Source organism: Salvelinus alpinus, chromosome 5, assembly GCF_045679555.1.
Source record: "Salvelinus alpinus chromosome 5, SLU_Salpinus.1, whole genome shotgun sequence".
In the NCBI taxonomy this organism is placed as follows: Eukaryota; Metazoa; Chordata; class Actinopteri; order Salmoniformes; family Salmonidae; genus Salvelinus; species Salvelinus alpinus.
Window position 1 is genome coordinate 75,825,037 of NC_092090.1, and position 72,089 is coordinate 75,897,125.

At 42.6% G+C, this 72,089-nt stretch overlaps 2 protein-coding genes across 9 annotated transcripts; one reads left to right on the forward strand and one right to left on the reverse strand.

Annotated features, from left to right (window-relative positions):
- Positions 1-13,483: 13,483 nt before the first annotated feature.
- On the reverse strand, positions 13,484-25,863 carry LOC139576810 (rho-related BTB domain-containing protein 2-like). Of its 6 annotated transcripts, XM_071403307.1 has the most exons (12): positions 25,790-25,861; positions 25,092-25,180; positions 24,874-24,995; positions 21,989-22,190; positions 21,548-21,651; positions 21,255-21,440; positions 20,066-21,009; positions 19,864-19,982; positions 19,469-19,619; positions 18,265-18,353; positions 17,972-18,077; positions 13,484-17,789 (listed from the first exon to the last, which is right to left on the reverse strand). In XM_071403307.1, exons 3-12 carry the CDS (start codon positions 24,933-24,935, stop codon positions 17,584-17,586), a joined length of 2,169 nt encoding a protein of 722 aa, XP_071259408.1. In that variant the 5' UTR covers positions 24,936-24,995; positions 25,092-25,180; positions 25,790-25,861; the 3' UTR covers positions 13,484-17,583. The 6 variants fall into 6 exon arrangements, with proteins under 6 accessions (XP_071259408.1, XP_071259407.1, XP_071259411.1 ...); XM_071403306.1 differs by having other exon boundaries at positions 24,874-25,180; positions 25,790-25,863; XM_071403310.1 differs by lacking the exon at positions 25,790-25,861 and having other exon boundaries at positions 25,136-25,745.
- A 1,078-nt stretch (positions 25,864-26,941) lies between these two features.
- Positions 26,942-36,468, forward strand: LOC139576811 (indoleamine 2,3-dioxygenase 2-like). 3 transcript variants are annotated; one of them, XM_071403313.1, is made up of 10 exons: positions 26,943-27,099; positions 27,656-27,751; positions 28,157-28,276; positions 33,690-33,808; positions 33,922-33,936; positions 34,120-34,219; positions 34,440-34,557; positions 34,655-34,706; positions 35,367-35,515; positions 35,817-36,468. In XM_071403313.1, exons 1-10 carry the CDS (start codon positions 27,007-27,009, stop codon positions 36,179-36,181), a joined length of 1,227 nt encoding a protein of 408 aa, XP_071259414.1. In that variant the 5' UTR covers positions 26,943-27,006; the 3' UTR covers positions 36,182-36,468. The 3 variants fall into 3 exon arrangements, with proteins under 3 accessions (XP_071259415.1, XP_071259414.1, XP_071259416.1); XM_071403314.1 differs by lacking the exon at positions 27,656-27,751 and having other exon boundaries at positions 26,942-27,099; XM_071403315.1 differs by lacking the exons at positions 27,656-27,751; positions 28,157-28,276 and having other exon boundaries at positions 26,945-27,099.
- Positions 36,469-72,089: the final 35,621 nt, after the last annotated feature.

The following is a 72,089-nucleotide window of genomic DNA, read 5'->3' on the forward strand; positions in this document are numbered from 1 at the left end:
CATTTGGGCTCATATCGCGTAAATATCATAATGCACAGTATTGGGATTTTTAGACCAACATGCCCTCACTGCAGAATTAGACGTTTATCCACGTTTCTCGAAACTTCAAATTTCAAAGTTACGGGTGAAGTTTAGGCACTCATTCCGAATGGTTAAGGTTTGGGATAGGTTTAATATCCACCACTGGGACCGATCAAGTAACCTTGTATTCCAGAGTCATGGGATTGCGCCCATCGGCCATCCCTGTACACAATGCCCTAGCAAAACCCTGGTAATAGCACTCACTGTTGGCCATAATGGCCGGTTTTTAAGGCATTTCCCGACGTCCTCAAGAAATGGATAGACGTCCAATTTCGAAGTAAATCTTGAACAATCTCCCTGGGGACATGGGTAACATCTGCCACCTTAATGTTTTCAAATTATTTATGTATTTTGCTGACCACATTATTGATATAGTGAAAACAGATTTGTTAATCGTGTTTTTTTGTAGAATTCCTGCATAGCGTCCATTGTTTGTCGCGTCACCTAACTCCTTACCTCAAGGAAAAAATGGGCCGATGTGGGGCCTCAAGGGGAAAAAAATGGGCTGGTGTGGTGGCCTAAAGGAAAACAATGAGCTGGTGTGTTTGAAATGCCAGGGACAATTTCTGGTCCCAGTCCACCCCTGGTGAAGTGACTCTGATGACAACACTATCAGATTAAATGATGACAATAAATGTGTAATGCAACATGGGGTAGTCACTAGTTGATGAGAAAATGCCTGGCAACATACTGGATACATCATAGCACAGAAGGGCTCAGTTTTGAATTAGTTACTTTGTTGTGACCAAGGCTTCCCAAGTGTCCAGACAGTGGAGCAGAGATTGAAAGGAGCACATTGTAGCTGTCACTATTGATTCCGGCCCAGAGCTTTTAACCCTGAAAAGGTTAGAGCATACTCCACTTGAAATGCGCAAACCTATTAACATACAGACAAATCATGCCTGCACTCTGTGGTTATGCCTTTTCTAACTATTCATATCACTTCTCATAACATTCACAGAAGAAAAACTCGAAACATCTCGCCAACACCTACACTACCGGTCAAAAGTTTTAGGAACACCTACTCATTCAAGGGTTTTTCTATTTTTTTAAACTATTTTCAACATTGTAGAATAATAGTGAAGACATCAAAGTTATGAAATAACACATATGGAATAATGTAGTAACCAAAAAAAGTGTTAACCAAATCAAAATATATGTTATATTTGAGATTCTTCAAATAGCCACCCTTTGAATTGATGACAGCTTTGCACACTCTTGGAATTCTCTCAACCAGCTTCATGAGGTAGTCACCTGGAATGCATTTTAATTAACAGGTGTGCCTTCTTAAAATTGTATTTGTGGAATTTCTCTCCTTCTTAATACGTTTGAGCCAATAAGTTCTGTTGTGACAAGGTGGCGGGGGGGTATACACAAGATAGCCCTATTTGGTAAAAGACCAAGTCCATATTATGGGAAGAACAACTCAAAAAAGCTAAGAAAAATGACAGTCCATCATTACTTTAAGACAGGAATGGAAGACCCAGTTAGGATAAGGAGGATAAGGTCATTAGACTTACCAGCCTCAAAAATTGCAGCCCAAATAAATGCTTCACAGAGTTCAAGTAACAGACACATCTCAACATCAACTGTTCAGAGGAGACTGTGTGAATCAGGCCTTAATTGTCAATTTGCTGCAAAGAAACCACTACTAAAGGACACCAATAAGAAGAAGAGACTTGATTTTGAGCCAAGAAATATGAGCAATGGACATTAGACTGGTGGAAATGTGTTCTTTGTTCTGGAGTCCAAATTGGAGATTTTTGGTTCCAACCGATGTGTCTTTGTGAGACGTGGTGTGAGTGAACGGATGATCTCCGCATGTGTATCTCCCACCGTAAAGCATGGAGGAGGAGGTGTTATGGTGTGGGGGTGCTTGCTGGTGACACTGTCTGTGATTTATTTAGAATTCAAGGCACACTTAACCAACATGGCTCCCACAGCATTCTTCAGTGATACGCCATACCATCTGGTTCGGGCTTAGTGGGACTATCATTTGTTTTTCAACAGGACAATGACCCAACACACCTCCTGGCTGTGTAAGGGCTATTTGACCAAGAAGGAGAGTGATGAGTGCTGCATCAGATGACCTGTCCTCCACAATCCCCCGACCTCAACCAAATTGAAATGGTTTGGGATGAATCGTACCGCAGAGTGAAGGAAAAGCAGCCAACAAGTGCTCAGCATATGTGGGAACTCCTTCAAGACTGTTGGAAAAGCATTCCATTTGAACCGGGTTGATAGAATGGCAAGAGTGTGCAAAGCTGTCATCAAGGCAAAGGGTGGCTACTTTGAAGAATCTCAAATATAAAATATATTTTGATTTGTTTAACACTTTCTTGGTTACTACATTATTCCATATGTGTTATTTCATAGTTTTGATTTCTTCACTATTATTCTACAATTTAGAAAATAGTCAAAATAAACAAACATCCTTGAAAGAGTAGGTGTTTTAAAACTTTTGACCAGTAGTGTATTTTATGGGAAAGCTCATTCAGTGCAGCTCAAAAGCTGAGCGCTTCAACCCTCCACCTCACAGTGTGGGTAGTTCTGGCAGAGCCACGTGCAGAAGCATACCGACTGAGTGCAATAGTTTGGTTATCAACAGAGCAAGAAAAATGGACGCACAGCAGTGACGGCCAAATCTCCACGGCTGAGAAAGTTGACTCCTGCCCACCTCTGTTTTATTTAAGAGCTGCATATGTCCACAATGCCTTCCAGGTCTCAATGTATTAAAGGGGATGATCTCGATACAGCTTTAGCCACTTCAGGGTAATGCAAATCACTTTAATATGTTAAGAAGATTAAACTGGATAAATGTCTAGATAATTTTTTGGGGAAAAGCCACATAAACCTCTAGTGTTTTAATTTAGGGGGGGGGGGGGGGGGTGTGCGTCAGTTCAGACGATCAACAGAAACCCTCCAAAATCAAATGCGATTGGCTGAAGAAAATGAGGCTTATTCCAGATTTTGCATTTTAAGCTTCTTGGATATAAGACCATCCCACTTCCTTCTTATTATTTAAACACCAACCCTTAGGACAACAAAACACAGGTCACAATCTCATATCTTCGTTATGCTACTCTTGAATTAGATTTGGTTGTTTTGTCTTATTCTGCCTGTGCCAATACTGTATATGGTCTTAATTTTGATCATGAAATGTTGGTATTTTCTAAGGGTTCATAATCTATTGGTAAAAGTATGAGAGATAACTAAGTAGATATGGTGAAAAGAATATGTAAATTATATCCCTAAGTAGTTCAAACTTTCAATAATAATTTAGATAAAACTATCAACAACCATTGTATTTCACACATTTTGTCATTGGTTGATTGGTTTCCCTGGAAATTATTTTGGTTTTATCAAAATCAAAATCATAATTTCCATTTATTTATTACTGAGATATATCAAATTACTGAATTCAATCAGGTATATTCCCAATGCAGGATTGCTTGTCAGTCCTTTTCTATCAGAGGAATTGTGAAACTGAGGGTGTCTGGCTGTCAGCTTGCCGTTCTGTTAAACACGGAAGCTGCACTAGAAATCATTGAGTGTGAAAATAAAAGGGAGAAATGGAACAAAATAATTTAAAGGGATTAACAAATCATTTGCATACCATTTTCACTGCTTCCAAACCACAGGATCAGAGGAATGACAAGGAAGTGATGGCTGCTCCGTCTTATCAGCAACTGCATTCTCGAGAGAGAGGAACAAAGCCAGCTCAGATCAATCAGAGTTTTCCTTTAAATCAGATATGGAACAGATATTTATTTTGATCAGTTTATTATCTATCAGAGCTACCTCTGATAGAAAGAGAAATAGATGTTCTTATTTCAATTAGGCAAATCGTCTTATTCTTCAAACTAAAATGTGCAGGTTGCCAAATTTGTGTTTTCCTGACATCGTCTCCATCCAGAGTTAAGACAATAACACCACCAGGAGGGATGGAATGGGGACGGCATTATGGAGACTTTAGCATTAAGAGCAGCCCTGGAGCTATTCTTAAAGAAGGTGAATCAGAGGATTGGGACAGAACTGTAACTAAAGCCAAAGCTGGACTATGGATGAGAAACATAATACAATTTGGGCAAAATACCACAGAGCCAAAGCTTCTTCGTAGGCTGTTAACTTTATAGTCTACGACTTCTTTAACTTTATCATCACTCAGAAACATTTGTGGCACACTAAAGTTTAAATCCAATTGTTCTGTCTCTATAGAGAAGAGATGAGGTGAGGCAAGACATAGGCAGGAACCTGCAGAGAAGAGTCTGAATAAAACAAGCATGATTTGAAATGCCAGTGTTGGATTTCATGGCCACAGACAACTAAACACAAAACACATTTCATGAGCCTACCTCCAGACTGAAACTGAAAATATCCTACAGTACATCGTTAACATTATTGCTTATAATGAAGGTGGCTGACGTTGCTCTTGTGGTCTATGCTACAGCATTAGTTGGTTTCTGTGCCCTCATATAAAATGAAATGTAATCTTGTATGTTTCTCCTAGCATTCACAGCAGCAAATGCACTTTCCTGCGCAGATTATGAATCTCTCAAACAGATCTGAGAGTCAACTGGCTAAACTGGCAAGACGGAGCTGCCATTTGAATGATATTCACAAAGAACTGTCTTTTCATCTTCCTCTTCAGTTGTCTTTGCTCTTGATTCTTTCTGTTTTACCCCACCAGAATGGAGCGAACTGGTCATTGTGAAAATGCATGACCAGGGTTCACTGAAAGTAGCCGACACATTTGGACAATAATCCAGGATTTACAACATGTTATACGTCTGCTCGCATACTAACCTGGCCTTAGCCATTCACACCACATCGGTATTCCCCTGCTCTGCCCTTACACACCACCCCCATTGGTGATAAAAACATAATTTCATGGTAATTGAAAGCATATTTTACTCATAGTCACTGTATAATACTACGCAAGAGAGGGAAGGAGAAAAAGAGAAAGAAAAAACAAGATAATGTCACATCTACTCCTCCTCTCTGGTGCTCGCTGTTGCCACCCCAGTTGTCTAATCATTACGCACACCTGCCACCATCGTTACGCATACCTGCGCCTCATGACACTCACCTGGACTCCATCACTTTCGTGATTACCTCCCCTATATCTGTCACTCCCCTTGGTTCTTTCCTCTGGTGTTATTGACTGTTTGGGTTTCATGTCTGTACGTTTTTCCTGTTTCTTGTTTTGTACCATGTTCTATTTATTAAATTATTCACTCCCTGTACTTGCTTCCCGACTCCCAGTGTACACGTTACAGAATAACACCTCCCCGAAGGGGAGCATCAGGGAGTGTTTGTTTTTGTTTCTGGTGACTTCGGGTCCATATGCCGCTGCCGAGCAACCGGGGATGCCTCAGCTGGCTCGTCAAGTTTTCAGGATTCGGTTGGCTCGGTAGGCTCCCATGCCTCAGCTGCCTCGTCAGGCTTCCATATCTCAGCCGGCTTTAAAGGTTCCCGTGCCTCGGCTGGCTCGACAGGTTCTCAAGACTCGGTTGGCTCATCAGGTTCCCCGCGCCTCAGCAACTGGGCCATTCATGGTCCTTGAGACAGTCTCTCTGATCGGCGTCCTGCGGCTGGAGCCGTGTGTCAAGGAGGGGGTATTGTCATGTCTATTCCCGCTCCTTTCTAGTGCTCATTGTCTAATCATTACGTGTACCTGTGCATCATGACACTCACTTTCTTGATTACCTCACCTATACTTTTTATTTTTTACCTTTAACTAGGCAAGTCAGTTAAGAACAAATTCAAATATCTGTCACTCCTTTGGTTATTTCCTCAGGTGTTATTGACTCTGTTTGGGTTTCATGTCTGTACACTTTTCTTGTTTTGTACCATGTTCTATTTCTTTAAAATTATTCACTCCCTGTACTTGCTTCCAGACTCCCAGCGTACACGTTACAAATAAGGATAAGAATACTGCCAGTACTGTAGCAATAGGGAAAGTCATAATAATTGAGTGAGGGGTAGAGACAGAGGAATACAGAAAGAGAGGTCAAGAGGGGTAAATGAGCAAGCTGGATTGGAACATCACCACAATGCTCACCTCAACCCAACACAGCAGTCCACTCAACCAGGGCAAACTTCATAGGTTAACATAGGCTGCTATGCTATCTGGGCTTTGCAGTATGGGGGTCTGTACAGCATTGTACACAACATGAAAATCATTCCTCTTTGTGGAAACGGAGAGGAACACCGACAGATTCGGGGATTCGAACCGCAACCTTTTGGTTACTGGCCCAATGCTCTTCACCCATCAGAGTCTAAGCTGGGGGGGGGGGTTCAACTAAGCTATATGGAATTGCTTTAAAAGGTCATACCAAGGATCATTTAGCTATGATTTAGAATTTTAAGACCCCTTGAAGTATCCCAAAAATATATATTAAAATGATTTTGGGTCTTACTGCTATTAGCCCATATAAGTGCATTGAATAACATATTCACTACATGGAACAAGAGTTCCAAAAAAATATCAGAGTAAATTTCTTCTGAAGTGTCTCTCTTAACCCCATATTTTTTGGCAATAAACAGTCTCCATATATACTTCCATTCATTTTTTTCAACTGGTACCAGGGGACATTCAGACGAGTCTTGTGAGGCCTGTGGGTGTCCTTGAGCAAAACAACTGACATGTTCGTGAGAGTCAGTCTCACCTTTGCACAGAGGGGTTACCGTGTAGCCCAAACGGTTCGGATGCTACAGACAGAAGTTGGCAGTTCGGCCGTACCAACTTCCGACAAGTCTCCTGACACTTGTGGAGGTAGTAGAGCAAAATGGAGATAATAGTAATAATAGTTTGCAAGCCAAACCATTCGGACGCTACAGACGATTTTGTGAGAAGACTGATTTTCAGGATGTCTCATGGTCTGACAAACATCGCTGTAGCTCTGTCACCTTTACGAAAGTTCGACATAGGCGGATGCGATGTATTGAGACACATCCAATGCAAAACAAACTGATATATCTAGTTTAAACTGACAGATTTTATGGGGATTTTTGTATTATGCTAATTAGATTTCAGAGGGGGCGCGGAAATCAACTACAGGTTTTTTTTTAACCTCTAGGCTATCTTGCCTCTCTCCATTCAACTGAATATGCATAATCAATCCATCGCTTCTAGTATCAGCGGTAATGCTTTACTCTTTAGAGCATTCCATGAATCATACAAGTTGTGTAAGAATGGGTGATGACTGAATAAAGTGGGTCACAGGTCAGCTTAACAGGGTTGTTATTATGACAAACTGGACCATTAGCTACGGAAATAAACACCCTCAATCTTGGCTAAATGAGATGCTGTAATCCTACCAGCCAACTACACCCACTTGATGACACGAGACAGACATCACGTTTAATTTGCAGACCTTGGGTCTCATGTTATGATAACTAATGGTATTGTGAAGTATCCTCAGACATCTAAATATAAATTGCTGACTCTTCCGCTGAATGAGGACGATCGCCTACAGAAATTCAAATCCACATCTCTGCGCTCTTCCATCCCCAACAGGAAGACCTTTCAGGAATCCTGCATGGGTGGACGTGTAGGCTTTCCTGGGAATGACAGGGTCTGTTGGAGAGGAACCCCACCCTCGCGTTCTCCACCATGCCAAGGCTGGTGAGAGTGGGCAGCTAGCACTGAAACGGCAGCCTGCCGTGGGCACTGCCAGGCTTAATGCTGCCCTGTCGTCATCAGAGGCTTGCAGAAAAGAACACTGAGATTCACCAAAAAAAGAGGAGGGGGATCGTCGAATTTAAATCCTCTCTCAACGCCCCCACATGGTTTAGCAAAGCGTAAAAAATCATTCACACAGTGAGACAGAAAGAGAGAGAAAAAGATATTGAGAGAAATAGAGAGGAAACAGCTATTAGCAGCAGTAAGCAAGCTCAAGAGATCATAGTGAGGCAGTTCTAATCGCAGTAATGGTTTAAGCCCTCATACCCTCCACCAGATGTGGAAAGAAACATCTCCACAAAAACCAAAATCCCCATGCCTAAGACTGTGCCCTGTGGCTCTGGGCCCTTCTCAAAAACCAAACTCCACAACTGACTTACATTTTAGAATACCAAGGAAGTGAAGAGTACTCCAGAGGCTAGATTTGCTTAAACAAAGCTGAAAATATTGATTTACAATCTTACAGTTACTGTAAGTTGATGCACAACTGATACCTTAATGCAAAGCTCACAAGTTCAAGTAGTGTAGCTGCACAATAGACAACACACAGCCTAAACACTTCTTATTGATGGACGGTAGGTGAGCCAACAAATTTGTTCACTTTTTTCACTTGAAATGTGATTTGCCTTGGTAGTGAAAAGTATGCAAATATTTACCATTAAAGCAGTAGATGGTGAATGTCATCCACATAAATAATACTAAACGCAAAACACTTCTACATATTCTTGTGTGTGTTCAATGGCCCATGTTGTTGTACAGACTATTCATGGAAGCATTCTGTGGAATAGATTTAAGCACACTATTCCCAAGGGGACCCTCTGTGATCCTAATATATTTCCCACGGGTTATCATTAAATGATAAACATAACTTCAATCACTCCCAAGGAGTTTGTCCATAGCCCACTCTTGACCCTCATTAACACTTCATGACATCAAAAAAGTGAAATATAAAGGAATGTGTAACAGCACGTAGGTTTTTAAATCTACCGCCAACTGAAACAAACTCCTAGTGCTATCAACAAGCATTTCAACTCATCATATTATATCATTACTACTTCACATCCACATAATAGATGCTTATGGTGCTTTACGGCTCAATTAGTCATTTCAAAATGCATTGCAACAACATACGTACAGCCTCTCCAAATGGGAAACTAAATTCAAGTCATGTGGTGAATCATTACTTTGTAGTGTGGACAAGGAAATCTGTTGTTTCTGTGGGCCTTTGCTTTTGTTTTTGGTAATAAAAACCTATTTAGAGGCAGCGTTTGCTGGACTTCTGCCCATTCCGCTCCATTACAATTACTCAGCAGGCTAGCATCGGGGTAATGAAGAGGGTGTCACAGTGGGTGGACCTGACAGTGACTGACCACTGCTCTGGAGCTCTGTTCTGTTCCTCAGCCACTGGCTCCTGCAGTGGGCCCTAATGGCACTGCTAGCAGTACTACAGTGACAGCAACATACACGCTGTAGACCTACCTACCGCAGAACAAACACACGTGTACTGTACAGTAGTGCACTACCTGTATGAAACCTCCTGCTCAAGCCTCAGCTAGTACTGTATGTGTTTTTAAAAGTGTCAGGGGAAAAAGGAATTACATTTCAAAGCCCAGTAAATAAAGTTTGTATTGATTTTATCTAACATGTAATCTGTTTTGCTGTCTGCCACCGATTCTGGCAATAAAAGGGAATTATGTAAGACAGTATTTTAGATAATACGACCATACATCAATTGAAGTTTGGCTGACATAAGGGCAATAGATCACTGCTTAGCTCTAGAATTTATAAACTACCTCCTAAATTGAGGTGGCTTTCAATTTTAGTTTTCGATTTAAAGACAGAATTTTGTCTGAGTTGATTTGTTTTGTGTTTAGTTTGTCTAAGGGGTGCTCTAGATCTCTCAAACTGAACCACACTTGCCATTGGGCCGATTCCAAAACGAATACATTGCTCAACAGTACACTTGCAGGGTTTCACACCTGTTCAGACCATTGTTTTATATACAGTTATGGCAGGAAATCATCTGCCACACAGTTGGCTGTGATATTAGGAGCTACTGATACACTATATTTTGTTCTCTTTCACATCATATCTTCATCTTTGGTCATAATGCTGAATGCACATGAATATGAGTAGAATAATGCATATCAAGGGATGTGCTGGTGGTGTCACCTTTTGCTAACATGATAAATGACAGTATGATTATTTCATAGTTTGCCACTATATCAAATTCAAAATAATTTAATTTCCACATTGTATCTTGAAAATCTGCATTTTTGAACTGAGTCAAATTCATACTGATAATACAGTAATAAAATAATGTATGCTGTTACATACAATGGTTTACAATTTTAAAGCATATTATACCGTATCTTAGTGATTTAGTGAAGCAGACTTTATATTCCAGTGATTTTATTCCCAATAAAATAAAACATTCTTCTATGATGTAATTACTGAATCATCTGCAGCTATCACAAAAAGACGAGTAATACAGTGATCATTTTTTTTTTGCTTACGGTACCGTAGTGAGTAGAAACAACATAACTGAAAAATCTGTTCAGTATAGTTCTACGATTTAGATTAAAACGTATTTAAAATCCTCCACATTTATTTGTCTGTATTTTAATTATGTACAGAACATGTCAAATCTATATAAAAAATGTGAAATTAGATTTCAAATCACAATGCAGGTCTGGCTAAGAAACATTTGGCTAAAATATAGGGTGCTTGCACCACCCTCTGGTAAACATTGGTTATAACAACACTGACAACGGAGAAGAATGTGAAGGCTCAGAGAAGCACATAAACCAAAGTAAAAAATAGGTTATGGTGACAGAGGCCTAGTGTTGTGTCATTAATTGATTAGAGAGTTTGGATAATACATTTATTGTACACACTGAAGACACACAATTGCTCATAATCACTGCATTGAAGGAGTTAGGCTCAAACAATTATTTTAAATTGTTTTACTTAGATGTACATCTATGTGCTTTAGTACTCTCTAGTGTTTAAATAAAGAAGTTAATTGAATGGTATTTTTGAATCAGATACATTACAGATTCCTCACCTTTTTAGTGCTGGCTAGACGGGTGTATCTATGGAGCACCCTGTTCTTTGCTGATCTTCTCTCTGATTTGATGATCCCAGGGAATATCAGGCACTTGTTGATGTCCAGTTCTAGATCAGTCAACTCTACCCTCCCAATTAAAAAAAGAAGTTGGTTACTTACATCTCCCAATCTCATCCCTGATTAAGAAGAGAGTAGTGCAGGATTATATAAAAACAAATGTTTTTGTAAAGGGCAAAGCATTCTGAGATGAGATATTCCCCAAAAATATACAGTATTTACATCAGGGGTGTCAAACTGACTTTGTCCCAGGGCCGCATTCGGTCTTCAAAGAGGTCCGGAGCCACACTGAAAATGTGTCAAAAGTGGCCAAATATACTATCCATTGTTTTTAGAAAGTGTATAAATGTAGGTCCATTATCATTTCTACATGGTTTTGATTGGATTATAGTCATGTTAAAGTGTATAAATGTAGGTCCATTATCATTTCTACAGGGTTTTGATTGGATTATAGTCATGTTAAAGTGTATAAATGTAGGTCCATTATCATTTCTACAGGGTTTTGATTGGATTATAGTCATGTTAAAGTGTATTTGGAAGGTTGTGGTGATTTCCACGTGGAGTGGAGAAATGACAACAAGTAGGGCACTGACATTATCCATTGGATAATTTGTAAAGTTAAACTTTTTTTGTTGGTCTGTATTAAAATAAAATATACACTATATATACAAAAGTATGTGGACACTAGAGGTCGACTGATTAATCGGAATGGCCGATTAATTAGGGCCGATTTCAAGTTTTCATAACAATCGGAAATCGGTAATTTTGGATGCCGATTTTTTTATATATCTTTTTTACACCTTTATTTAACTAGGCAGGTCAGTTAAGAACACATTCTTATTTTCAATGACGGCCTAGGAACGGTGGGTTAACTGTCTTGTTCATGGGCAGACCCTCATAGGATGCCACCTTTCCAACAAGTCAGGTCATCTAATTTCTGCCCTGCTAGAGCTGCCTCGGTCAACTGTAAGTGCTGTTATTGTGAAGTGGAAATGCCTAGGAGCAACAACGGCTCAGCCGTGAAGTGGTAGGCCACACAAGCTCATTGAATGGGACCGGCAAGTGCTGAAGCGGATACCGCGTAAAAATGGTCTTTCCTCAGTTGCAATACTCACTACCAAGTTCCAAACTGCCTCTGGAAGCAACGTCAGCACAAGAACTGTTCGTCGGGAGATTCATGACAGGTTTCCATGGCCGAGTAGCAGCACACAAGCCTAAGATCAGCATGCGCAATGCCAAGCGTCGGCTGGAGTGGTGACAAGCTTGCCGCCATTGGACTCTGGAGCAGGGGGAAACGCGTTCTCTAGAGTGATGAATCCCGCTTTACCATCTGGCAGTCCAACGGACAAATCTGTGTTTGGCAGATGCCAGGAGAACGCTACCTTCCCCAATGCGTAGTGCCAACTGTAAAGTTTGGTGGAGGAGGAATAATGGTCTGGGGCTGTTTTTCATGGTTCGGGCTAGGCCCCTTAGTTCCAGTGAAGGAAAATCTTAACGCTACAGCATACAATGACATTCTAGACGATTCTGTGCTTTCAACTTTGTGGCAACAGTTTGGGGAAGGCCCTTTCCTGATTCAGCATGACAATTCCCCCGTGCACAAAGCGAGTTCCATACAGAGAATGGTTTGTCGAGATCGGTGTGGAAGAACTTGACTGGCCTGCACAGAGCCATGACCTCAACCCCATCGAACACCTTTGGGACGAATTGGAACGACGACTGTGAGACAGGCCTAATCACCCAACATCAGTTCCCGACCTCACTAATGCTCTTGTGGCTGAATGGAAGCAAGACCCCGCAGCAATGTTCCAACATCTAGTGGAAAGCCTTCCCAGAAGAGTGGAGGCTGTTATAGCAGCAAATGGGGGACCAACTCCACTTTAATGCCCATGATTTTGGAATGAGATGTTCGACGAGCAGGAAAAGCTGTTCGGCTCAGCCGAAGATAATTTATTATATTGCTCAGCTTAGTTGCGACTGTCGAAGAGGAAGAACTTTGCAGGTGTTTCTGATGAAGAAACAATGCCATTCAAATAAAACCCAGCCCTGAAAAGTATTAGCAGGTCATATCATAGAGGAAACACACGGCATTGGCACAGAAAATTTCCCAAGTTACCACTTCGGATTTCCAACTTCAACCCCAAATATATCAATCTTTGACTAAAACTATGACTTATTGACTTAAATCCTTTTGCAAAATCGTGGGTAAGCTATGGGCATCGTCTTTCAGCTGAAAGAAAGTTAATTTCCGCTCGTGGGAGTTTAAAACTGCAAAATGATTAGAATTGCATTCAATTAGTAATAACATTTCAGAAATTTCCCTCCGCCCCATGACAAAATGTGTAGAATTGCAGAAAATTTACTTTAAAAACGTACATTTTTCTATCTGCTGTCATGACAGGGGCCATTAAAATATTTTGCAGCGAGGTGGGGCGCCCCCGAACCAAATCTGGCTTAAGTCCCCCAGAAATGCTAGAACCGGCCCTGCCTAGATGACTGGAGAAGTCAGATCATTACGGTAATCAACACCCTGTTTGGTGATTGGACCACTTTCTATAGGATCTGAGTCATACACAAAGACATCTGTGTGCAGGCTGCTACTTTATATTTATTACATAAACACTATTTACACATTTCAAGAACACATGCTACAGAACTCAAGATCTACAGCTCCTAACAAACAATACAAACATCTGTAACTCTCCATAACAACAAAAATAAATACCTGTTGACGAGCAAAAATGTCAGACCAGGCTATAAACACTGAGAAAAGATTCAAGTTTTGAATTCAACCATTTCAATACAAGTCTTGTTTATAACTATGCAACTGATTGTGCAGCAGATTGGTGTCCTGGTACTGCTACAAGCTCCCTTTGGTTTGTGCTTCTCTGCAGCAGTGATATAGCACCTAAACACATGGAAAAGGGCTTTAAAAGTTCTGAGTTATAACTTTATTTTTATCTAGTCATAATATATTTGCAATTAACACCTGAAGTTGCCTACTCGTCTAAGAATATGAGCTGTGTACATGTCATACCCCCTTATACAATTCGATGAAAATCAAAGCTAAGGCTCTCAGTCTACATAATGCAATGTGCATTTATGGTTTAAACAACACTGGTATGCCTATGTCCTGCATAGTGTACAAATTCAGCTAGTATCTATGTTGAAATATGTACAGCTAAAAGCTTGTTTTATTTTCTCGGCCACATTATAACAGGCAGTTGTAAAACAATTGGCCATTATCTATGTTTTTGATTTATAATCCAACTTCTAATTCCCACACCAAGTCAATGCCATCCATTGTAATGATAATACTGATATTTCTCCATAGTGAAGTTAATGATCAGAAAACAAATTAGAATTGGTATTCTCTGCATTAATTTGATGGGGATGTGCTGACTTTTGTAATTGATTAATGTGTTTTCTAGAGCGGGCTTGTCATCGTGTTAGTCTATTGGTGTGGTGAAAAGTGGTTTACTACTAAACATTCCGATCAGAGAATGAAAATATTAAATCAAAACATTGTCTAAATTAACAAAAGCACAGGCTCACAATGCTTTCAAGTGTACACACATTAATGCCACACTCAGATATGTACACTTACACATAAACAAAGCCTTCAGTACCATGGTGCATTGACACATCTTTAGTACACACAAACTAGTGACCACAGTAACAATATCTACATTCAATGTCTCTCACACACTATACATTAAGGCATGAGGTGTCTTCTTGGATGCAGTGCATTAGCAGAAGAGGGTTAATTGAGATATCAACTCAAATGCATTTCAACCACAGCATGTAAATGCGGATTGTCAAGTGGAATGGAAAAAAAAGAAAAAAAGGAACAAAGGCCTGATTCAAAACATACATCTTCTAAGGGTAAATTTGTTAAAATATATGATTAATACAATATTTCAAAGTGAGACAGTGGTTCATTGATGCATTTACCAATTTGACAAAACACAACAAAACCATTTTACAGACCAACAATTCCAAAACAAGGAATAATTTCACTACTTGGTAAAAACAGAACATTGACGACTAAACAAGCCTACATACTCGGATGTCCAGTGCAATACAGAATGATCCAAGTGATTATGAGTTGGGATGGTATGCCAAGTGATTAATCCTTTTACAAGATACACATGTCAAACCTGCCTTTTTCAATTAGATTATAGCAACAAATCACATATGAACTTGATCTAAAAATGTAAAGCTACTGCCTTGTGCTCCTGCACTACCATAATCTATACCTTAAATTACAGATGACACATCTATATGAGCCTTGTACATGCAGTCTATTTGTATAATTGAGCATTTAAACAACATTCTGAGATATCATGTTAGATTTGTAAGTGGATTCATGGCATTTAAATGACTGTAAAGCTCGTTTTAGTGATGTCATAAGGGATGTAGGCTATATTTTCTAAGTGCATGAAGGAGAACAATATCCTACAAGTAACTTACATTATCTTACAAAAAGATATGTCTACAATCTATTATTTTATATATATATATATATATATATATATATATATATCTTTTTACAAGCAAATTCTTGACAATAATGTATATTGGCTGGGAGGGTGCTCTGTGTCATATTTTCCTTCTCAAGCCATAGAGCCACTTCTTTTGATCTGAAAGCAGTTTGCCTGCATACCATACATGTAACCGGAGGTCAGCACAAGCACTGGAGAAATCTGAAAAAACTATCCATAAAACAAACAAAATCTAGTAGACTATCACACCTTACAATAAGTTGCCCAAATAGCGCAAAACAACATGGATTTTCAATTTCCTTGATAAGTTAGCAGCATTCATAATTATGTGTGTGAAACAAGTCAAATTTTGTTATTATTTCTGGTCACCACCGGCATTCCATAGTAATTCCAGGGCACTGCAATGGAGACAACTTAATGTAAAGTGTTGCCAGAAATCAGTAATCCACTTTTGATATACACCTGCTGTAAATACTCACAATAATAAATGAGCACCATGCTTATAAATCAAAACAATACTGTGGGTTGTCGTTGGTGAAATGACAACAGGGATATAAACATCCTCTTCAGATATCTCTTCAGCGTACACTGAGGATTTAAATTCATCTTCCTATCAACTTGTCTTGTAGTGCTGTTATTTTTCTCATCCTATGATCATCTCTCCAAGCCCATTTAGACTGTTTGAAGCTTGTCAGACACATGTGTGTCCAGTACTGTAATGGCCTCGGTGCTCTTCTCATCAGAATGCTGATATATACAGGTGGTGCTCTCACCTCTCTTGAGAAGAGTCCAGTAGCAGGGTGTGAGGAGGAATTTATACCCAGACACGAGACAGTCTCCTGTATGTGTACGTCTGAAATAACCAATGACATGCAATCACAGGGATACCCTATAAGCATAATGTCAAACTTCTAAAAGGCAAGGTCACTGCCATTACAGACAGACAAGCCTAAGACACCACCGTCCAAGAGGGGAACTGCTGTACATGTGGATTCTCCAAGTCCAAGAGTTGGCCTATTGGTTTCTGAAATGCACCAGATCCATTGCTATAATGTAGAATGTTCCGGTTGATAGTGGCATTCACCATAAAGCTGTGGGGTCCAAGATACGGGGATAAATATATCAGACTGTCCTGATAAGGTACAATTGACGATTTTAAGGAAAAGGAAACTTGGTAGTGCAAAGCTATTCCATTGTTGCAACACATAGTGGTGAGCTTTGTTTGTGTTTGTTGGCGTTTCAAAAGCAAATGCTGAACAATACTCTGTGATTCAGGTTCTCTTGCATCTTGTCAAAAGACAAATGTGGCCGTGTAAAAGAAAGCCCTTTTCTGACATGTAGCCACACGTCACAACACAGGGGTCGTGTATACACTCACATCAATGTCAGCTGTGCAAGTTGTACAGAAAAATGCAATATACAATAACTGTACAAAAGAGGACAGGAGTCAAATCTCCTCTGTTTTCATTTAAGTCGTAATTCGGGACAGACTTAGTGGTTCCCAGTAGTCAGATGATCTAAGGGGATGTCCTATATGACTTGAATAGATTCATCTTAATGCAGACCTAATGCATTTTGTTGATATTTCTGGTTGAGTGATTATAATTGTACTGTACACATCCTGGTTTGGTAGATTGTGCAAACACTTAAGGGCAAGAAAGTGTTATCACTGAGATTTGATTTCTGTGTTACTTTGCTGGTCATTGGTCTTTGCTATGCCTGTTGCAGCTGATAAGCACTTGGTTGTCAATTCAAGTCAGTCAATGGTTATCATGAGCTTAGGATCACAGTTTGAAGCAAAGCCCCTTCATAACTTGCTCAGTTCTCCCCCTGGTGGTGTATGCAGGAATATCAACAACATATTGAGCAGTCACCAGCACCATCTACCTTGCCTTGTTCATAAGGTTTAAGTCACTGATCTTTAAGGTTTAAGCTTCATTGTCTTTGCATGGATATGCTAACACAAAAAGAAAGACACTAATTTCGTTCATTATCGGATTTAGCTGACCCTGCAAACCTGGGGGAGTGTAGCTTGGCTGCAGATGCAAAACAGAAATGAGGGAGGGAGAGGTGAGGGCCTGAATGAGTGGGCCTAGTGTCTGGCCAACAGTGCTGATTCTCCACTTTCCCAAGTCATCTCTACAGATCCCCCCAGAGGGCCTTGCCTATAACCTGAGTGCCAATCAGACGACAGCATTGGAACCAGAAGAGGCGGAGTTGGCAGAGGGAGAAGAGGGAAAGTTCCAGAAGAGCCACTTGCGTTTACACTGTCTCCTCTGGTACAGGTAGTCCTCCTTGTCCCGCTCCTTCCTTGCTCTCTGGTAGTGGTCATCCTCCTTCAGGAACCACACTGGTGGCCAGCGGTGCTTCTCAAAGTAGTCCTGGTTGTCTGCAAGAGGCATGGCTCAACAGCTTAAGCAACATCAAATGCAGACAGATGTGCAGACACAAATGCTTCATATAATGATAACTTCTCTATAAATCCTGCATTGATGTAAAGGGGAGATTCAAATGACAGTCGTAGTTTCACGCACATACAGGCCTCTTTAGTTAGTATTTCACTTGCATTACCTGTAGACGTGGCCTTCATGTCTCGAGGAAACTTGCGGCACACACTATTATAGTTGGTGCAGATGTGGTGAAGGCACCAGCCAGTTAGCTGTTGGGCACAATGGAACTGCCAGAGAGACACACGATATTATAGAAGACCTTATTCCACACGTGCTAACTTTTTACATTTAAAAGTGTAACACTTGTTAAAGAAATTAGCATTAGAAATAGAAACACTTGTGAGATTGGAGAAAAACAGTATAAAGAATAAATACACTCATGGAATTGGAATAGGAACAAGGCCTCCATCTTACCTGAGCCATCTCCAGGTATAACAGCACATCTCCGTCAATATCAGCCCCCATCATAGCAGCCTCCATCAGCACTGTCACTGTGTAGAGTTCTGAAACAGAGGCATAACGTGCAGGGTATCCCAAGAACAACAGAATAATAATAATAATTTGCAGTAATTATGATAATTGTATTGTCAGGTTTTCTGATGATACCGCCATTCTTGGTCTGATGTATAAACATGCTGATACTACTGTGTACAGGTCAGAAATTCAAAGGTTTGTCAAGTGGTGTGATGAGCACCATCTCATCCTTAATGTAAAGAAAACAGAGAAGATAGTGTTTGACCCCAAATCTGTTGGTGACCATGTGCCTGTGGTTGTCCACAATGCCAACATAGCACAGGTTAGTTTGTACAGGTACCTGGGTGTATATATGGACAATGTGCTGAGCTGGAAGGTCCAAGTAAAGAGTGTCTGCTCCAGAGTCCAACAACACCTCTACTTCCTATGGCTTTTTGGAGTTGGACAGAAAATAATTATCCTGATCTACCATGCGGTCATAGAGATATTCAACTGAAATCTCAAATTGCCCACCTGATACAAACTGCCATGAAGGTCATGGGTGTGAGGTAGCATCATTTCTGATCCCTCCCATGTACTTCACTCTGAGTATCAACTCCTCCCCTCAGGCAGACGCTATAGGGTCCCTACTTGTAAGCTGAACAGATACTGTATAAGCACTCCTTCCTTCCTATGTCCATCAAATACCGAAACAGCAATACTGTAAGTCAACCTGAGCTATGTTAGTACACCACTGACAGAATATAAGGGAATGTGCAACGTATTATGTATTTGGCTATATGAGAAGTGTACAAAATGTATAATAAGAGTAATATGTAGTGTATATATTATGTTGAGTGTGTAATGTACAGAGGCTATTTTGTTTACAGCAGTAATGTGTCTAAGACAATTTTTCCTTCTGGGACATTGAAGATCATCCTATCCTATAAAACCCAGTCTGTCACTGTGCACATTGCCAAATCTAACTTGCAACAGAATTATTCAAGTAACAGAAACAACTCTCTCAACACACATATTAGCGTAATAGACACTATGAAGAGAAGGAAAAAGAGAGGGAAGTGTGTGTTAAACTATAAGTGTGCATGTCTAGTGTTGCACAGATGTGGCTTTGTGTATGAGGGTGTGCTCAAAAACAAGTAGATACCCGTTAGTGCAACTAGGTGTGGGAGACAAAGACGGTTGGCAAGAACAATGAGCTCCATGGCATCCAGGTCAGTGCGGGAACAGAAGCGCCCAGTGTACAGGTACTCCAGCACAGCCCTCATACAGCTGCGAGTCGTGTTAGGAAACAGCACCTGAGACAAAAGGCACAGATCGACATCCTTCTTCCCGTTCCTATTCACTAGTGTATTCTACTGTGATCTTGTGTGTTTGGTTATTTAGGTTGGTTATTTAGGCTGGTTATTCAGGCTGGTTATTCAGGCTGGTTATTCAGGCTGGTTATTCAGGTGACTTGCAGAAGGTCTTGTTATTGTGCACAAAAATGTAATATAGTGGCGCACACTAACTCCAGTGAGAGGGTGTAAAGAATTGACTTACTTCTTTGGTGCAGCTCTCCACAAAGGGCCCCCCAAACATAGCTGCCATCCAGTCACAGCTGGAGATGAGCAGGGGCTTATGGGCCATGATCGTTCCATCATCCAGCTTGAACACTACATCTGGAACACAAAGAGAAATCATACAGCATCCAAGGAGAAACACAGAGTGTACAAAATCCCTCAGTATTATGATGTGCGCTCACCAGAAAAGGTGCCTTTGGCCAGGCACTCTTTGACTCTGTTGGTGCGCCGTACATGAAAGGCTTTGGTGATTTCCTGGTTCATGAAGGCCTCGTTGTTAAGGATATTGGCCACCATCATGCGCAGGTCAAAGACCTCCAGCAGCTCAGCAATGTGTGCGATGTGCATTAGCTCCTTCTCGTGCTCGTCCAGCTGACCAGTGTACAGGTAGCGCAGCACAGCGCGGAAGGGCCCCAGCTGCATGGACTGGTCCATGTGCACCACGGTCATAGGCCTGGGGCTGTAGGTCACTGGGTCATCCACCATCTCCTCCTGGATGCTGACAAAAGCCCTGCTCCAGGTAGACAGCAGTCTGCCCCTCCGGCCCCCTTCAGAGTCCCTCAGGGTGCCGTCACTGGTGCAGGCCCGCAGGTTGGCCCTGTCACCTTCGTCAGGGCTCTCACACACATCAAAGCTGGCAGCACGCATCAGCATCTCACGGCCAGACAGAGCGGTGGCGCGTGGGGGCCGCTCAGTCTCCTCAGACCGGGCGTCCAGGATGAAGAGGTCATAGAACTTGGAGGAGGACGTGGCCAAGTAGATCTTGTGGGCGAAGATTCTCTGCTTCTCCTGTATGACCAGGATGACATCGGAACACAGGGGGTCCTCTAGAAGACGGCCAGGATGTTCCTCAGTGGTGGTGGGGGGAGGTGGCACAGTGATGATGGGTGGTGGGGGTTTGGGAGGCAGGAAGGGGGCCTGGAGGAGGGACCGCTGCACATTGCGCAGGTGTGACTTCCAGAACTGCAGGTGGCGTCGTGAGATTAGGGCGGCCCGGATGGCGTTATCAAATACGTCCTTTACTCCAAACTGAGCCACAACGCTGGTCTCATAGTACGGCACTCCCAGCTCTTTGGCCACTTCACGGCCCCTCTCTGGAGGCAGAATCTCATTGTATTTAATGGGTCTGGAAGATATGACCATAAATGAGGCCAAAAAGAGGCCAAAGGTTAAGTGAGTTTACGGACTAAATTAACATGATTCAGAGCAGCATGAGGATAAATAACATTGTATATTGTTTACAAATCTTAGTACAAAGTGGTACCTACATTTCTAATGGTGACACAGTGAATCTATCAATCACAGGCTATCAACTTTAACTTGAGATGAAAAGCACTGCTTTAGATTGAAAGCACTGGACTTGTAGGGCACCTTGCTAGTGGCCGTCGTGCCCTGTTGACTGCCTCCAGGTCAGCGTAGCGCAGGTCCAGCTGGCAGCCTACCAGGATGACTGGAGCCCGGGGGCAGAAATGTTTGATCTCAGGGTACCACATGGTCTTCACATGGTACAAGGAGTTGGGGTTGGCGATGGAGAAACACAGAACCACCACATCCGACCTGCAATGACGAGTGGGGTTACGGAAGGGACCTACAGGAAAGGTCCACTTACTTTACTCTGCACCAGTACATGACTTGCATGAGTAAACAAGGTCAGTTGATCTCACCTTCCATACGCAAAGCGTCGGTCCTTGTGATGGTCCCCGAACGTGTCCCAGAGCCGCAGCGACACACTGACGTCATCCACCACATCCCTAGATCGCTCCAGAACCTGACCAGAGAGACATATCTATCACATGCATGGATATTACCAACAACTGCAGGGTGTGAAACTAACACCTGCCCACCAGCCTAATGTGCTAAGCCCAAGATATCTTGGGTGTCTTGCAGGTTTGTTAATGTGCAACAACGGTTTACCCAACTGTAGCACTTAAAACAGAGGATTTCAGTATTGTTTTCCTTCACCGTCAAGTTGCTGGTGGACCAAACAGTTCATTTCAAACCCCATGCAGTCCATTACCTAAAACGTAGCCACAATAGAGAAAACAGACAAACAGATAAAGCTTTTCATTAATTAACCATCAAAACCAGAGAACTCCACCACTCACCTCCTGGCAAACTCTGTACTGGTCTATGGCCCAGACAGTGGGTACATGTGTAGCAAGCAATTGGTACTGAGTGAGTGTGGCATTACAGGCCCGGGCACAGATAAGGCGGGTCTTCCCAACAGCGTTGTCCCCTACCACCACACACTTGATAGTCTCAACATTTGGCCTCTCATAGTCCATGTCAGAATCCATCAACTGGGGCCTGTCAGGGCAGAGGAAAGCAGAGTTTGATAAAATTCCAAAGGGATAATCAACTGGAGATATCAAATATCACAGAGGTACTGAGGAGCTTGTTAAAAACATTGCACCTCATCACGACCCCTCTGAACCCATCAAGTATCAATACTGCAATCAAATAACATTTTATTTGTCACATACTTCGTAAACAACAGGTGTAGACTAACAGTGAAATGCTTACTTACGGGCCCTTCCCAACAATGCAGAGAAAGAAAATTGAGAAATAACAGAACACGTAATAAAACACATAATACACAATGATACACAGGGAACCAGTAACGAGTCGATGTGCAGGGGTACGAGGTAATTGAGGTAGATATGTACATATAACTAGGAATATAGTCACAGATAATAAACAGTTGCAGCGGCATATGTGATGAGACAAAAAAGTTAGTGCAAATACTATTTAGCAGTCTATTTAGCAGTCTTATTGCTTGGGGCTAGAAGATGTTCAATGTCCTGTTGGTTCTAGACTTGTTGTATCAGTACCGCTCGCCATTCGGTAGCAGAGAAAACAGTCTATGACTTGGGTGGCTGTAGTCTTTGAACATTTTTATGGCCTGACACCGTCTGGTATAGAGGTCCTGGATGGCTGGGAGCTCGGCCCCAGTGATGTGGCTGCCTGGCTGAGTGCCTGTGCCAATTCAGAAGGTCCCTGACGTTCCTTACTCTTTCATTTCAAGAGACACGCTGGGGATTTCAGAGTTCTGGAAGTGAAGTAGGATGTGTTCCTAAAAATAAGCAGACTCTGCTAAATTAATTTGTCTAGCATCTGGGTTATACTCAGGCAGTATCTGTGTCTTGTCATTTTGTGTTTCCCTGTGTTTTATGCAGACTTACATACTAAGTTATACTGAAAGGAGAGGACATTCCATTTCCCAGAACAATGTGTTATAGGATCACAATCTCTCTCCAAAATAAGCCACTTTCAACATAACAAAATATAATATGATTCACATTGTTACCCCATGAGATACATATTTGATCAAATTAAACAGACCACGGTGCCATTATGCAATAATGCAGATGAAATCACAGTTCTGTATAAAGCACTTGCAACCAAAACAAATATTTCAATAAATTCAGCCATGGCCTTACCAATAGGCCTGGCAATGTCAAACTTCTTTCTTTTGGACAAAAATACTCACACTGACATCTGTCTCTTGATGAATTTATACATTCAATCATCTAAGCATTATTTGATAAAGAGCCCCTCCTTGGCAGTGTCTTAGCAAGCTCCCCCCCAACAAAAATCTAACCTAGATCAGTCTAGGATCCAAGAAAATTGTCGTTAACATAATTAGTTCAGACAGACAGTCAGACCCTCTATCCACGTCTAGAAAAATAGTGTTTGCTGATCTCGTTATCCAGTTTCCAAGGGAACCAGATTTGCTTCTGTGTCATACCCTACCCTACGGTAACAGGGGTATGGCAACTGAATGACCTTTACAAAGTAGACTGACAGCCACGCGCAAAAACGTAAACAATGTGGCCAGACATGAGCCAGACTGGACCACGAGGGGAAAAATGTAATAACATATCAAGCCAGCTACTACACCGCCGTAGCTTAATTCGTTAATAAAATGTCAATTCAAAATACCCAGACAACCTCCGCAACTATGAGTTGCAACAATGTCACCGTCTTTGACAATCAGGGCGCGAAACATGATGAAGTTGTGTTTCGACGAAATTCGAGTATCCACTCTGCATGGCTGTACCGTTGGCTGGTTATGCTTGGTCTTTGTGGGTTCCAATATAGGGCTATTAGATCCTCGCACAATGTAGTTAGTAGGCTATCTGCAGCACGCCAATTCATATAAAATAGCTTCAATATTATGTTCCTGAATGGAAGAAGGCTGCGAACTTCGACGGCGGCAAAGCTGAATTCTGGGGTGGATTGCCAACCTACTCCTCAATGCAATTTTCTCTCGTTGGTAATGTTGGCTATTTGGCAACAGTCTGCGCTTAACAAATAGCCACGTCATCAATCATAATTTAGCAAGAACTCAACCGAGGTACTTTAGCTGCAGTTCAGACCTCTGTCTAATGCCGGGGTGATGCAACCAAATACTGTCTGTCATAGAATAGCCTATACAACAACAAGTCTAGCACTATCTTGTGTGCAAAGAAGAATTCCATAGTTATTTCGTTATATTATGGACGTATAGATTCTCATGAGCCTATGGCCCCTTTGAGTTAGGCAGCCTTAGATGCAAACTAGACTGATATAACTAGTACGTTTGATATATCATAGCCTAAAAAAACTCATTATTTCAGAGGATTCCATTAATTAGATAACTTAGCCATACAGACCATATGATAGCCTCTTTACAGACCATATGATAGCCTCTTTATAATATAACTATACTATAGGCTATATCCGCTCCAAGAACTGACCATACGTGCAGGTCAGCAAATTATAAAGGGTTTAGCTAATAACATTCACCCAAGCTTGCTACAAAAGCTATTTCCATCAAGCCGAGTCACTGGTCATTCAGCGCCACCGTTACGTAACACCCAGAGGTTCCTTCCTTGTGCCATTTTGTGTTATTGAGGTGCATGCCAAAATGTTAGATTAGTATAGGCTATTATAGGTTACTAACCCAAAGGCCTATCCCGTTGCGCATTTGGCCAAAATGTCTCCTTACCTCAACATAAGGAAATGGTGCATCGGATTGACCAATGTTTGAGACTGAGAAGAGGGCTCCATCGGATGCGGCTAGCACCCTACCGTAGCCTGGGTTGAACGTCATTTTCGCAGCAAGGATAACTATAGGGAATTAAATATATGGGATTAAATAGCGGCCACGCCGCTAAAGTCACCAAAAAAAGTATACTTGGTAAAAAATAATAAGGATATCATCACCGTGTGCCTGAGGACACTGGTAGTCTACATGAGTCCGTCTTCACCGTCAACCGCAGGCCACTCCGCGTCAAAGAACCAGCTCCAGTCACCTACGTAATTTATTATAGAGGCACGCGCACCAATAAAACCCCTATTCATTACAAAACAGCGCTCCACTGCAAATCTCCCGCAAATCCCATTCAATCCAAACGTAGGCTATTTAGCTGCTGTATCTTCTGATTCAGATTCTACTGTAAAGACTTTTAGTCTCAGCTCGGCTACTGTACAGATCATTATTACGGTTAATGACTAAACTCCAAATATTATGTCTGAGATAAGCAATAAACTATATATATCTCTTAAAATCGTAGGCTATTGCAAACATAATGGGATGTGATCTGAGTGGACTTTAAAGTTGCCATGACTGCCATGATGTGGCACTGTGAGTCAATATGGTCCTGAAATTGTAATAAGATTTTATGATCATTCAATGCGGTTGTTTTTTTTCCTCTCAAGTATTCTGTTCACATAACATAAAACCTTCCAAAAATAAATAAAATATTTGCAATTTAACCATGTCTCATGAATTGATCTCATTTGGCAAGTTCTAACCTAACTCAAAGCATAGCATGTATAAACAATATTGTATACACTTTAAAACATTTTAAACACCCACAGGCATCATAAATACTGTTTGAAAATTATTTTAAGCTCCTTACCTGTTCTCTTGTGGACTGGCCAAACACTGCACCTTAGTTTGTTTAAGAAAGAATGGTCACTCATCCTTCCACTTTCAATATTGCACCCCCCCCCTTTCCTTTTTTTGTCTGCCTCTCTCTCTCTCTCTCTCTCTGAGGCATGCTGTCACCCCCTCCCTTTCCTTTTTTGCCTCCCTCCCTCCCTCACTCACTCACTCACTCACTCACTCACTCACACACACACACACACACACACACACACACACACACACACACACACACACACACACACACACACACACACACACACACACACACACACACACACACACACACACACACACAAAGTCACATGTTTTGGTATATTTTAACTTTGTTGAGAGAACAGGAAGATTAAATTACATTTGACCTTTAGAGTTGAAAGTTTCTATGAACTTACCCAGAGCAGTAATTTTCCACATTGTTAAATGTCCTTGTGTGGAAAGAAAATCCAGAGTAGGCCTACTGGATACACCAAAATGGTATAATTGTGTAATGACAGTTAGTAATGTATTTTCTATAGATTGAAAAATTGTCCTGACACAATGTTTTTAGATAACAATAATGTGCCAGAGGATGCATCGCACCCATATCGGTACACACTCTCATCTTACAGTAAACAGCTATTGTTAACAGTAACCCCCTTTGGGAAGGACTAATTAGTTATTGACTTTCATAAACACATGTGTGTTTTTGACTACAGTAACCCTAATCAAGACATTGTTTGAGACAATGACATTGCATATGTTAATTGACATATGTGAATAAGTACCGAAATGTGTCCACCATGTTATTCTAACCATTGTAATGTGTTATCTATTCCACTAGATGAGGCTGGTGCATTACTATTTTGTTCACGTCTATGTAAGCTGCTATTTTGTCATCACTGGTAATCAGAATGCGATATTGATTGAGCATAACATTTCTCGCATAGACATGTTTATAGATTGATGCCAGTACAGGTCAAACTAGATCACAAGGCCAAAAGCATGTCTCGACCCTAGAACTACTAACTCATAATGATATGAGACCATTGTGCAATAGTGTGGCTAAAGGTAAAGAGAAAAGTTGTGTAAGCAGATTTTTGTTGACACGGTTTACAAGTGAACTCTGTGCTGGGGTCCAGACAGTTTGAGGTCTGCCTGGACTCTCACTTTGCATACTTACCGGATCATTCAAACTGCCCTCGTTCAGCCCCCATGGCCTCTACTATCACAGACTCACAGAAGCCTTTCTCTTTGGACCCCTACCATGTCTCTGAGGAATATGGCTTCATCCTCCCTGCACCTCTGGTAGGTATTTCAATGGATACCAATTGAATTTGTAATTGGTGTCAGTCAATAGTTGGTATTTGCTGAATCTCATTAGGTCTGCTGCTCCTGCTTATAGTCATTAGTTTTTGTTTGTTGAATGAAAGTAAGTGTAAAGTAAATAGCATTGATTACTTTTGATATGTGGTTGGCAGGTTATAACTTTCTTAGCCTCACACAGTGACATTCATTTACCTGAGACCCCAAATCAAGCTGTGTTTTTTTGTGTGGGTAGTTTGGTATTGGTATTTTTTGTCTCTCCAACCCTGTTCCTGGAGAGCTATCCATCTGTAGGTTTTTCACTCCAACCCCAGTTGTTACTAATCTGATTCTGCATATCAACCAGTTACTGTAATCATTAGAATCAGCTGGCTAGATTAGGGTTGGAGTGAAAACCTACAGGACTGTAGCTCTCCAGGAACAGGGTTGGAGAGCCCTGCTCTAGACTGCATTGGCGTTTGAATTTGGAGTGCAGATGAGAGCATTCCAAACCAGGACAATACCTTGACACTTTTCAATATGACTCAATACCCTAAAGGCAGAGTTGCCGCCATACTACCAGCCCTGGATGGACATTGCCCAGCATGTTACAGAGCTCATTTACTCTCACATGCTGCGCTCCCACATTCTCAAGGTAAAGCTGTCTATACTGTAAAGCTCAGCTGATCAGTAAGTAACAAGGGGTGAAATAGGGGGAATGGAATTCTACCACCTGGTTGAATTCTACCAACTTGGTTTGGAAGACATTAAACTGTGGAAATTAAATAGATTTACAAGTTCAATAGCTTTTGGTGACAGTTCCACACTGTTAATAACAATGTGTGACTTCATGTGTGAAGAGATGATGACAAAAGATACATCTGGTTTGATTATGAAGATAATTCATTTCATTGATTCATTACATAGCCTGAAGCATTCAAATATCTAACAAAGTAAAATGGGTAATGTGTAATATTTCAAGCATAGTGTATTAATAATGACTAACATTTATACGTGATAGACTGTAGTGTCAGCTCCATTTTTATACTTACTCCCTCAGATGCCCCTGCTGAACACCCAATTCCTGGGGAGCCACAGAGAGCTGCGTCTGGCCCACTTGGCCCTGAGTGTGATGACCATGGGTTACGTGTGGCAGGAGGGGGAGGATGACACAGTCAAGGTTTTTCACCAACCCTTCTTATTAGGAATATTCTGGACCTGGAGTGGGAAGAGAGACACATGTAACCGTTAGATTATTTTCTTCTAAAATCACAGCAGGTGAAAAAATTGCTGATCAAATTTAATTTGATCAAAGGTCAAATTATTCAGCCACTTTGGCACCTTCAGGTTTGAGATCAAATCATCAAATAAAATAAATGTTTCTAGGTCACATGCACCGAATACAACAGGTGTAGACTTTACAGTGAAATGCTTACTCAAGAGCCCATTCCCAACAGTGCAGAGTTAAAAAGTAAGACAAATATTTGCTAAATAAAAAAGGAAATAGTAACACAATAAATAACAATATCGAGGCTATATACAAGCAGTACCAGTACCAAGTCAATATGCAGGGGAATGAGGTAGTTGATGTAATACAGTATGTGTAACGTCCTGACCAGAGTTCTTATGTGTTTTGCTTGTTTAGTGTTGGTCAGGACGTGAGCTGGGTGGGAATTCTATGTTGTGTGTCTAGTTTGTCTATTTCTGTGTCCAGCCTAATATGGTTCTCAATCAGAGGCAGCTGTCAATCGTTGTCCCTGATTGAGAATCATATATAGGAGGCTTGTTTTGTGTTGGGATTTTGTGGGTGATTGTTTCCTGTCTCTGTGTTTGTGTTCTGCACCAGATAGGTCTGTCTCAGTTTTCTCATTTGTTATTTTGTTATTTGTATTAGTGTTACCGTTTGTTCATCTAATTAAACATGTTGAACACTAGCCGCGCTGCATTTTGGTCCTCTCCTTCACCCCAGGAAGAAAACCGTGACAGTATGTACATGTGGGTAGGGTCATAGTGACTAGGCAATCAGGATATACAGTATATTCGGAAAGTATTCAGACCCCTTTCCTTCTTACACATTTTGCTACGTTGCAGCCTTATTCTAAAATTGATTACATGAAAAAATATATTCTCAATCTACACACAATACCACATAATGACAAAATCGAAAACAGGTTTTTAGAAACTTTTGCAAATGTATTAAAAATAAAAACAGAAATACCTTATTTACATACATATTCAGACCCTTTGCCATGAGACTTGAAATTGAGCTCAGGTGCATCCTGTTTCCATTTATCATCCTTGAGATGTTTCTACAACTTGATTGTAGTCCACTGGTGGTAAATTCAATTGATTGGACAAGATTTGGAAAGGCACACACCTGTTTATATAAGGTCCCACAGTTGACAGCGCATGTCAGAGAAAACACCTAGCCATGAGGTTGAAGGAATTGTCCTTAGAGCTCTGAGACAGGATTGTGTTGAAGCACAGATCTAGGGAAGGATACCAAAACATTTCTGCAGCATTGAAGGTCCCCAAGAACACAGTGGCCTCCATCACTCTTAAATGGAAGAATTTTGGAACCACCAAGACTCTTCCTAGAGCTGGCCGCCGAGCCAAACTGAGCAATCAGGGGAGAAGGGCCTTGGTCAGGAAGGTGACCAAGAACCCGATGGTCACTCTGACAGAGCTCCAGAGTTCCACTGTGCAGATGGGAGAACCTTCCAGAAGGACAACCATCTCATGCAGCAGTCCACCAATCGGGCCTTTATGGTAGATTGGCCAGACGGAAGCCACTCCTCAGTAAAAGGCACATGACAGCCCGCTTGGAGTTTGCCAAAAGGCACATAAAGGACTCTCAGACCATGAGAAACAAGATTCTCTGGTCTGATGAAACCAAGATTGAACTCTTTGACCTGAATGCCAAGGGGCACATCTGGAGGAAACCTGGCACCATCCCTACGTTGAAGCATGGAGGTGGTAGCATCATGCTGTGGGGATGTTTTCAGCGGCAGGGACTGTGAGACTAGTCAGGCTCGAAGGAAAGATGAATGGAGCAAAGTACAGAGAGATCCTTGATGAACACCTGCTCCAGAGTGCTCAGCACCTCAGACTGGGGCGAAGGTTTACCTTCCATCAGGACAACGACCGTAAGCACACAGCCAAGACAACGAAGGAGTATCTTTGGGACAAGTCTCTGAATGTCCTTGAGTGACCCAGCCAGATCCCGGACTTGAATCCGATCAAACATCTCTGGACAGACCTGAAAATAGCTGTGGAGCGACGCTCCCCATCCAACCTGACAGAGCTTGAGAGCATCTGCAGAGAATAATGGGAGAAACTCCTCAAATACAGATGTGCCAAGCTTGTAGCGTCATACCCAAGAAGACTCGAGGCTGTAATTACTGCCAAAAGTGGTTCAACAAAGTACTGAGTAAAGGGTATGAATACTTATGTAAATGTGATATTTCCATTCTTTTTTTAAATATACATTTGCAAAAATGTCTAAACACTATTTGCTTTTTCATTATGGGGTACAATTGAATCAATTTCAGAATAATTCTGTAACGTAACAAAATGTGGAAAAAGTAAAGGGGTCTGAATACTTTCCGAATGACCTGTATAATAAACAGTAGCAGCAGCATATGTGAAATGTGAAAGTGTGTCTACACTTTCTAGTGTGTGTGTGTGTGTATGTGTGTGTGTGTGTGTGTGTGTGTGTGTGTGTGTGTGTGTGTGTGTGTGTGTGTGTGTGTGTGGCGTCAATATGCATGGGTGTGTGTGTGTTTTGTGTGTGTGAGCGTATGTAGTGTGTGTGTGAGTTGGAGTGTCAGTGTAGTATGTGTGAGGGTGTTGGTAGAGTCTAGTGAATGTGTATGTGTGTGTGTTGTATGTGTGAGTGTGTGGGTAGAGTCTAGTATGTGTGTGTTGCATGTGTGAGTGTGTGGGTAGACTCTAGTGTGTGTGTGTGTGTGTGTGTGTGTGTGTGTGTGTGTGGGCAGAGTCTAGTGAGTGTGTATATGAGTAGTGTGTGTGCGAGTGTGTGGGTAGAGTCTAGTGAATGTGTGTGTTGTATGTGTGAGTGTGTGGGTAGAGTGTAGAGTGTAGAGTGTAGTGTTTGTGTGTGTGTGTGTGTGTGTGTGTGTGTGTGTGTGTGTGTGTGTGTGTGTGTGTGTGTGTGTGTGTGTGTGTGTGTGTGTGTGTGTGTGTGTGTGTGTGTGTGTGTGTGGGCAGAGTCTAGTGAGTGTGTATGTGTGTAGTGAGTGTGTGGGTAGAGTCTAGTGAGTGTGCGTGTATAGTGTGAGTGTGTAGGTAGAGTCTAGTGAGTGTGCATAGAGCATGTGCAAGGAAGGCAGTGCAAAACGGTAAAGGAATAAATAATAAAGGGAGTCAATGTAAATAGTCTGGGTAGACGCTGGGCGTAGATGCTGTTCAGGTGCCATTTGGTTACAGGCTTGGCACTCCGGTACCGCCTGGTACAGAGGTCCTGGATAGCAGGGAGTTTGGCCCCAGTGATGTACTGGGCCGTACGCACTACTCTCTGTAGCACATTGCGGTCAGATGCCAAGCAGTTGCCATACAAAGGGGTGATGCAGCCAGTCGAGATGCTCTCAATGGTGCAGCTGTAGAACAGTTTGAGGATCTGAGGGCCAATGCCAAATCTTTTCAGTCTTCTGAGGGGGAAGATGCGTTGTCATACCCTCTCCACGACTGTGTTGGTGTATTTGGACCATGATAGGTCCTCAGTGATGTGGACACCGAGGAACTTGAATCTCTCGACCCGCTCTACTACAGGCCCGTCGATGTAAATATTGTTTCCTGTAGTCCTCGATAAGCTCCTTTATCTTGCTGACATTGAGGGAGATGATGTTGTCCTGGCACCACAATGCCAGGTCTCTGACCTCGTCCCTATAGGCTGTCTCATCGTCGTCAGTGATCAGGCATACAAAATCAAATCAAATCAAATTGTATTTGTCACATGCGCCGAATACAACAGGTGTAGACCTTACAGTGAAATGTTTACTTACAAGCCCTTAACCAACAATGCAGTTTTAAGGAAATACCCCCCCCCCCCACAAAAAAAGTAAGAGACAAGAATAACAAATAATTAAAGTGCAGCAGTAAATAACAATAGCAGGGCTATATACATGGGGTACCGGTACAGAGTCAATGTGCGGGGGCACCGGTATTGAGGTAATATGTACATGTAGGTAGAGTTATTAAAGTGACTATGCATAGATAATAACAGAGAGTAGCAGCAGCGTAAAAGGGGGGAAATGCAAATAGCCTGGGTAGCCATCTGATTAGACGTTCAGGAGTCTTATGGCTTGAGGGTAGAAGCTGTTTAGAAGCCTCTTGGACCTAGACTTGGCACTCCGGTACCGGTTGCCGTGCGGTAGCAGAGAGAACAGTCTATGACTAGGGTGGCTGGAGTCTTTGAACATTGTTAGGGCCTCCCTCTGACACCGCCTGGTATAGAGGTCCTGGATGGCAGGAAGCTTGGCCCCGGTGATGTACTGGGCTGTACGCACTACCCTCTGTAGTGCCTTGCGGTCAGAGGTTGAGCAGTTGCCATACCAGGCAGTGATGCAACCCATCAGGATGCTCTCGATGGTGCAGCTGTAAAACCTTTTGAGTATCTGAAGACCCATGCCAAATCTTTTCAGTCTCCGGACGGGCAATAGGTTTTGTCATGCCCGCTTCATGACTGTCTTGGTGTGCTTGGATCATGTTAGTTTGTTGGTGATGTGGACACAAAGGAACTTGAAGCTCTCAACCTGCTCCACTGCAACCGCATCGATGAGAATGGGGGCGTGCTCGGTCCTCCTTTTCCTGTAGTCCACAATCATCTCCTTTGTTTTGATCACGTTGAGGGAGAGGTTGTTGTCCTTGCACCACACGGTCAGGTCTCTGACCTCCTCCCTATAGGCTGTCTCATCGTTGTTGGTGATCAGGCCTACCACTGTTGTGTCATCGGCAAACTTAATGATGGTGTTGGAGTCGTGTGTGGAATCTACAAAGACAGCTTATTGGAAACAGCTTGTTGGAATCAAAACACAACCACCGTTGTGTTGTTGGCAAACTTAATGATTATGTTGTAGTCGTGCGTGGCCACACAGTCGTGGGTGAACAGGGAGAACAGGAGGGGACTGAGCACGCCCCCTGAGGGGCTCCCGTGAGGGTCAGCGTGGCGGATTTGTTGTTGCCTACCCTCACCACCTGGAAGTGGTCTGTGAGGAAGTCTAGGATCCTGTCCCAGGGTCCTTAGCTTAGTGATGAGCTTGGAGGGCAGTATGTTGTTGAACGCTGAGCTGTAGTCAATGAACAGCATTCTCACATAGGTGTTCCTTTTGTACAGGTGGGAAAGGGCAGTGTGGATTACAATAGAGATTGCGTCATCTGTGGATCTGTGCGAATTGGAGATGGTACCAGGGATACAAAGAGCAATAAATCATTACTAGATCCATGCACATTAGGGACTTACTGTATGTACATTGGCTATCTGTAAACATAACCCCAGTCATCATGCAATACACTGAGTATCAGCTGTTATATAACAGCAAGTCCCTCTGATATGAACTCTTATCTCCCATAAGATGCTTCCCCGCAACCTGGCCATTCCATACTGTGAGGTGTCTCAGCGCCTAGGACTTCCTCCCATCCTTACCCATGCAGACGCAGTACTGGCTAACTGGAGGAAGAGGGATCCACAGGGGTAAGATTAGAATACTCAAGGGTCTCCTGTTATACAATTCTATTTTTGTCTGTCAGTGATATTTAAGGAAAATGTGTTTATTTTTCATGTCACCACCTCATCTTCCATACCAGACTGTTTGACATGGAGTAAGTATCGCCTTGAATAACTGATCCCAACAAGCTGTCTTTGTAGATTCCACACATTCCAATAGTCTTTGTTTGTTAGCTAATGCAATTTGAAAATCTCATAAAATGTTTGCTGGAACTTTGACTTCTTACCAGCTGTCATTGTGGCCTTGGTGATTGTTGTTGTTTTCATCGCTTTCCCAGGAACTTGGAACTGCTTGTCACGCTACCTGGTGGGGACAATGTGAGAGGGTTCTTCATGGTCACTCTGCTGGTGGAGCTGGCTGCAGTGCCAGCCATTAAGGTTGGAGCTGTATAATCACATGTCCAGTTGGTCACACATGTATTGCACATTCTGAGAAGGACAGGCATGAAACCGTCAGAGGAAACAGTGGTCTTTTAGTTGTGACTAGTAAAGACAAAATAGACAAGACACACAAATACAAATACTACAGTAGCTCACATAACTGAGCAGATAATATCCATAGTATTATGTTGATTTGTGATGCTTTGTTGTGTTTCAGAGTATTCCTTTGGTTATTAACGGGGTCCAGTGCGGTGATGCTGAGACTGTAACCAGAGCACTAGAGGAATTCAGCCAGGCCATTCAGGGCATGACAGATGCACTTAAACTGATGCATGGTACTACAGCTGAAACAGATGAGATGTTTTACTGCATTGACATTCAGCACAGTTCACCTGCATTCTCAGCATATAGATGTCTCTTATGTTGTTCCAGTGTATGTCAAACCCGAAGTCTTCTATGGCATTATGAGGATCTATCTGTCTGGGTAGGTACTGAATACCCCTAGGCCTAGACGATATAAAATTAGTTTTTATGTCTGACAAAAGTTAATGACGCATATAATATACATGTAATTTATGACTATATACTGAGAATACCAAACATTAGGAACACCTTCCTAATATTGAGTTTCCCTCAGAACAGCCTCAATTTGTCTGGGCATGGACTCTACAAGGTGTCAAAAGCATTCAACAGGGAAGCTGGCGCATGTTGACTCCAATGCTTCCCATAGTAGTGTCAAGTTGATTGGATGTGCTTTGGGTGGTGGACCATTCTTGATACACACTAGAAACTGTTGAGCGTGAAAAACCCAGCAGCATTTCAGTTCTTGACACAAACCAGTGTTCCTGGCACCCACTATGATACCCTGTTCAAAGGCACTTACATCTTTTGTCTTGCCCATTCACCCTCTGAATGTCACACATACACAATCCATGTCTCATTTGTCTCAAGGCTTAGATATCCTTCTTTAACCTGTCACCTCCCCTTCATCTACACTGATTGAAGTGGATTTAACACGTGACATCAATGAGGGATCAGAGCTTTCACCTGGATTCACCTGGTCAGTCTATGTCAGGGAAAGAACAGGTGTTCTTAACAGTTTTGTATACTCAGTGTATTATATACCTGTATGTGTGTTGGTCAGGTGGAAAGACAACTCCTCCATGCCAGCTGGGTTGGTGTATGAGGGCGTCCAGGCAGAGCCTATGGAGTATTCTGGTGGGAGTGCTGCCCAGAGCAGTCTGCTGCACTGCTTTGATGAGCTGCTGGGTGTCAAACATGAAGCAAAGAGTGGTAAGAAAGCAAAGGTCCAGAAGAGTCGGTGCACAGAAAAAATATTACCACACAAAAATCCATCAATGTTATGCAGAGATATGAATGGCTGCATTAACACATACTTTTTAACAGGCCTTTTCTTATGTAATAAGGAAATGTTCACTTAGAACCACAAAGAGTTGTAACACGTCCCGTGTTATACAGATGTCTCCAAAATGCTTTGGCATGGCATTTTATTCTACATAGACATATTTTTTATACTTAGGAATCCTAAAGATGTCATTTCCAGTGAGGGTGAATGTGCTATCTACTTGTACAGGTGCCTTTCTGACCCGTATGAGGAACTACATGCCCCCTTCCCACAAGCGTCTGATCCAGGACATCTCTCTGCAGCCCTCCCTGCGAGGCTTTGTCCAGCAGCAGGCCTGTGAGCCGCTGACCGCAGCCTTCCAGCTCTGTGTGACCAAGCTGCTTGCCCTCCGCAGCTACCACATCAACGTGGTCAGCCGCTTCATCACTGTGCCCGCTGCCCGTGCCCGACAGCTCCGAAACCAGGGGAACATTTCCCAGGAGGAGACTGTCAGCAGGGCGCCCACGGCACTGGAGGAGACGGGCACCGGCGGCTCGGGCATCATGAGCTTCCTAAAGACTGTAAGGGACCGCACACGGGACGTCTCAATTTAAACCATCAGTGTTCATTTCCATTAAATGCAACCACTAATTTCTTAATTTAATCTAAAATAGAATGTAAAATATGTATCGGATGACTAGTCCAGACCGACTGTGCTCATACCACAATCCCCAATTCCTGCATGAGTCAGAAAACTGTCATGCAAGAAATCTTGCACTTTTTCTACATTTTGTTATGTTTAAGTATTATTCTAAAATTGATTAAACAGCTTTTTTTCTCATCGATCTACACACAATTCCCCATAATGACAAAGAAAAAACAAAGACAAATATTACATTTACATAAGTATTCAGACCCTTTAATCAGTACTTTGTTTAAGCACCTTTGGCAGTGATAACAGCATTGAGTCTTCTTGGGTATGACACTACAAGATTGGCACACCTGTATTTGGGGAGTTTCTCCCATTCCTCTCTGCAGATCCTCTCAAGCTCTGTCAGGTTGGATGGGAGCTTTGCTGCACAGCTATTTTCAGGTCTCTCCAGAAATGTTAGATCGGGTTCACTCAATGATGTTCAGAGAATTGTCCCAAAGCCACTTCTGCATTATCTTGGCTGTGTGCTTAGGGTCGTTGTCCTGTTGGAAGGTGAACCTTCACCCCAGTTTGAGGTCTTAAGCGCTCTGGAGCAGGTTTTCGTCAAGGATCTCTTTATACTTTGCTCCGTTCATCTTTGCCTCGAGCCTGACTAGTCTCACAGTCCCTGCCGCTGAAAACATCCCCACAGCATGATGCTGCCACCACCATGCTTCACCGTAGGGATGGTGCCAGGTTTCCTCCAGATGTGCCCCTTGGCATTCAGGTCAAAGAGTTCAATCTTGGTTTCATCAGACCAGAGAATCTTGTTTCTCATGGTCTGCGAGTCCTTTAGGTGCCTTTTGGCAAACTCCAAGCAGGACTGCTGCATGAGATGGTTGTCCTTCTGGAATGTTCTCCCATCTCCACAGTGGAACTATGGAGCTCTGTCAGAGTGACCATCGGGTTCTTGATCACCTTCCTGACCAAGGCCCTTCTCCCCCGATTGCTCAGTTTGGCCCGGCGGCCAGCTCTAGGAAGAGTCTTGGTGGTTCCAAACTTCTTCCTTTTAAGAATGGAGGCTACTGTGTTCTTGGGGACCTTCAATGATGCAGAAATGTTTTGGTACCTTTCAGATCTGTGCATCAACACAATCCTGTCTCGGAGCTCTACCGACAATTCCTTCGACCACATCCTGTTTGGGAGTTTTTGCAAAATAAGTAATTTGAAGGTCCCTGCAATTGATCATCATAAATAACATAAAAAAGTTACAATGAAACTTCCACTGTCAGCAAAGAGCAAGTGTCCTAAGGTCTGCAGTACCCAGAGACACCAGAGTAGGGCACTAGTGTGAGAGAGTGAGAGAGTGAGACCACTTGCTATGTACATCAGAAAACTGAGGAAATGGACAGTCCACACCTTCCATCATTATTATTAGTATGGTCCTGTTGAGGCACGTGTACTGGCTTATGTTTTCATCTTCTGTTTGACAATAATGGGATGGACGAAAGCATCACACCAAATTCCATCAGAGAAATGCCATTTAAGCAAGAAGTGTAAAGTGTTCAGGAACAACAGGCTTATTCTTAAAATGTCTGTAGTCATTGTGTATACAATTTATTTCCAAGTAGGGCACTAACATTTTTAGCACAGTGGATATAAACTGCCATTGACAGTCCTCTATATAAAGGTGTGTTATCTCCATCAGGGAGTTATTTCAGAACACAATGCAGTGGAGTGAAGCTCCATCCGTTACCAGAGATATTCCTTCACTCCTCCAGACCAGCGCTCCTCCTGCCCACATACACCCCTTACATGCCCCAGCTATCACTTCCTGGAGTGATAAAGCATGGAATACCCAAAGAAATAAAGAGCTGGATTGTGCCATGAATGGCCTGTGTGCCGTGGCATTATCTTCACCTTTCCTGGCTCGCCTCCATTGGTGTTTCATTACAATAACTGTCATGCACCATCAGATAAAGCTGGTGATGTGTGTCAATCTGCCATGGAAATCCAATTCCACAAACCTGACCAATCTATCTTACCCTCCCTCTTCTCCCACATACTGAATAGGGAGGACATGCAAAAACAAGAGATTGTCATTGAGGGGAAATTGATATCAGGCGTCTGTCCCAAAAGCCATGGTTTTATGGGCTGTATACTAGTTATTTTTCACTAAACAAGCAAACAGAGAACGAAAGAGCTCCTTTACTTACTTAGTAAACATGGAGGAAGGGAGGGACAGGAAGGGAGGGACGGTCAGACAGACAGACATACAGGAGAGTAGAGTAGAGAATAAGAAGGGAGGGAGAGGAAGGGAGGGACGGTCAGACAGACAGACATACAGGAGAGTAGAGTAGAGAATAAGAAGGGAGGGACAGGAAGGAAGGGACGGTCAGACAGACAGACATACAGGAGAGTACAGTAGAGAATAAGAAGGGAGGGAGAGCATTGGGTGGCAAAAAATAAAATACTGCACTCACATGTCGCAGTGATCTGATTAGAGCCCTCTTCTGCAGCCAAAGCAAATAATCCCTTCCTTATTACCTCAGCGTGGAGGAGTCCCTGACAACCCTCCAGTAAACACTGGCCATCTCTAAGGATCTGTTCCTTGTGTGTCCGGGCCTGTTGGGCCTGTCTGTCACGTGGGAGAGGATTCAGTGGATCTTACAACATTGGCCGGTTTCGGGTGACGTGATATACAAACACAAACACACACAAAAACATACACACACCCTTCATTCTTCCATATGTTGCTCATTCAAGGTGAGTCCATTGTATTGCCTATGTTGTCATAAAACATTTGTGATCACAATGGAAAAACTACAAGGTGAAACGCCACTTTAACCTATGGCCATGGAAATCAACCTAGAGCTGGGGGATTCATTGGTATCTGTCCTCATTCTGTAGTGTTGGTACAAACTCCTGTAACAGCTGTCAAACCTCCATAAGATAATGTTAATTTAGTAATATTGCTGTTAATGATATTATTCCACTGTATTAAACAACCTGGAATTTCACAATCTGTTTTATTACAAACAAGGAGACAAAACTGCTTTTATGATTCACCTTTGGAGTTGATGAAAGGTTTCCAAGATATTTTTTCCAGTTGTTAGAAAATGAGCCATCGTTGGAAGAGAGAATAATAAATGTAATTCAAGGCGCCTCCCCTCACGAGGTTAGTAGGAGCCTGAGCACGTCAGGGCCTTTTGTCTTAAAGGTTAACAGAGCCACGATCAGAGTGACGAGCATAGCGGCTCACACTAACACCACTAGTGAGTGACTCACTGGCCAGGTGTGGAACAGAAACAGTGGCAATGATTTGATTCGATTTATTAGGGTCCCTATTAGCCAACGCCAATGGCGACAGTTAGTCTTACTGGGGCCCAACATATAACAAACAATATATTACAGACAAAATACTTCACAATTTCCATACATGTAAAAACATTAACATGTAGTTTGTGTGTGGATCTATCAGGTACACATACATGTCAGTACATACACACAACAAGTAGGTCACATGCCGTGAGGTGTTGCTTTATTTGTTTTTTTAAACCAATGGGTCACATACACATCCGCACGTGCTCACACATGTGCACAGTCAAACACACACACACAGTCATAACACCCGTGACTACCCGCATGTTCCTGTGTCTGGCCTGTAGCCAGAGATTCCCCTGTGCACCACCACACGTCCCACTGCTGGCTGTCCACCTCCCTCCTGCTGCACTGATTGACTTCCTCTTCCACTAAAGGTTGTCTCTAATGTCACCTTCCCTGATGGCGCCCACACAATCATGTTATCAACAGCTTCTCATCCATGTTTTTAACAAACTTACAGGAAGCTCTCGGGGGCTCTCCAGCATGGAGAGGGAATGTCCATCTATCCATCAATCTCTCTTTCTCTCGCTCTCACTCTCTGACACACACCCCCACACGCCTACGAGTACTGTACATGCAGATACACTAAAAGATACATAGCTTGATATGGAGAGCATGACTGAGAGTTAAAGTAGAAACTGAGTAGATTACACAGCAGGTAATTGAACATAAACACCAATCAACTATGTATGAGGGTGATGAATTTGCAAACACTCAGGAACCATTAGGCTGTGTTCACACATCTGCCTGTTCAAAACCCAGCTAAGAGCAGTCCTGTTGAGCCTGTGCTTCAGTTGAGTGACAGCTGTTTGGATCTGTGGCCCTTTAACACAAGGCTTTAAAAATACACTACAAGACCAAAAGTATGTGGACACCTGCTCGTCAAACATCTCATTCCAAAATCATGGGCATTAGTATGGAGTTAGTCCCCCCTTTGCTGCTATAACAGCCTCCACTCTTCTGGGAAGGCTTTCCAGTAGATGTTGGAACATTGCTGTGCGGACTTGCTTCCATTCAGACACAAGAGCTTTAGTGAGGTCAGGCACTGATGGGGTTGAGGTCAGGGCTCTGTGCAGGCCAGTCAAGTTCTTCCACACCGATCTCGATAAACGATTTCTGTATGGACCTCACTTTGTGCACGGGGGCATTATCATGCTGAAACAGGAAAGAGCCTTCCCCAAACTGTTGCCACAAAGTTGGAAGCACAGAATCATCTAGAATGTTATTGTACTGCATGCTGTAGTGTTAAGATTTCCCTTAATTCCCTAGACCATTATCCCTCCTCCACCAAACTTTGCAGTTGGCGCTATGCATTGGGGCAGGTAGTGTTCTCCTGACATTTGCCAATTTCAGATTCGTCCGTCAGACTGCCAGATGGTGAAGCGTGATTCATCACTCCAGAGAACGCGTTTTCACTGCTCCAGAGTCCAATGGCGTCGAGCTTTACACCACTCCAGCCGTCGCTTGGCATTGTGCATGGTGATCTTAGGCTTATGTGCGGCTGCTTGGCCATGGAAACCCATTTCATGAAGCTCCCGACAAACAGTTATTGTGCTGACATTGCTTCCAAAGACAGTTTGGAACTAGATAGTGAGTGTTGCAACCGAGGACAGATGTTTTATAAGTGCTACGCTCTTCAGCACTCGGCAGTACCGTTCTGTGAGCTTGTGTGGCTTACCACTTCGCGGCTGATCCGTTGTTGCTCCTAGACCTTTCCAGTTCACAATAACAGCACTTACAGTTGAACGGGCAGCTCTAGCAGGTCAGAAATTTGACGAACTGACTTGTGACAATCTATGACAGTGCCACATTGAAAGTCACTGAGCTCTTCAGGAAAGCCATTCTACTGCCAATGTTTGTTTTTGGAGATTGCATGGCTGTGTACTTTATTTTATACACGTCAGCAACGGTGTATAAAATTTGAAGAGGTGTCCACATACTTTTGTATATATAGTGTACATCCCTGTGCATATTGGGGCTGATTCCGACCCGAGTTAAGTGTTCGTAAATGGAGCGTAATTCCCTTTTTGTGCACTGTTTTCTCTAGGCGTATTCTGACCTTGAACTTAATTATGAATGAGAATAGCATGCTATTCGCCCACTATTCATCCGGGATGGAGATCTAAGAACTAAAGGTGTGGCGGAGGTGTGTCAAGGTCAGCCATATTCTAACCTTGTGTTGCGATACTGTATTTAGAGGTAGGTGAAGGAGTCAAGCGCAGGAGAGCAGAGATGTCCAAGTAGCGTCTTTTAATAGCCAAGTCCACAACAATAGGGTCAGGTACAATACCAAATAAACGCCCACGACAAAAGAGAACACAGTTACTCACGGAAGGAGGAAAAACAACGCTCCTTAAACTTATACACAATCGGTATACACGTGAAAATAACTGAGGCACAACCTCAACTAGCAACTGACACCAATAATCCCGCACAAACCTAAGCAGGCAACAGGGGTAATTATACACACAGAAATTAAAGCAAATGAAACCAGGTGTGAAAGAACCAAAGACAAAACAAACGGAAAAGGAAAAATGGATCTGTGATGGCTAGTAGGCCGGCGACGCCGACCGCCGAGCATTGCCTGAACAGGGAGAGGAACCACCTTCAGTGGAAGTCATGACACCTTGACTTAATTCCCTCATAATCCCACCACCTTTATGTGCGAGAAACCTTGAATAAGGTCGAGCGAACCTACCGGTTCCATGTGGAAAAAGAGTCTACTTCATTTTTCCTGATAGAAATAACAGCATTCTACATGCACTGTAATTTATACATTTATAAGAGCTATTGATAAGAGCTAGGTGAATGAGTAATCTGTTTGGAAGCGGGGATTGTAAATACACAATTGTTTTTATGAGCCCTGGAGGCGTATGTGAAACCAGTCATATGGAAACAAACTGAAAATCATATCAGCATGACAGGTATTACGGCCCCTTTTCCACAGGCAAGTAGGCTATAATTAGCTGTGCAGTTATTCAGATTTTTTATTGTGTGCCCTCAAAATTATGAGACACAAGTTATAGGGATGAACCTGCCGAGTTGATGTATGAGTTGATGTATGTTTTAATTATATGCCCAGGCTTTTCTCTATTTTATTTTACAATTTGTAACATGTTAAATATTAGCTACTATCCAGAGCCACCGTCAGTAATAGGCACACATTTATAACTCTCACTTCAGTGTTAGTTTTCTTCCAATTGTTGCATACATTTAGCCTCATTCCATTCCGTTTACTTTTCATTCCTCTGTCACGTCTGTGTGGATGATCCTGAGGGTCGCTAGCTTTAGTCGATTATATTAGGCTAACATTGGGACTTGTAGTCTATTTGATTCATTATGGAACTCAGACCACACATAAACGTTACAGTGCCTTCAGAAAGTATTCACACCCCTTGACTTTTCCACATGTTGTTGTAGTACAGCCTGAATTTAGAATTGATTAAATGTAGGTTTTGCGTCACTGGAATACACACAATACCCCATAATGTCAAAGTCAAATTATTTCTTTTCAAATTATTACAAATTCATAAAAAATGAAAAGCTAAAATGTCTCAAGTCAATAAGTATGCCACCCTTTTGTTATGGCAAGCCTAATAATAAGTTCAGGAGTAAACATTTGCTTCACAAGTCACATAATAAGTTCACTCTGTGGACTCACTCTGTGTGCAATAATAGTGTGTAACAGGATTTTTCAATGACTACCTCAGCTTTATACCCCACACATACAATGTCTGTAATCTGTAAGGTCCCTCAGTTGAGCAGTGAATTTCAAACAAAGATTCAACCACAAGACCAAGAAGGTTTTCCAATGCCTTGCAAAGCAGGGCACCTAAATGCAGACATGGAATGTCCCTTTGAGGTTATTAATTACACTTTGGGTGGTGTATTAATACACCCAGTCACTAGAACGATACATACGGTAAGTCTACATGACAACCACTGAGAAGTGCATAAGAAGGGCATGTGTAGGAAAGGCATACATTTCTTAAATCGGAATTGGCCCCATAGAGCATAATGCTTATCGCTCTGATCAGGCATCCTACAGTAACATTGCATTACGCATATCAATTCTTTAAACCTCCAGCAAGTAATATTTTATAGGAAAAACTATACAGATCTACAATCAACTTAAAAATTAGCTGAGTGTAATATATTACCTTGATGATACATGATAATGGCAAAAAGTGTGATAATAAACCCTATGACAGGAGAGGGATGGAGAGGTTCTAACTCCATACAGAGAAAAGACACATGGTGGTGCACACACAGTCAAGAACATTGTGTACTGTAGGACACACTGTACAGTTAGCTTTTATGCGTGGGATAAACCTCATTAATCCATAGTGATGTTTTATTTATGTAAGGGATGGGTTCTTTGGAGTGGAGCTTCCCTGGGAAAACATTCCTCTTCCTCCCAGGGGATTGGGACTAGTCCGCCGTGCCACGGCAGGATCAGGATGAGGGGGGGGGGGGGCAGCACACACCAGGACAACCAGGACACGAGGGTGTTAGAGAAGTGCACTTCAGGTACACTGTAGCCCTGGAGACCCAGAGGAGAGGACCACATCTGTTGATGCACTCTTATCCAACTCCATAAGTATCCTTGCATTCAAAGAGCACATTCATGAGTACAGTGTATAATAGTAGCTTGATACTTGGTACATTGGTTAGACAAGGCCAAGCTTTGTAAACACACATAGCTCAAGTATTGCTCAAGTAGCTCCTCTGTGGTTGTATGTATTGTGCTACCACCGCTATCTTTGATGTATGTAGTGCTAATAGGTCTCTGTTCTTCCTTCAGAGGCTCCCTGGACAATTCCTAAGGTCATGGAAACACATATTTACAGAGAACTCTAAGTTATTACAACATGTTCTGCCAAATCATGTCCGCCACTCAGGCCAAACACAACCAAAATAAAACTCAAAACTCAAATATTATGCCATGCAATATACAAGTCCCTGAATTTGGAAACCAAATATTGTGACTTACTACAGTGATATAAGCATATTACAAAATCGTTAAAAAAAATATTAAGCAAATTATTTACAGAAGAGAGCATGAGAGATCCAACTGAAATATTGGTTCAAGGCTGAAGTTATTTCTTCAACTAGCCACCCACGGTGTACTCTTCATGTACAGTATTTAGTATATTTTAAAATCATGTACTGGATACCTAAATGATATGCCCTGAGAAAAAAATGTGGTATATGCTTAAAAGGAGACATAGAAAAGGAGGATCTCTTTTTAACCTGCTGTGCAGTGGGATAAGTCAGGGTCACACAGAGAGATTCTTGGAAGTCTTAAAAAAATCAACTTTGAAGCAAAAGAATACACCTCACACACATGGTTATGGGCTTAAAAAAACAAGACACCTGTACCATGTCAGATACAACGTATCCCAATATTACACTGTATGTACATCACAGAAGACTGAAATATAACAAAACTGTTTGACATAGAAACACAGATTTTTTTATCAGAAAAATAAATAAATATCTTTATTAAATATGAATAACATTCTACCCATGAGGCCAAATAGGTCATTGACTGCAGGAAAGGGCTACAGAATAAATATTCAGTGTTTAACTAAAGGATCGGACCCTTTTTTTTCAATTTTCGCCTAAAATGACATACCCAAATCTAACTGCCTGTAGCTCAGGATCTGAAGCAAGGATATGCATATTCTTGATACCATTTGAAATGAAACACTTTGAATTTTGTAGAAATGTAAAATTAATGTAGGAGAATATAACACATTAGATCTGGTAAAAGATAATACAATGAAAAAAACATGTGTTTTATTTATTTTTTGTTCCATCATCTTTGACATGCATGAGAAAGGCCATTATATGACTTAGGAGTCTAGGCGCAATTTAGATGTTGACCACTAGATGACAGCAGTGTATATGCAACGTTTTAAACTGATCCAAAGAACCATTGCATTACTGTTCAAAATGTTGTATCAAGTCTGCCAAAATGTGCCTAATTGGTTTATTGATATATTTTCAAGTACATAAATGTGCACTCTCCTCAAACAATAGCATGGCATTCTTAGGATTTATTAATCAAATTTGAGAATTTATGTAAGAATATTTGTTATGTGTCCTTACACCTATAGACTGGCAGTTCTGCCCTGAACATTCTCCTAAATTGTTGTAAATGGAGCAGAGATGAGATGTTAGCAGAAGAATCACATGCAAGTAAATTTGGGAACACCTGGGTGTTTTTACTCATATAACGATAACCCCAAGCATGCACATTTCATAATGATTCGGGGAATGATGCCCATCAATGAAGCAGAGTGAGTTTTCACAATGATGTCCACAAAACAGTTTTATTCAATTTAATAAATTTTAATGTTTATAGTATGTACAGAAACGGAACTCTCATTTACTCACCAAAGGAACTCACTCACTATTAAATATTCCTTCAAGTAAAGCTACCCTAATTTATGGCTTCCAGGGTTTTAGTCTGGCCCTCCACAGACTGTATACCACACCACACCACTCTGCCTGCCGGATATTCTGCAGCCCACACTTTCATGTTTATTGTTCTTATATTAATGAGACAATTTTCCGAAAATAATTCCCTAAAAGGATCCTCCATTGTCCAGTAATATCAAGACAGTGTGTCTAGCCAGACCTAACAGACAAATTTAAATGGCCTAATGGACAAAATAGTAGACATCTTACCATGCTTGGTATTTGCAACTCCCTCTCTCTCTCTTGCTCTCTTTCTCTCTCTCTCTCTCTCGCTCTACAACTCTCTCTCTCTCTCTCTCGCTCTACAACTCTCTCTCTCTCTCTCTCTCTCTCTCTCTCTCTCTCTCTCTCTCTCTCTCTCTCTCTCTCTCTCTCTCTCTCTCTCTCGCTCTCTCTCACACACACACACACACACAAATACAAACACAAACACACACACACTACACAGCAGGGGCCAGGATCTTCACTTTCCAACTCCAGTCTTCAAGCAAAAAAGGTCTATAAAATGTAATTACCCAGAACAGAGTCTTGTAACACGGCAGTGTACTGTGACCTGTATGCAACTTGATAATTTTTGTTACATCATAAATCCAACACTCAACTAGCTCTCCCAAATTCCGTTTATTCACTATGAGGGACAAATCAGTTTCCGACAACTTCTATAATTTAGTCCAATGTAAAAAAAATTGTCAAGGTTTATCGTAGGATTAACAAAACAACAGGAGTAAAAACAGCAGTAATGATAGAACAATTTGGATCCATTTACAGCACATGGCCTTCACATAACTAGGTAGTTTACCAAGTAGTAGCAGCGTGAAAGACAGACGCTCTTTCATTGAGATGATTATGATAAAGTACATTGTCCTGCTGAGAGGGATGCTGGCTCTAATAAGCACCTCAGCTACACTTTCATGAATTCTCAAGACAGTGGATCATTGTAAATGAGTGTTTGTGGGAGTATTAGGCAGCTATCCTTTCATAGAATAGATTGAAGAGTACATTTTTACAGTAAATGTAAGGTTCCCAGGTACTGGAGTATCAAACATGAATACCATTGCTTGTAGAGAATTGCACTGGTCTGGTAAACATGACTAAGCACATTAAATTCCCTTGTGTTCTAGCTCCCTGACGTTTTAGTGTATACAGCAATGTGATTTTCTTGTCATTTTGCTACTTTCTAAGGAAGCGGGACAGTTAAGGTGAAACAGGTCAAACCCATTTCTAAATGCCTTCTTAGGTAATAAGTGCTCAGGCCTCATGCTGAATTTCTATGTAGCATGCTGGGTGCCATTCAAAATCACTGGGACACAAATGGATTTGACGGCTATGCATATTCTCATTGTGAATAAAATAACAAGTCTCTCACTGGATTCTGTGTTGCTAATATATGGTTCAAATAAAGATTCTTGAGAGGAGTTCTGGGGACAAAAGGGATAAAACAGCAATCATTAGCAAAGTGGTTGGGGGTAGAGTTGTTTTTTATGGCACGGGTGAGGGGCAAGGCCTTTTTATCTTAATAGGCAGGATGCTACATACGGCTGTGTGCCAACACTGCCCAGGCTGCTGTTTTCCCACCCCTCACCCGCTGCTCTGGCACCAAGCAGGCCCGGGAGAAATTGCCCGTCATGCAGTAGCTCAGCAGCAGCTTGAAGTAGACAGTCTCACGCTTGTTTCATTAATAGAGAGGGTCGGAGGCCGGCATGTTCCAAGGAAGGCACTCCTGTTGTGTCTTCGGCTTCAAGCTAAAGAGCTGGATGTTAATTAGAGGGTTGAAAATATAATTTAGGTGGAAATTGTCTAACTAGATGCAGCACGAGTGGCCACTGTGGAGCCTCAGAGGATGCTCCCCTCACAGGCTTCTTTGTTTGATCTGCCAATTGGGATTAGCGACAGAATTAAAGTATACAGCTGAAACCCACATGAATCTACATCTCAACCTGGAAATCTAATTGGGCTAATTCCTGCAATTTCTGAGATGTTTTGGAAATATCACACCTACAATGACATTTAAAAAATATTTAAACATTTGTTTTTATTGAACCTTTATTTAACTAGGCAAGTCAGTTAAGAACACATTCTTATTTACAATGATGGCTTACCCCGGCCAAACCCTAACCTGAAAGACGCTAGGCCAATTGTGCGCCACCCTATGGGACTCCCAATCACGGCCGGTTGTGACACAGCCTGGAATCAAACCAGGGACTGTAGTGACACCTCTAACACTGAGATTCAGTGCCTTAGACCGCTTCACCAGTTGGTGGCCATCAAAGGTGGAATGGAAAAAAATATCATGGGTTTTATTTCACAGTTAATTAAATGTACAGGTACCACATTACACATGGACTTTGTGCATTTATGCCAGACAACTAACGCATATTTGAATGCATATTTGCTAAATTACATGCTGCAGGAGCCAATGAAAGGCCAAGGCCTCATGTTCATTCTGAGATTCAGTGAATGTAATGTAGTTGATATCAAGATAAAGAGGTTATTAAACCTCTCAGGGGAAAATAGTGCAGGTAAAGCGTCTGCAGCTCTGTGGGAGCTGATGCCATTTTTCCTGTGGAAAGGAAAATAGAGCAGCCCCTCTGTCCTCCACCGCTGGTGGGAACGTCTGTCAGCGAGGCACAGCCGGGTCACATTAACAACCAGTTTTCCCACAATCTGGCCTTTATTAGTGCTGCTAATAGCAACCCTAGAATCAGGTAGATCTGAACTGCCCCACAGAGAGAACACTGAAAACTACTTCAATTCATTGGAACTAAAAATATCTCTCCCCCGCGCTAGACATGCCAAAAGTAGCTTTTAATTCCTCGGCTACCACAAATTATATTGTTCATTTGGGCTACATAGTGTCTAGTCATATATTTGATGGATTCTATTAGGAAGGTCTTTGCGAGTAAGGCTTGCCAAAAAAAAGAGAAGAAACTGTTGAGGACATCTGCAGGTCTGTGTTAAATAAGTTTATGTTTTTATTGTAGTTGACCTAGCCTTCACTATCAAAAATCATTCACTATCAGAAATATCAGAAGAAGTATTCAGAAATATCTGAAGTGTACTGAAGTTAGCAACGGTCATCAAAATTGTTAAAAGGTTTTTTCTAATAAATAAATCATAATAAACGCAACAGTTGGACAATGGATTAAGATATTGACTGACTTAAACCACATAAAACATTTTACTGGCATGGACAAATAATACATGGAGTTCAGGGATTTGGGTGGAAATTCAGGTACTCAATTTATTGTCAAATGTCACTTTTATTTCTTAGAATGTATTTACAGATATGAAGAAATTAACATAAAGGGGTTGAACGGGGCTGCAACCACCAAACAATGAGCTATGTCTACGTCTACCTGCACTCACCTGGCTGCCTAGGTTTACCTGCACTCACCTGGCTGTCTAGACTGCCTCATTAATTACTGGTCTTGTCAGGTTCTGTTGCATAATTCAACAAGTGTGTCAATATCAAGATATCATGGGATAAAACAAATCAACAAACTTGGCTCTAGATTACACCTATTGTATCTATACATACTTTACATTGTTTGCGAGATCAGACATAATATCACTATAATCCGAGTATTCATTTTCGGAAGTTTATTTTAATTTAGCACATCTAATTTGTAAGCATTTAAACTGTATTAAATGATTACTTTTTTAAATTCCACAAAAAATGAACACCCATCAAAATAAAGTTGTCTTTCATCTCTTTCTTGTGATGTAAGTGTCGATACGATGTGTTAAATCCCTGACAAAGCTTCGGCGTTCTTATAGATGCAACGGAAATACGTTATATTCCATTAAGGCCATTTCAGCCATTACCGGGGTGTGTTTGACAAGTCATTACAAACATTTCCGCGGACGTAACGTTAACGGGGGTGGGGGGGACTACAGGCACAAACAAGAGTATGAAAGACTTGCAGGAGTAAAATGAAAGCAATCAATCCAGCGAGATTTAAGTGACAAGGGGATTTTGCACCATTCAAACACAGGAAATAGATGTCTGAAAAAGACAGATCCTCAAATGAGCGGGGTATGAGCGTTGCTACTGAAGTTCCATGGCCTTCGAATACAAATAAATAGATAAATACCTTTGTGTGTGCTCAAGCTCCCTGAACAAACAATGGACACATCTCAGTCTCCTGTTTGTGTTGTCTACTATATTTAGCTCATGGATTAATCAAATTTAGTTTAGCCTCACATAATTTACTCAATATATACCGTATAATGAGTAAATTATGTGAGGCTTTGCAAGATTTGTTTGGCAGATGTGAGCTTCTTTGAATAAGAACATGTATCGTTAAACACACCTTGCCAAACATCCTCACTCATGACTCCTAGGAAGTCAACCATCCATGTGGCCTTCCACCACATCCGCCACCATAATACAAAATGAGAGATGTTTGTTGAGTCACAAAGGATGAAAGGAACCACAGGGAAGTATGGCATCTTTCCCATTTACAAATTACTCATCATAGTTTTATCAGAAGCAATGTTTGACTAAAATAAAGTACAATAAGCCCCTATCATTTCCTGTTTTAACCCTTGCCTAGAGCCTATAATGTGTTTAATAACAGTGGTCGTCATACAGAACATGTGCTCTCCTATACAGAACGCTTGCCAGATGATACTAGCGAGACTATTATTTTCTCTGATCCTCTGACACATTGGTTACTCACTCCAAACCTTTTACTGAGACATGGTGTCAAAGGAACATTTGTAATTACTTTTCTACCAGTTTCATACACTGCCAAACAAACACAACTCATCATTCATTACTGTGAGTATCTTTACGCAAAGAAACTTCAAATGGCCAAGCTTCCGCTACCTGTATACTTGATAAGCCAGCAGTTGCAACATACGGCTCCTATATTGCAACTCCACAATATCACCACAATCACATGTTCACACCACTCCACTGCTCCATGATCTACTTAAGGAAATCCTGAACCCCCAATGCTGTCTATAGATAGACTGGCCATGAGCCACCAGGGACCCTGACTGTTCTAGATACAGTATAATTGTCCTGTTTTCAGCACTAAGTAAACAGGGGCTAAATCTAATGTTATCTTCATGAAGATTGTGTTTCCAGCAAGTGGAGTGCAGATAGCAGCTGCATGTCCTGGGGAGAGTGGAGACAGCCTTTGGAATGCTAATAGCCTCTGATGGGTCCAAATATGAGCAGGTGAGGATTGAGCTTCTTCCAAACACATGGGGACCCATTTAGTGAAGTTTGAAGGGGGAAGGAGATTTAAAACAGACAAGGGGGTTGGCCATTTAAACTGTGCAGTACAATCAATATTCAATCAGGAGGGCAGAGTAGCCTCTTACAAGAGAGAATAAATATGCGTGTTAACAGAAAGTAAGTATGTGGAGGAGGAAACACAAGGGAAAACAATGCAGCAACAGCAACAGGCAGGGAAATGAAGTCAAGTGAAAAGGAAGTTCAGCAGATTCCTGTGCAAGCCGTAGATGATTAGCGTTGATGACTCTGAGTGCTCCAGAGGGCAGGTGTTCACAGGACTAGTTTCTTGCTATTAGCTCAGCTATCTAAATATTGAGTGTACACAACACAGTTTCTGCTGTGAATGATTCCCAAAAAGAAGCAGCAGGGAGGCTTGATAAGCAAGGAGGCCTGGGAGGCTGCACATACTGTAGTCATGAGTCAGAAAACATAACAGCATGAGCTCACAGTTCTAATGCCTTCAGACACACAAAGCTAATGTTCAGAGTTCAAGGCTAATATTCCACTCTATCTTGATATTGCCGCACATTGCACATCGCTTATTACAAGCATGGGTAGGGCACTCAGGTTAATCAGGCAAATGTGACCTTTTTAATCAAAACATATACTGTACGAGTATTAAATAATTCAAATATGTTATTCAGTTCAAGTATTTGTTTTTGTGGTAGAAAAAATACTTATTCAACTTGAGTATATAAAACTCAGCTTTCTCAAACCTATGATTTTCCAGAGAACACACATACACTTTATGAGACACAGGAAATTAAATTACAGTGGTCCTTAAATTTACAACCATCACTGAGAGAAGATAATAATGTAGCAATTTTATACACCGAAAACTTTGCTTTCCAGTAACAACCTTTGGATCAGACCATTCTGATTGGGAACAGAAAATGAATTCCAGGCTTTCGCATCCTTTAAAGGGAACATGTTAAAGGAAAATAATTATATTGTTATCTGAAGAAATAATGTCCTGCTTTTTAATCGAAAGTATTACAGACCTTAAATTAAAGATCTAAACAATTGACAACCTTTCTAGCCTGACAGAAATCAATCAATCAATAAATCAAATGTATTTATAAAGCCCTTTTTCAACCAGCAATTGTCACAAAGTGCTTATACTGTACAGAAACCCAGCCTAAAACCCCAAATCAAATCACATTATATTGGTCACATACACATGGTTAGCAGATGTTAATGCGAGTGTAGCGAAATTCTTGTCCTTCGGGTTCCGACAGCACAGTAATTGTCACGTTCTGACCTTAGTTTCTTTTTTATGTCTCTATTTTGGTTTGGTCAGGGCGTGAGTTGGGGTGGGCATTCTATGTTTTGTTCTATGTTTTGTATTTCTGTGTTTGGCCTGGTATGGTTCCCAATCAGAGGCAGCTGTCAATCGTTGTCTCTGATTGAGAACCATACTTAGGTATCCTGTTCCCACCTGTGTTTGTGGGTAGTTGTTTCCTGTTTTGTGTTTGTTTCACCATTCAGGACTGTTTCGGTTTTCGTTGTCATTCACTTTGTTATTTTTGTATTTTTTCTTGTTCTGTTATATTAAAGTAACATGGACACTTACCACGCTGCATTTTGGTCCGATCCTTCATATTCCTCATCAGAAGAGGAAGACAATCGTTACAGTAATATCTAACAAGTAATCTAACAATTCCATAACAACTACTTAATACACACAAATCTAAGTAAAGGGATGGAATAAGAATATGTACATATACATATATGGATGAGTGATGACTGAACGGCATAGGCAAGATGCAATAGATGGTATAGAATACAGTATATACATATGAGATGAGTAATGCAAGATATGTAAACATTATTAAAGTGGCTAGTGATCCATTTATTAAAGTGGCCAATGATTTTGAGTCTGTATGTAGGCAGCACCCTCTCTGTGTCAGTGACCCCAAAGAGCAATGACCCCAAAGAGCAAGCAATGCAGATGTAGAAGCACAGTGGCTAGGAAAAACTCCCTAGAAAGGCAGGAACCCAGGAAGAAACCTGGAGAGGAACCAGGCTCTGAGGGGTGGCCAGCCCTCTTCTGGCTGTGCCGAGGTGAAGATTACAAGGGTACATGGCCATTAAATTCTTCAAGATATTCAAACGTTTATTGATGACCAGCCGGGTAAAATAATAATCACAGTGGTTATAGAGGATGCAAACAGGTCAGCACTTCAGAGGGGGAGAGGGAGAGAGAGACGGTTGAAACAGCAGGTCTGTGACAAGATAGCATGTCCCGTGAACAGGTCAGGGTTCCATAGCCGCAGGCAGAACAGCAGAAACTGGACCAGCAGCACGGCCAGGTGGACTGGGGATGGGGACACCCAGGAGTCGTCAGGTTAGGTAGTCCTGAGGCATGGTCCTAGGGCTTATGTCCTCCGGGAGGAGAGAGAGACGGGGTGGGGGGGTCACTTGTCAGTTCTGAAGTTAGTTTTGAAATAGAGTAAAACATTATAGCAGTGAGCAAATAAAATCTATCTCTAAAATGTAACACAATTTCACCCAAGGCAACTAACCATTTGAATTAAAACACATCACATTGAGCTTAGTGGTCTGCAAATAAAGGCAAAATCCCAGAAAATAGCTAAATGAGAGTTTATGTTGGGAAATGCAACCCACCATATATCAAAGTGTGTGACTCAAACTCGTCGGCACAATGGCAGCGGTACGGGTGCTCACAGGTGGCCCCTTTCAAGTTAGCAAACATCCTCTATAAAAGTGCAGAGTTGACAAGTGACTTTGTATTGAATCATCCTTACCAGACAAGGGCCCCATATGCACCTGAAAACCAACCCTACCCAAATTCTCACCCGCCCACTTCAAACCCCTATAACAAGCTTAGTAACTGCTTGGGTTGGCTAAATGTCTACAAGCAACCCACCATGGAATGAGGCCAGGGCAAGTTTTTCAAGAGGAGTAGCAGTACGATAGAATGTGGGTTTAGGGTTTGGGAAAGGGGTATAGTTAAGGCCGTGGCTAGGGATAGTAGGGTTTAACAGGTAAGTGCTTGGGAGCTGTTCTTGAGCAAACACAGTGGGAGAAGAATGTCAGTGAAAAGAAAATTAGTGATATTTCTCTCCAAACAGACTGGTTATCGTCCCAGACACAACAAGCTTCCCAGAACAGAGGTGTTTACAAGCTCATGATTTTCTTAATGGAAAATATTTGCCCCAAATATAGTCCCCGCCAGTGCAGGGGTCTGTTTCTGCAAGCACATTAGCTTTTCCACATAAAAACACTGTCTCAAAATTGTGCCGTTTTCAATTAAAACTTCCTTTAGCTATTGTGTCTCCTCTAAGTCCTTTATCACTGCTAGTGCTAGCAGCAGCAAACCAGTATAATGCAGTAGCGAAATGAAGTAAGTTATGTAAGTAAGTTATTCCAGGAACAGGTTTTGTTCTGTAAAAATAAAATAAAATAAAAACTCAACATTTCATGAAACATGTTTAAAAAGTACATGAATACAAAATCTAGTAAATTTATGAATTGTTTCGAGGTTAAAAAAAAGATTGCACCAATTAAGGATACTTTTCTTTTATTTCTGTTCCAAACTTTACTATTTTCATTGCTTCATTTTATGAAGCTTTTACAGCAGTGTTATTTTTAAAAACTAAGCACAGTGACAACAGGGTTTACGGGTGTTATTCACACTTTCAGTAAGACTGTGGCCTTCTTACGGGATCAACAGACTCCAGTCCAAATGGTCTCTCTCCTTTTCTCTATGAAAGCTGCCATCAAAGAGGCCACCACTAAAGTGAAAGCCAAGCTGAAATAGCTCTACCATTCATCTGAATGTCTGGGCTAGTGATGAAAGACATACAGCTATAAACACCCATTCCCTACCGCTGCTCAACAATATACAGTAATCTGCCGTCTGAAAGAATTCACATTTCGCTGAGAAATCTAAAGTAAAACCCCAAATTACAGGAAATTAAGTTCTATGTGAAATTAAATTTCCTAACTAATTAAGTGGCTTTAATCTTTTCTTTTGTAGGCCTATATGCCAGTCTATTTCCTGCTTTTCTCGGATAGAGATCTTATAGGCTTGGCTTTAATTAACACACTAGGAATTGCAAGCTCTTGGATTGTAATACTCATTGAAGCAAAGAATATGATCTAGGGTTATTGAACCCTAAACATAGTGGTATGCCAAACCCTAGCTTCTTGTCCACACCCCGGCTCAACACTAAAACTAGCCTTAAAAGCTCTACGGGATCGGTGTCCCCCCCATGGGACGGTTGAGCTAACTTGCGCTAATGTGATTAGCATAACATTTTCAGTAACAAGAACATTTCCCAGGACATAGACATATCTGATATTGGCAGAAAGCTTAAATTCTTGTTAATCTAACTGCACTGTCTAATTTATAGTAGCTATTACAAAGAATACCATGCTATTGTTTGAGGAGAGTGCACATTTATGTACTTGAAAATGTATCAATAAACCAATTACGCACATTTGGGCAGACTTGATACAACATTTTGAACAGTAATGTAATGGTTCTTTGGATCAGTCTAAAACGGTGCATATACACTGCTGTCATCTAGTGGCCAACATCTAAATTGCGCCTAGACTCCTAAATCATATAATGGCCTTTCTCATGCATTTCAAAGATTATGGAACAAAAAATAAATAAAACACATGTTTTTTCATTGTATTATCTTTTACCAGATCTAATGTGTTATATTCTCCTACATTAATTTCACATTTCCACAAACTTCAAAGTGTTTCTTTTCAAAAGGTATCAAGAATATGCATATTCCATGCTTCAGGTCCTGAGCTACAGGCAGTTAGATTTGGGTATGTCATTTTAGGCGAAATTCTTTAAAAAGGGTCTGATTCTTAAGAGGTCCTAACACTAGTCCTAACCCTAATGTTCACATGCTAGCTCAACCCTATCCTTAGCCATAATCCTAATCCTAACCCTAATTCTTGACTGGAGATATCAGCAGTGAATTAATTCACATGTAGTAGGCTCAAAGTTTCATGACAGAGGACAGAATACTAGCCACTGGCGTACCACAACCCGCAGCCCCCGTAAGGCGGAGGTTGCAGAACGTTATCCCCCTCCCCAAAACACTGCCACTGGTAGCTGCATGCATAACTAGAGGTGAGCTAGAGGTGAGAAATCCACCACTGCTGGTGACCACAAACACCCCTCTGTCAGGGCTCCACAGGGGTCCAATGAGGACACTCTAAAGAGCAAGCGGAACATTCCCTTCAGTTTAGAAACCCATACTTCAGTGCTACTTTTCATGCAAGCAATACTTGGTCATCTGTCATCCTGAACAGGAATGCAAACAAGCTCGCTAACAAATACCAGGACGGTAACGCCACGTGAATGTCTGCTTCTTCACAAGCTAATATCAGAGAGATTAATTCAGATATGAGGCTACACTATGTAGACCATACTGGGCCATGTTGGAGTAAGCCAAAGTTGTGAGCCAGACACTACAGCAACTCAAACGAGTGAGCGTTTCAACGATCATAGAAGCAAGTTGGTGTCAATTTTGAACCAGAGGATGTGTGAGGTTGTCGTACGAGCATAGAAAAAAGGTACCAGATAATATTGCAGGTTGGGGATATGTGGCCATCCAATCTTGATGAACACAGCTGGTGAGAGATGCTCTTATTGATTACAATAGGAGCAATCTATTTTACTCTGTGATTCACTCGTGTCAGATGTGCAGTTAGCCAGCAATGTAAAAGGGAAGATTATCCATTTCATTGTGAGGTCAACTCATCATGCCACCACACCCAACACCCTTAGGGGACACGATCTGTGGGAGCAAGACTCCCATCCAACAGGGAGAGGGCAACAAGTGTGGGCTCGCTGTGTGTGTCTAGATGTCTATTTAAAGATGCGGTCAACAGTCAAACGCTCTCAGATCCATGATCAAGGCTGTTGGGAGGGCAGTGATTGAAGTCAGTGCAAAACCACTCACACCTGAATTTTACAGCTGACAATTAATGCATCATAGCCCCAGGACTTTCAAAAGCCTTTCTCACAGGGAGGCCGAAATCTAAAACGTCTTTGGGAATTTGACATGCGGAACTGCCAAGAATTCTCACATGAAGGATTATAACAATCCCTCTTGTTTCCCTTTTTAGCATCAGTCACTGTGAGTGTTCTATGTGGTTCATGTTGCATACTTATTCAAACCCACAAGACCAAAGTGCTACAAAGGAGTCGTAAAGACAGAACTCATTTATTTGACTTTGACATACACACACAAGCCACACCAAAATATATTTGGACTTACTCCACCTTTCTCATCAACTGAATAAAGATCATTTTGATGTGGATTGGGAGTTTTGGCTGAAAGGCCTAAGGAGCAGATTAGTTTCCATAGCAAGTTCAAAGTTTAAGAGGATCTGCCTTTGAGTCATTAGTTTCACATTCTATATGTGACCAGTCACTGAGACTGGTTCACTAACATGCCTGGTCTCACAGAGCATCAAAGCTAATATCACTCTACCTGTAGAAACTACTACAAGTCAATGACGAGTCGGAAGTCAATGATGTGTTTGTTCCATCATCGTTGATGACAACAAATAGATCTCATCTATTGATGGTGAATAGAAATGATGTGTCATTGTCATCCACTGGAAAACACCATCAGTTCCCAACACATATCAAACTCATCTCAGTGTAATTGTAGAGCTGAGATGAGAGAAAAAAGGAAAATAAAATATTTTGGAGCATGTGAGTCCCAAAGCGTTCTCTCACCTTTTGTATCCCCTTTTAATTAATTTGTCTAATTGCCCCTGTGTGCACTAAATCACATGTAATATTTTATATTATATCCAATTTGTAAGTCGCTCTGGATAAGAGCGTCTGCTAAATGACTTAAATGTAAATGTAAATGTAATATCTGCTCTAAACAGAGCGAGACAAAAGAGCAGAGAGGCCCCAGCCTGCAAAGTTTCCACCTGAGAAGGACTTGTGCCATTTTGTTCAGGGCATGATGGATCTGTGGAAAATGTATGGCCAATTCTCCCTGATTGTCAGGTCTGGAGCTACAGCAGGCTATAATTGGAAGTTCTAAATGGCTTTTCTGTCACTAGGGTAGACATCACTAAATAGATGCTAAGGAAACCTCCCAATACTGCCTGTCAGCTGCACAGACAGCAACCTTTGTGACAGACCAATTCATGAGAGAGGGAAAGTTTCCAGTATATTGTACCCTGACTATTAGGGGGCACTATGAGGAACCATGCTGCAAATATCCAGTCTGATATAACCACTGGATAGATAAACTAAAATGTATTCCTTATAGAAACCATCTCCTCTTTTTGGGTTGACACAGGCACAAACATCTTAAAGGTCTAATGCAGCTGTTTTTATCTGAATATCAAATCATTTCTGGGTAACGATGGAGTACCTTACTGTGATGTTTTCAATTACAATGGTCAAAAAGAAACAAAAATAGCTTCTTAGCAAAGAGCAATTACTCAAGCAAGAATTTTGCTATGACTGTCTGCGAGTGGTCTGAGTGGGGAGAGGAAAACTGAACTAGCTGTTATTGGCAGAGAGGTTTGGAACTGTCTTTCTTATTGGTCTATTAACTAATTTACCAGACAGGCCAAAACTCCCACCAAAACAGGCTGAAATTTCAAACAGTCTTTTCAAACAGCTCTTACACTAAAATTATATTGTCATCATTGTAAAGAACAGGAAGTCCCACACACTGTTTATGCAGGTCAAACAGACTGAGTGCTCATATTCCAAAATATACACATTTCACCTCACATGACCATAATGCACAAGACTCACAGTAAGGTGTGTAAACAATTCAATTAACGTTTGTGCATAGTCAATCATAATTAATCACAGAGATACATATGGTCATAAACTATTATATACGTACAAATTGATCCAAGTTAAAACCTAGGGAACAGTAAAAGAATATTACGTTGAAAACTGTTGAAATACCTACCCATATGACCATTACACGCAGGACGCACTATGGCCGTAGATATAATTCCAATGACCTATTTCAAAAACTTGCTTACCTCTAATAATTTGATATTAATGAGATGGGCACATGTAGTAGTTACAGAACATATAATATACTGTATGCATACACTGAGTGCCCCCCCTGCTTTGCCCTCAGAACAGCCTCAATTTGTCGGGAATGGACTCTACAAGGTGTCGAAAGCGTTCCACAGGGATGCTGGTCCAAGTTGACGCCAAGTTGACGCCACAGTTGTGTCAAGTTGGCTGGATGTCCTCTGGTTTGTGGACCATTCTTGATACACATACAGGAAACTGCTGAGCATGAAAAACACAGCAGCGTTGCAGTTCTTGACACACTCAAACCGGTGCACCTGGCACCTACTACCATACCCCTTTCAAAGGCACTTAAATCTTTTGTCTTGCCCATTCACCCTCTGAATGTCTCACTTGTCTCAAGGCTTAAAAATCCTTCTTTAACCGGTCATGGAAAGAGCAGGTGTTCATAATGTCAAACTCAATGTATGTACAAAATGACCAAGTGGAGACCTGGATGGCAAGACAAATAAACATAACATATTCATGTAAGAAATGGTATGATATAAAATTCTTGGTTCAGACCTTTAGAAGACATGGTAGACAAATGGTGAATACAATACAATTCTCTTCTCAGTAATAGATTATCAGTATCTCCCCCCTCCTAGGAGCCTTAATTTATGGCTGAGAGTGCAGGGCGCCAAATTCAAACAATAGAAATCACATAATTAAAATTCCTCAAACATACAAGTATCTGATACCATTTTAAAGGTAATATTGTTGTTAATCCCACCACAGTGTCCGATTTCAAAAAGGCTTTACAGCGAAAGCACCATAACCGATTATGTTAGGTCATCGCCAAGTCACAGAAAAACAGCCATTTTTCCAGCCAAAGACAGGAGTCACAAAAAGCAGAAATAGAGATAAAATGAATCACTAACCTTTGATGATCTTCATCAGATAACACTCATAGGACTTCATGTTATACAATACATGTATGTTTTGTTCGGTAAAGTTCATATTTATATCAAAATATCTCAGTATACATTGGTGCGTTATGTTCAGTAGTTCCAAAACATCCGGTGATTTTGCAGAGAGCCACATAAATTTCCAGAAATACTCATAATAAACGTTGATCAAAGATACAAGTGTTAGACCTGGAATTTTAGATCCACTTCTCCTTAATGCAACCGCTGTGTCAGATTTCAAAAAAGCTTTACGGAAAAAGCAAACCATGCAATAATCTGAGTACGGCGCTCAGAGCCCAAACCAGCCAAAAAGATATCCGCCATATTGTGCAGTCAACAGAAGTCAGAAATAACATGATAAATATTCACTTACCTTTGATGATCTTCATCAGAATGCACTCCCAGGAATCCCAGTTCCACAATAAATGTTTGTTTCGTTCGATAATGTCCATCATTTATGTCCAAATAGCTACTTTTGTTAGCGCGTTTTGTAAACAAATCCAAAGTCACGAAGCGCGTTCACTAGGAGCAGACGAAATTTCAAAAAGTTTTGTTACAGTCCGTAGAAACATGTCAAACGATGTAGAGAATCAATCTTTAGGATGTTTTTAACATATTTTTAACAACATATTTTTAACATAAATCTTCAATAATGTTCCAACCGGAGAATTCCTTTGTCTGTAGAAAAAGCAATGGAACGCGAGCTACCTCTCACGTGAATGAGCGTCACGAGCCTGTGGCACTCTGCCAGACCACTGACTCAAAGAGCCCTTATGAGCCCCTCCTTTACAGTAGAAGCCTCAAACAAGTTTCAAAAGATTGTTGACATCTAGTGGAAGCCTTAGGAAGTGCAACATGACCAATATCCCACTGTATCTTCAATAGGGAATGAGTTGAAAAACAACCAACCTCAGATTTCCCACTTCCTGGTTGGATTCTTTCTCAGGTTTCTGCCTGCCATATGAGTTCTGTTATACTCACAGACATCATTCAAACAGTTTTAGAAACTTCAGAGTGTTTTCTATCCAAATCTACTAATAATATGCATATTCTAGCTTTTATGGATTTGTAGCAACTGGGACTAAGTAGCAGGCCGTTTACTCTGAGCACCTTATTCATCCAAGCTACTCAATACTGCACCCAGCCATAAGAAGTTAACATGTTCGATACCAATGAATCTCAGAGAGCTGATGTTGTGACAACCCTCCACAGGATATTATACTTATGTTCTGCTATCCTTCTGTGTGCTACAGATCCATTACTATAATTTTTACAATTTCAAAGTATTATTCCAACCTCATACACAGTACCAGTCAAAAGTTTGGACACACCAACTCATTCCAGGGTTTTTCAAATCGTACTTTTTTTCCCAAGATGGCAGCGCAGTAGGACGTGTATATCTGTCTTTGTCTAATCCCGTGTCTTATCCCATGTAAATAGCCAGTCTTTTTTGTATATATCTTAATCTCTCTTTCTATCTACGAACTAAATAACCTTTCCTGCAACCCACCCAATGTGGTATGGATCTGCTATTTTTATTCCTTATAACTGGAACTTCCATCGGGAGCTAGCCAGCTAACTAGCTACTAGTCTTTGTTAGCCACGGATAGTGGTCCTCGCGTTTTTCCCCCGGCATCAGCCAGCCTTAGCTCGGACAATCACCTGCCAGTCTGCACAGCGCGATATCAACCCAGAGCATATCGGACTGCTTCTCTCTACCATATCACCGGATTCCTGCCGCTCTGGATCATTACACCGGATCATTACTCCGGATCATCACAGCTAGCTAGCTGCAAACGAGTGGCTACTGTTAGCTAACGCCTCTGTCCCGAAGGAAGCACCAGCTAGCCTTGAGCTAGCCTCGAGCTAGGCCCATATACCAGCTAATTCTAGGGCTACAATACCTCCTTTCCCAATTGGCCTGGACCCTTTATTGTCGACACGGAGTCCCGCCGATTCATCACGACTTGACTGCCGACGTGATCGCCCGATGTGGTCTCAACAGGCTATTCTGTTACGATATCGCCGAAGAACCATCTACTAGCCCCGGCCCGCTAGCTTTTCTGAACGCTGTGTCCCCTGCTCGCCTAGCGTAGTAGTGACTACCGAACAGCACCCTGACTCACCTATTGCTACTCTTTTGACCCTATGATCACTTGGCTACACACCTGATGCCCCCTGGACTGTTTCAATAACACGGAACCTCATTTTCTTTACCTGTCGGACCCAGCCTCAAACTCAGGTCCTGTATGTACTTAACTGACCCGCTGAAATCTGCTCCTTTTATTCTCTGTTCCGAACGCACTAGACGACCAGTTCTTATAGCCTTTAGCCGTACCCTTATCCTACTCCTCCTCTGTTCCTCTGATGATGTAGAGGTTAACCCAGGCCCTGTAGCCGCCAGTACTACACCTATTCCCCAGGCGCTATCATTTGTTGACTTCTGTAACCGTAAAAGCCTTGGTTTCATGCATGTTAACATCAGTAGCCTCCTCCCTAAGTTCGTTTTTTCCACTGCTTTCGCACACTCCGCCAACCCTGATGTCCTAGCCGTGTCTGAATCCTGGCTTAGGAAGGCCACCAAAAATTCAGAAATTTCCATCCCCAACTACAACATTTCCGCCAAGATAGAACTGCCAAAGGGGGTGGAGTTGCAATCTACTGCAGAGACAGCTTGCAGAGTTCTGTCATGCTATCCAGGTTTGTGCAAAAACAGTTCGAGGTTCTACTTTTAAAAATCCACCTTTCCAGAAATAAGTCTCTTACTGTTGTCGCTTGTTATAGACCCCCCTCAGCCTCCAGCTGTGCCCTGGACAACATATGTGAATTGATCGCCCCCCATCTGTCTTCAGAGTTCGTACTGTTAGGTGACCTAAACTGGGATATGCATTAACACCCCGGCCGTCCTACAATCTAAGCTAGATTCCCTCAATCTCACACAAATTATCATAGAACCTACCAGGTACAACCCTAAATCCGTAAACACGGGCACCCTCATAGATATCATCCTGACCAACCTGCCCTCTAAATACACCTCTGCTGTCTTCAACCAGGATCTCAGCGATCACTGCCTCATTGCATGCGTCCATAATGGGTCCGCGGTCAAACTACCTCCCCTCATCATTGTCAAACGCTCCCTAAAACACTTCAGCTAGCAGGCCTTTCTAATCGACCTGGTTCGGGTATCCTGGAAGGATATTGACCTCATTCCATCAGTAGAGGATGCCTGGTTATTCTTTAAAAGTGCTTTCCTCACCATCTTAAATAAACATGCCCCATTTAAAAAATGTAGAACTAAGAACAGATATAGCCCTTGGTTCACTCCAGACCTGACTGCCCCAGCACAAAAACATCCTGTGGTGTACTGCATTAGCATCGAATAGCCCCCTCTATATGCAGCTTTTCAGGGAAGTTAGGAACCAATATACACAGGCAGTTAGGAAAGCAAAGGCTAGCTTTTTCAAACAGAAATGTGCATCCTGTAGCATAAACTCCAAAATGTTCTGGGACACTGTAAAGTCCATGAAGAATAAGAGCACCTCCTCCCAGCTGCCCACTGCACTGAGGCTAGGAAACACTGTCACCACCGATAAATCTACGATAATCGAGAATTTCAATAAGCATTTTCCTACGGGTGGCCATGCTTTCCACCTGGCTACCCCTACCCTGGTCAACAGCTCTGCAACCCCACAGCAACTTGCCTAAGCCTCTCCCATTTCTCCTTCACCAAATTAAAATAGCTGATGTTCGGAAAGAGCTGCAAAATCTGGACCCCTACAGATCAGCTGGACTAGACAATCTGGACCCTCTCTTTCTAAAATGATCTGCCGAAATTGTAGCAACCCCTATTACTAGCCTGTTCAACCTCTCTTTGGTATTGTCTGAGATCCCCAAAGATTGGAAAGCTGCCGCGGTAATATCCCCTCTTCATAGGGGGAAACACCCTAGCCCCAAACTGTTACAGACCTATATTTATCCTACCCTGCTGTAACGATTCTCTAATTCCTCCTCCTCCTCAGACGAGGAGAGGAGAGAGGGATCTGAAGACCAATGTGCAGCGAGGTATGATGACATAACTGACATTTATTGAATTACGAAATGAACACGAAAACACTTGAAAATTACAAAATAACAAACACGACGTAGACAGACCTGAACATGGAACTTACATACAACATGAAGAACGCACGAACAGGTACACGACTACAAACAAACGCTACAGTCCCGTGTGGCACGAACATACATACAGACACAGGAGACAACCACCCACAACGAACACTGTGAAACAACCTCCCTAAATATGACTCTCAATTAGAGGAACGCCAAACACCTGCCTCTAATTGAGAGCCATACCAGGCAACCCTTAAACCAACATAGAAACAGACAACATAGAATGCCCACCCAAACTCACGTCCTGACCAACTAACACATACAACAAACTAACAGAAATAGGTCAGGAACGTGACATAACCCCCCCCTTAAGGTGCGAACTCCGGGCGCACCAGCACAAAGTCTAGGGGAGGGTCTGGGTGGGCATCTGACCACGGTGGTGGCTCAGGCTCCGGACGCTGTCCCCACACCACCATAGTCACTCCCCGCTTCTGTATCCCCCTCCCAATGACCACCCTCCAACTAAACCCACCTAAATGAAGGGGCAGCATCGGGATAAGGGGCAGCATCGGGATAAGGGGCGGCAGCTCCGGGATAAGGGGCGGCAGCTCCGGGCTGAGGGACTCTGGCAGGTCCGGGCTGAGGGACTCTGGCAGGTCTGGGCTGAGGGACTCTGGCAGGTCCGGGCTGAGGGACTCTGGCAGGTCCGGGCTGAGGGACTCTGGCAGGTCCGGGCTGAGGGACTCTGGCAGGTCCGGGCTGAGGGACTCTGGCAGGTCCTGGCTGAGGGACTCTGGCAGGTCCTGGCTGAGGGACTCTGGCAGGTCCTGGCTGAGGGACTCTGGCAGGTCCTGGCTGGACAGCTCTGGCAGGTCCTGGCTGGACGGCTCTGGCAGGTCCTGGCTGGACGGCTCTGGCAGGTCCTGGCTGGACGGCTCTGGCTGGTCCTGGCTGGACGGCTCTGAAGGCTGGTCCTGGCTGGACGGCTCTGAAGGCTGGTCCTGGCTGGACGGCTCTGAAGGCTGGTCCGGTCTGGACGGCTCTGAAGGCTGATCCGGTCTGGCGGAAGGCTCTGGCTGATCCGGTCTGGCGGAAGGCTCTGGCTGATCCGGTCTGGCGGAAGGCTCTGGCTGATCCGGTCTGGCGGAAGGCTCTGGCTGATCCGGTCTGGCGGAAGGCTCTGGCTGATCCGGTCTGGCGGAAGGCTCTGGCTGATCCGGTCTGGCGGAAGGCTCTGGCTGATCCGGTCTGGCGGAAGGCTCTGGCTGATCCGGTCTGGCGGAAGGCTCTGGCTGATCCGGTCTGGCGGAAGGCTCTAGCGGCTCCGGTCTGGCGGACGGCTCTGTAGGCTCTTGGCAGACGGGCGGCTTTGCAGGCTCATGGCAGACGGGCAGCTTTGCAGGCTCATGGCAGACGGGCAGTTCAGGCGCCATTGGGCAGACTGGCAGTTCAGGTGCCGCTGGGCAGACGGGCAGTTCAGGCGCCGCTGGGCAGACGGGCAGTTCAGGCGCCGCTGGGCAGACGGGCAGTTCAGACGCCGCTGGGCAGACGGGCACACCTGTAGGGAGGAGACGGAGAGACAGCCTGGTGCGTGGGGCTGCCACAGGACCCACCAGGCTGGAGAGACCTACAGGAGGCTTGATGTTAAGAGGCACCTGAAGGACCGGGCTGTGGGGGAGTACTGGAGCTCTGGTGCGCAGCCTTGGCACCACTCCCCCAGGCTGGAATACTACACCAGCCCGTACCCTCCAGAGTGCAGGCACAGGTTGAACCGGGCTGTGGATGAGCACTGGAGATCTAGTGCCTACTACGCGCACTTCTCTCTTAGGCTCCACTACCACATTTGCCCGGTACGAGCGGAGCGTAGGCATAGGACGCACTGCACCCTCCCAGCGCTCCGGAGACACAGCACGCAGAGCCGGCGCAGGATACCCTGGACCGAAACTGCGTACCGGAGACCAGACACGCTGAGCAGGCACAATACGCCCCGGCTGGATGCCCACACTCACATGACACTTTCGGGGGGCTGCTCTATAGCGCACCGGGCTATGGGCACGCACTGGCGACACCGTGCGCTTAACCGCATAACACGGTGCCTGACCAGTGACGCGTTGCTTATAATAAGCACGAGGAGTGCGCTCAGGTCTGCTACCTGGCTTAGCCACACTCCTCTCTAGCCCCCCCCAAAAAAAATTCTGGGGTTGCCTCTCGTACCTGTCCCGCTGCCGTGCTGCCTCCTCATATCGCCGCCGCTCAGCTTTCGCTTCCTCCAGCTCAGCTTTGGGGCGGCGATACTCCCCAGCCTGTGCCCAGGGTCCTTCTCCGTTCAAGATCTCCTCCCATGTCCATGAATCCTGGGATCTCTGCGGTTGCTGTCGCTGCCCTTTTCCCCGCTGCTTGGTTCTGGTAATTTGGTGGGTGGTTCTGTAACGATTCTCTAATTCCTCCTCCTCCTCAGACGAGGAGAGGAGAGAAGGATCTGAAGACCAATGTGCAGCGAGGTATGATGACATAACTGACATTTATTGAATTACGAAATGAACACGAAAACACTTGAAAATTACAAAATAACAAACACGACGTAGACAGACCTGAACATGGAACATACAACATGAAGAACGCACGAACAGGTACACGACTACAAACAAACGCTACAGTCCCGTGTGGCACGAACATACATACAGACACAGGAGACAACCACCCACAACGAACACTGTGAAACAACCTCCCTAAATATGACTCTCAATTAGAGGAACGCCAAACACCTGCCTCTAATTGAGAGCCATACCAGGCAACCCTTAAACCAACATAGAAACAGACAACATAGAATGCCCACCCAAACTCACGTCCTGACCAACTAACACATACAACAAACTAACAGAAATAGGTCAGGAACGTGACACCTGCCTTTCTAAAGTCTTTGAAAGCCAAGTTAACAAACAGATCACCGACCAGTTCGAATCCCACTGTACCTTCTCCGCTATGCAATTTGGTTTCCGAGCTGGTCATGGGTGCACCTCAGCCACGCTCAAGGTCCTAAATGATATCATAACCGCCATTGATAAAAGACAATAATGTGCAGCTGTATTCATCGACCTGGCCGAGGCTTTCGACTCTGTCAATCACCGCATTCTTATCAGCAGATTCAACAGCCTTGGTTTCTCAAATGACTGCCTCGCCTGGTTCACCAACTACTTCTCACACAAAGTTCAGTGTGTCAAATCGGAGGGCCTGTTGTCTGGACCTCTGGCAGTCTCTATGGGGGTGCCACAGGGTTCAATTCTCGGGCCGACTCTTTTCTCTGTATACATCAATGATGTCACTCTTGCTGTTGGTGATATTTCTTGATCTACCTCTAAGCAGATGACACTATTCTGTATACTTATGGCCCTTCTTTGGACACTGTGTTAACAAACCTCCAGATGAGCTTCAATGCCATACAACTCTCCTTCCGTGGCCTCCAACTGCTCTTAAATGCAAGTAAAACTAAATGCATGCTCATCAACCAATTGCTGCCCGCACCTGCCCGCCAGTCTAGCATCACTACTCTGGACGGTTCTAACTTAGAATATGTGGACAACTACAAATACCTAGGTGTCTGGTTAGACTGTAAACTCTCCTTCCAGACTCACATCAAACATCTCCAATCCAAAATTAAATCTAGAATCGTCTTCCTATTTCGCAACAAAGCATACTTCACTCATGCTGCCAAACATACCCTCGTAAAACTGACTATCATACCGATCCTTGACTTCAGCGACATCATTTACAAAATAGCATCCAACACTCTACTCAGCAAATTGGATGCAGTCAATCACAGTGCCATCCGTTTTGTCACTAAAGCCCCATATACTACCCACCACTGCAACCTGTACGCTCTCGTTGGCTGGCCCTCGCTTCAAATTCGTTGCCAAACCCACTGTGTCCAGGTAATCTATAAGTCTTTGCTAGGTAATGCCCTGCCTTATCTCAGCTCGCTGGTCACCATAGCAGCACTCACCCGTAGCACGCGCTCCAGCAGGTATATTTCACTGGTCACCCCCAAAGCCAACTCCTCGTTTGGCCGCCTTTCCTTCCAGTTCTCTGCTGCTAATAACTGGAACAAATTGCAAAAATCACTGAAGCTGGAGACTCATATCTCAACTACCCAACTACCCCAACTACCTCATCCCCATGTTGTAATTTTTTTTTCTTCTCCTTTGCACCCCAGTATCTCTACTTGCACATTCATCTTCTGCTCATCTATCACTCCAGTGTTTAATTGCTGAATTGTAATATTTCGCCACTATGGCCTATTTATTGCCTTACCTCCTTAATCTTACTTCATTTGCACACACTGTATATAGACTTTTCTATTGTGTTATTGACTGTAGTTTTGTTTATTCCATGTGTAACTCTGTGTTGTTTGTGTCGCACTGCTTCGCTTTATCTTGGCCAGGTCGCAGTTGTAAATGAGAACTTGTTCTCAACTGGCCTACCTGGTTAAATAAAGTTGAAATAAATAAAATAAAATAAAAACATCTTCAAACCACCAACTTACTACCCTGAGACAAGGCTGTGTACAGCCCACGAAGATCTCCCCCACGGCACGAACCCGAGGGGGCCGGAACCCGGACAGGAAGATCACGTCAGTGACTCAACCCACTCAAGTGACGCACCCCTCCTTTGGACGGGATGGAAGAGCACCAGTTTAAGACATGGTCAGTCAATCCGGAACATTTCAAGTGCAGTTGCAAAAACCATCAAGCGCTATGATGAAACTGTCTCTCATGAGGACCGCCACAGGAAATGAAGACCCAGAGTTACCTCTGCTGCAGAGGATAAGTTCATTAGAGTTATCAGACTCAGAAATTGCAGCCCAAATAAATGCTTCACAGAGTTCAAGTAACAGACACATCTCAACATCAACTGTTCAGAGGAGACTGCGTGAATCAGGCCAACATGGTTGAAATGCTGCCAAGCAACTACTACTAAAGGACACCAATAAAAAGAAGAGACTTGCTTGGTCCAAGAAACACGAGCAATGGACATTAGACCGGTGAAAATCTGTCTTTGGTCTGATTAGTTCAAATATGAGATTTTTGGTTTCAACCGACGTGCCTTTGTGAGACGCAGAGTATCTCTGTCATTTATTTATAATTCAAGGCACACTAAACTAGCATGGCTACAACAGCATTCTGTAGCGATACATCTGGTTTGGGCTTAGTGGTACTATCATTTGTTTTTCAACAGGACAATGACCTAAAACACACCTCCAGGCTGTGTATGGAGTATTTGACCAAGGAGAGTGATGGAGTGCTGCATCAGATGTCTTGGCCTCCACAATCACCCTACCTCAACCCAATTTAGATGGTTTGGGATGAGTTGGACAGCAGAGTGAAGGAATAGCAGCCAATAAGTACTCAGCATATGTGGGAACTCCTTCACGGATTTTGGGACAGCATTCCAGGTGAAGCTGGTTGAGAGAATGCCAAGAGTGTGCAAAGCTGTCATCAAGGCAAAGGGTGGCTACTTTGAAGAATCTCAAATCTGAAATATATTTGATTTGTTTAACACTTTTTTGTTTACTAGTTACTACATGATTCCATATGTGTTATGTCATAGTTTTGATGTCTTCACTATTAATCTACAATGTATAAAATAGTAAAATAAAGAAAAACCCTTGAATGAGTAGGTGTGTCCAAACTTTTGACTGGTACTGTATATACATAAATATATATGTAAAAAACAGGAAATCATGTTTTGGACTGCACTGGGCCTTTAAGTCTGGCAAGGCTGTTGGTGAGGCTTTGGCATCGAATGTAATCTAACCACATAACTGAGGGCCTTTGTGAAAATGAAGAGGCCTCTGGATGACAAGAACATTCAGAGTCACTAGATCTAAACAGAACATTTCTCGATGTCCTCTTTCATTTAGGTTAAAGGTTCATAAAACTCCACTGGAGTGACAATCTGGTAGATTTTGTAATTATACATGGATGAATTAGCATGTTTGCCAATGCTTGGAGACCAAATTTTCATTGCACAATTAGGGCATGCAAAAAACTAAACTTCTTATGCAAAGAACCATGGATATGGTTTCAAGTTGAATTCAAGCCACACAAAGATGTATTTGATCACAGACGTCAAAGTTCTGACAATGGGTGATGGGGGTTGTGGTGCAGACAAGGATAAAGACGTCTGTCTATATGTGGGAACAGTGACACAAGAGCAGGTTATGAATGGGTACCATTGTCAATAAGATACTTTAGACGAGATAACGTCATAATGAAGGTTGTCCTTGGTGCATATGGGAATAATGCTTTCCTTTGATAGTGTTTTCTTTAAAAGCTCACTATATTTAAAGACGAAAGAAAGTGTCTACAAGGAGAAAACAGAAAACAGGGCACAAGGATGTTCACCCCCAATCAATAGGATTTAAAAGACGTCAGACAGAATAGAATCAAAAGACGTCAGTGATAATTGCAGTGTGGGTTCTGAGTGATTTTACATCACAGATCAAATCTGTGAGGTAGACCTTATTGGTAGACTGTACTGTGAAGGTAGACCTTACTGTGAAATGATTACTTACAAGCCCTTAACCAACAATGCAGATACGATCCGCTTTCACTATACATGATTGATTCCTGAAAATTAAAACACCAGAAATGACTCAAATACAATCACTGGCAGTTTATTAGGCCATTCACGAAAATGGATCACTCCTATAGACAGTGAGTCACGTGACCGAGGATTGCTATATATAGCAGGCAGACAGGCATCGAGGCATTCAGTTACAGTTCAATTGAACATTCGAATAGGCAAAACGAGTGACCTAAGCGACTTTAAGCGTGGTATGATCGTAGGTGCCAGGTGCGCCGGATCCAGTATCTCAGAAACAGCCGCCCTCCTTGGCTTTTCACACACAACAGTGTCAAGCGTTTACCATGAATGGTGCGACAAACAAAAAACATCCGCATTCTGAGTGGCACAGTGTTCTAAGGCACTGCATCGCAGTGCTAGCTTTGCCACTAGAGATCCGGGTTGAGTCCAGGCTCTGTCGCAGCCAGCCGCGACCAGGAGACCCATGGGGAGACGCACAATTGGCCCAGCGTCGTCCGGGTTAGGAGATGTCCTTGTCCCATTGCTCTCTAGTGACTCCTGTGGCGGGCCGAGCGTATGCACGCTGACACGGTCGCCGGGTGTATGGTGTTTCCTCCGACACATTGGTGCGGCTGCCAGGGTTAGGCGGGCATTGTGTCAAGAATCAGTGCAGCTTAGCTGGGTCGTGTTTCGGAGGAAGCATGGCTCTCGACCTTTGCCTCTCCCGAGTTCGTACAGGAGTTGCAGCGATGGGACAAAACTGTAACTACCAATTGGATACCATGAAATTGGGGAGAAAAAAAATTATATATACAGTGGGGAGAACAAGTATTTGATACACTGCCGATTTTGCAGGTTTTTCTACTTACAAAGCATGTAGAGGTCTGTCATTTTCATCATAGGTACACTTCAACTGCGAGAGACGGAATCTAAAACAAAAATCCAGAAAATCACATTGTATGATTTTTAAGTAATTCATTTTCATTTTATTGCATGACATAAGTATTGGATCACCTACCAACCAGTAAGAATTCCGGCTCTCACAGACCTGTTAGTTTTTCTTTAAGAAGCCCTCCTGTTTTCCACTCATTACCTGTATTAACTGCACCTG

What these genes read in the sequence shown, in the direction of transcription:
- LOC139576811 (XM_071403313.1), top strand. Translation starts at nt 27,007, where the DNA reads ATGGCCTCTACTATCACAGACTCACAGAAGCCTTTCTCTTTGGACCCC. An exon ending in TCATCCTCCCTGCACCTCTG is followed by an intron (nt 27,100 to 27,655) that starts GTAGGTATTTCA and finishes AATACCCTAAAG; the next exon opens with GCAGAGTTGCCGCCATACTA. An exon ending in TGCACTTAAACTGATGCATG is followed by an intron (nt 34,558 to 34,654) that starts GTACTACAGCTG and finishes ATGTTGTTCCAG; the next exon opens with TGTATGTCAAACCCGAAGTC.
- LOC139576810 (XM_071403306.1), bottom strand. Translation starts at nt 24,935, where the DNA reads ATGGAGCCCTCTTCTCAGTCTCAAACATTGGTCAATCCGATGCACCAT. An exon ending in GCACGACGGCCACTAGCAAG is followed by an intron (nt 21,010 to 21,254) that starts GTGCCCTACAAG and finishes CATATCTTCCAG; the next exon opens with ACCCATTAAATACAATGAGA. An exon ending in GGCCAAAGGCACCTTTTCTG is followed by an intron (nt 19,983 to 20,065) that starts GTGAGCGCACAT and finishes TTTGTGTTCCAG; the next exon opens with ATGTAGTGTTCAAGCTGGAT.